Raw genomic sequence first — 72,089 nt, forward strand, 5'->3', positions numbered from 1 at the left:
AAAGAATACAATTAGTGATTTAGGGGTAAAATTTGTAGAAAATGAATATGTGTCTCCCTAAGGTAAGGCAAAACTCGAGAAATACAGAGGCAGGTGCAAACTGAAACCTACCTGTATCTCTAAGTTGTATTAATACTAGTTTAGCATTGCGTAAACAACTTGAGATTTTCACAAAGCTATTAAATAAACAACTTTTGGTGTACTGAATGTATTTTACGGTCCACAAGCAATAAATAAATAATTAGTAAATTTACTGAAGCTGAAATTTTCTGCTGTTGTCAGCAACATATCGGTAACTCGAGATGTTGCTGATTGATCTATGATACCATGTTCGAAACAGAAAACTTTATTTAAGTAGCGTGTCACGTACATTTACACTACTGGCCATTAAAATTGCTACACCACGAAGATGACGTGCTACAGACGCGAAATTTAACCAACAGGAAGAAGAAACTGTGATATGCAAGTGATTAGCTTTTCAGAGCATTCATACAAGGTTGGCGCCGGTGGCGACACCTACAACGTGCTCACATGAAGGAAGTTGCCAACCGATTTCTTATACACAAACAGCAGTTCACCGGCGTTGCCTGGTGGAACGTTGTTGTGATGCCTCGTGTAAGGAGGAGAAATGCGTTGCATCACGTTTCCGACTTTGATAAAGGTCGGATTGTAGCTAATCGCGACAGCGGTTTATCGTATCGCGACATTGATGCTCGCGTTGGTCGAGAACCAATGACTGCTAGCAGAATATGGAATCCGTGGGTTCAGGAGGGTAATACGGAACGCCGTGCTCAATCCAAACGGCCTCGTTTCACTAGCAGTCGAGATGACAGGCATCTTATCCGCATGGCTGTAACTGATCGTGCAGCCACGTTTCGATCCCTGAGTCAACACATGGGGACGTTTGCAAGACAACAACCATCTGCACGAACAGTTCGACGACGTTTGCAGCAGCTTGGACTATCAGCTCGGAGACCATGGCTGCGGTTACCCTTGTCACTGCATCACAGACAGTAGCGCCGGCGATGGTGTACTCAACGACGGACCTTGGTGCACGAATGGCAAAACGTAATTTTTTCGGATTAATACAGGTTCTGTTTACAGCATCACGATGGTCGCATTCGTGTTTGGTGACATCGCGGTGAACGCACATTGGAAGCGTGTATTCGTCATCGCCATACTGGCGTATCACCCGGAGTGATGGTATGGGTTGCCATTGGTTACACGTCTCGGTCACCTCTTGTTCGCACTGACGACACTTTGCACAGTGGTCGTTACATTTCAGATGTGTTACGACCCGTGGCTCTACCCTTCATTCGATCCCTGTGAAACCCTACATTTCAGCAGGATAATGCACGACCGCATGTTGCAGGTCCTGTACGGGCCTTTCTGGATACAGAAAATGTTCGACTGCTGCCCTGGTCAGCATATTCTCCAGATCTCTTACCAATTGTAAACGTCTGGTCAATGGTGGCAGAGCAAGTGATTCGTCACAATACGCCAGTCACTATTCTTGATGAACTGTGATATCGTGTTGAAGCTGCATGGGCAGCTGTACCTGTACACGCCATCCAAGCTCTGTTTGACTCAATTCCCAGGCGTATCAAGGCCGTTATTACGGCCAGAGGTGGTTGTTCTGGGTACTGATTTCTCAGGATCAATGCACCCAGTTGCTTGAAAAGGTAATCACATGTCAGTTCTAGTATAATATATTTGTCCAATGAATACCCGTTTATCATCTGCATTTCTTCTTGATGTAGCAATTTTAATGGCCAGTAGTGTAGAAAACTTTATTCCTAGACGTTGGATGGGCGACCATGCTGTCTGCCGAGCGCTGTAGGCAAGTAGGGTGCACTCAACCCTTGTAAGGAAAATTGAGGAGCCACTTGATTGTAAAGTAGCGGCTCCAGAGACGAAAACTGACAATGGCCGAGAGAGCGGTATACTGACTACACACCCATATCTGCATCGAGTGACACCTACAGGGCGAGGATGACATTGCGGTCGGTCAGACCCGTTGGGTCTTCCGAGACCTGTTCGGAATTAATTTTAGTTTAGTTTATTCCTCGGCGAGAAAGTGCAGTTGCTTGAAGTACAACAGCAACAAGAACTGAAGTCAAGGACTGAAACCAAAAAACTGAGATGGGAGAATCTCTTACGTTTTTGTTATTGTTGTTGTTGTTTTTGTGGTATTCAGTCTGAACACTGATTTGATGCAGTTGACCACGCAAATCCAGTCTGTGCAAGCCTCTTCACCTCCAAATAAGGACTTCAATCTACAACCATTTGAAATTGCTTACTGTATTCGAACCTTGATATCCTTCTATTAACTATTACCCCCACACTTCCTTCAGTCATACTAAAGTATATCTCTTGCCGCCTCGGGTTGTCTCCTATCAACTTGTAGAGGAAAATTATCTGATATCTGAAATGATTTAATAATCATTATTTAATGATGATTATGGGTAAAAATATTGTCATACAATTGCAAAAGTCAGCTGCAGTTAATAACCGCACTTTGATTTCAGTGTCGAATACTAATGGTTTTAAAACTATCATATTTGTAAAGTGTGAGCTTTTCCTAAGCACTTCACATTTTATTGTTACGAAAAGAGGGTTATTTTCCTAAGGAAAGTGGGGAAACCATTAGGCCTGACGACAGCGAAGTATTTTATCTTGTCCTGTTTCGTGAACGTCTTTCCTTCCGAAAGCAAATCCGCTGTATGCTGACCCAGTGGGCAGCGTCGAAATAGGATTGGCCCAGGCGTGACTTTCCGTTTCCATTTTTTGAGCGCCTTTGATACAGGACGAAGTATATCGCAAACAGACTGAATTGTGAAGAGATGCAGTGATTCAGAGAGGTAATGTAATGGCGTGCTGGTCAAGACATTAAATGTTTGGTGCTAATATTTGTACAATTTAAGGACGAAGTCTATAATTAACCCATCTGTAGTAATAAGTAGAATCATGTCAACTGTACCCATGAATGCCTTTTTCAAGCCCATTTATGGTGTTACAACTATGACACCATCTTATTTCGGGAATGATTATGAAAGATACACATTACAGAATTTTTAACTACGTAATTAATAAGAGATGTGAAGAATTGGTGGAAGTATTTTTGCACCACATGCTCAACTGCACTGCTTCTGATAAGGCAAGCTACAGAAAATTTATTTCATTGGTCACGTACAGACAGTCAGACTTCGGTTAACAAAATCTATTATAAGAAGTGCTTTTGGTACATTATATTGACAGTTAAGTATTACAAGTTTACCATCTTATTTCAAGTACATAGCGTTAATTAGCCTAAATGCTATTTAAAATTACCATTTACTGTGTGGAAAATTTACAACAGTGAATGCCAAGGCTTTGTTGTTCATTACAGGAAGAAAGAGGAGACACACAACTTCGATGGGTCACTTCGTGACAGTACCTGATTAAATTTCATTTCTTTAAGTGCTGTTACTAAAGGTCTTAAGATATAAGAGACACAACTTTGAGTGATCACTTTGTTACAGTACTTGATTAAATTTTATTTATTTAAGTTCTGTTACTAAAAGTCTCAAGATTAAAGTAACTTCAGTCTAATGACGGTTACTAATTTCATTTTGCTGTTGTAGTGTTTGTAACGTAATGTTTGAAAAGGGAGTCATTTAAGATTTTGTTAGTTTCATTCTGGTACAAAAAGATGTTATTACATTTATGTAAATATCAATCTGTTCTAAGGTGAATGAACAGACTTATTAGCAACATTCATCTCTTCAGGACATGGCGACCGGTACTAGCAACAAGAACTGTTGATTTTCATGAGGAAATATCACAAGGTGAGTTAGTATCGGTTCCTGATCAAGTGATAAATGCTATTAGTGTCCTTTAGTGGGAAACATTAATTATCAGAAAGATAATTACAGTAATAATGAAGTGTATACTCTGTTTCTCGATACAGTGACCCCTAGTTTGCCCAGTAAACGCTCCAGAATACGAGTAATTATGACAGTTACAAGTCCAAATACATCTAACATTACAAATAAAGTTCAGCTTACTCTAAAATAGTGTTCAAAGTATTAACATTATTGCTTTTAGTGGTATGTCCCAACTTATATGTTACGGTAGACAGCCAAGGTCTTAACAAAGTCATCCAGCATAGCAGTGTGACAACACAGCTGTGATAAAAGACAACAAGAAAACATAATTATGAACTGAAAATGGGGTATAGGATTACACATAGTGACCTTCCGCAGGGCATTGTCAAATCAGATATATCATAAGGCCATCATGGACTATATCAGATTTGGTATGTCCTGTGGCTTGAATGTTCAGTCATTACATTAAGGTGCTACTGGATTCTATTTATGCACTGAAAAGTGGATTAATAGCGAGACGCACAAATTCAATAAACAACATCCTGAAGAAACTGCGATTCCTTGCATAAATAAATGCATCGAATCAAAGGTTACAGAGCCAGGCTATTTAACAGAAGGCCTACTTTTCAACTGCTAGAGTCGTTATTTATTTGCACAGATATCTTTCTGGAGAGGCCTGGTGAGATCCAAGGCTATCAGTACTGCCTTAATGTCATGCAGCAGGAAACATTCCGCCCCAGTTCGTATTCCATGTGACTATCCTTGAGCAGATGTTCAAGTAACGTGATCCATTCACAGGGATGGACTGTAACAGTAAACAGAGGCCTTGGGTGAACTATGAAATTAAATTCTGTTCCACCTGCATTAATACTAAGGAGAAAAGAAAAGAATGTGTCGGTAAAGGTACACCCTCAAATTAACATGGATGCTGGCTTCTGGGAAGAAAACAGCCATCAAGCATTGAAAACCTTGACAGACAGAGTCAGTCAGAGAAAAAGTAATTTGACAGGAAGTTCACACGAGTAATAACGTCTGCTCTTGGTGACAAAGTTTTAATTACGAGTCATTCTGAATCATCCCTATTACATAAAAAGTATAGGAAATGGTAACTTCTATTATAAGTACATTTGTGATCACATGGATCCCAAATTTAGGTACTTACTTTCTTATCGTGGGGTAATAAGACTAAATGATTTTGTCCCGAAGGGGTCATGGTAAAGCGGTGAGCTTTTTTCGTAAAGAGAAACCTGCACTGTAGTGAAAGTTCTTCAGGAAGAGAGATACATTTCAAAGTAGAAAAAGGATGTACAGCGCCATTAATAAAATACCTATGCGGACTATGGTGATGATGTATTAAACAGGTGTTTCAATTAATCGCTAAAAATGTAATAATAATGTATATTTGTTAATAGAATCATTCTTCCCAGCAGGAAATCAAAAACATTTCTACCAAGACGTATAGTATTATTTATGTTCTCATGTACATCTGCAAGTTTGTTTTTCTATGTGTATTTAGAAGGAGTAGAAGGTAAATTTTAATGTGCAATATGATATGAGTAAACAGGTGTAAATATATAGCACAGAAACTTAATACTACAAAGGTGAGAATCATGTTGGCAGTAAAAAGGAAGTTAAGTTTTGCATTTATATGTGTAATAGAGAGGAACCTTGCATCAAATAAAAGCCAATAAACTCCACTTGCAGATGAGTTACCCATGCTTATTGTGCTTAGGCAAATCAGAGGTAGTAGCATTGTGTTTATTGCAGTACTAGCTGCGGAAATTTTGTGAAACAGTTCTCACCGGTGTGGTGTAACACTGAGAAAGAAATTATCTGAACTTTGGACGACTGAGGTACCCAGATTATGTCAGACTGGTTGAATCTATCTACTCAAGTATCTCATGAAAAATATTTAATGATGAGAAAATGAAGAAGGTATCTAATAAAATGAAAATTAATTTGGAAATTTCTGATGAAAGGAACTTTGAACATTGAGAGTATTAAATGAAATTAATCTTGACATGGAAATGCTTACTCACAGTAGCTACAAATTATGTGTAGAGAATGTGTTCACACCTAATTTATTTCACTGCACTGCAGGAAATCTTCCAAATGAGTTCTGTAATTAGTCCCTTACCAGCAATGGACATTTGCTTCTGTTCTGTACCGGCATAGCTGCCAATGACCATGCTGTTGCGCCATAGTAAGCTAAAAGAGAACAGCGCTGCGTTGTATGCTATTATTTACCGCTTGTCAAGAAAAACAACAACATATCTACTCATCGTTTTATTCACTTACTAACAATGCTCTTAGTACTCATTGCATTCAAAAAGCATGTCATTTAAGAAAAGCGAGAGGATGTGATTCTTGAGTTTCTCCCGGCGTATTTGATAATCAACCACTGCAGCACAACCTGTTGAGATGGATGAAGTCACGAGGGAGGAGGTAGGCACTGCATTTATTCCATACACAGGCGCCGTCTCGGGGAAAATCGCCCGCATTCTGAAGAAATACCGGGTCGGAACTGTGTTTTGTCCTCCAAATAAAACTCGTGCACTGGTGGGGAGCGCCAAGGATGACCTCGGTTTGAGGAAGGCCGGCGTGTACCAGATTCCGTGTCAATGTGGCAAGTCGTATATTGGTCAGACGATGCGTACCGTCGAGGATCGATGCCATGAACACCAGAGGCACACTCGACTGATGTATCCGAGCAAGTCGGCGGTCGCTGAACATTGTTTGTCGGAAAATCACGCCATGGAGTATGACCGCACGAGGATTCTGGTACAGACGTCGAGATACTGGGACAGCGTTGTTAGAGAGGCCATCGAAATTCGCACCAATGACGACCTCATAAACCGTGACTGTGGCTATAATCTTAGCAAGGCTTGGGAACCAGCGATCGGGTTAATCAAGAGTAAATCGAGCAAACGTATAGTTGTGACGACCACGGCGGACAGAGCCATCACACCGACGTCATCTCAGACGCCGTCGCAATCTGTTCCACCGCGCGACCGTGGCGCGGGGCGCGGACGGCGGAGGGAGCGAGCCGCGGGCGGAGGGTATTTAAATCGGCCGCCGCCGCGACCGAACCCAGTTCCCTCTGAGCAGCCTTAGCGTACGGATCTCCGTGCCGGCACGTTCACAGGAGCTCAGTCCGTCAGTTCACCTGATGATGGCGACATGTATGATCGCCGAAATATTGTGCCCGTTGGACACTATAGACCGGCAGCACACCCGTGGATATTTTGATTAAAGGGAGAGGATGATTATAAGTGAAAAATAAAATGAAATCAGAATTTATTTCATTTTCTCAAAATTGCAAATCTAACATTTAAATAAAATTTAATTTTAATAAAGTTACTCGTGTTTAATCCTATCACAGACACCAAGCATTACTGAAGTATAAAATTGCAATCAGTTTTACTTTTAAATTATTAAATCGAAATCTTCTTTTAACTAACAAAAGTAGATGGAACTTGCTAACATCTTCGATATATGGTTGATAAATCGTCTCCTTTTCTAACACTCGAAATCGCTGAATAATGAAAATTAATACACTGCAATAATCGCTAAATGCGCGCAAAGCACTGTGGAAAATACCTTTTCATTGCAGAGTCTTTTCTGCGTCAAAATCAAAGTCAAAAAAATCTCTCCTCCGTTAATATTCATTTCTCAGCTATTTCTCATCTTCAAAAGGAAACCGCTTGCTCTGACCCAGAGCTCCGCATCTAAGCCAACCGATCACTGTCACATCTCGCCAAAGACCTGACTACAACTGTAGATAAGGTGTCGGTAAAGGTACACACTGCTGCTGCTATTCTGCCTAATGCGGGCTATTTCTGGCAACAACGTTTTTCTTAACACTCAGAGACAATGTATGCTTTCATGCACCCAAGCTTTACAAATATATCTATGGAAGTTAAAGTCTTTTCAGTCGATCTGTTGTACAAATGACTGATAAACTCTTGCTATGGTAAATTATGCTTCAGTAAATCGATATAGTACAAATACAGTCAACAAGCTATTTTCATAAAGAAAATATCTTGATGATTTAAGTGACAGACAAGAAGTTTCCCTAAGATTCTTCTACACCATATGTCTAAGTGCTCTATAAAATGTTCCTATATCAAACAAAATTGGTGACTTTCTGCTTACATGACTTTGTTCCGTATCTGTTAGTTGGATGTGCCGTTACTGCCAGGTTAAATGAATATGGTACAAGTAATGACGTTGACTACGTAATTAATAATACTAGGCACTCTTTCAGTGCATAAGCCAGTTGCAAGAGTAATTTGTAGGTACACGGGAAGCAAACATGGGAGCATGGGGGCCAACAGAATTTTTTCCAAGAGGGGACAGGATTCAAAATTTGTCATTTTTGATATGCCTAGTGCGGTGAGCCTGTAAACATGTCATTTCCAAAAAGCTATAAACAACAAGGAAAACACAAAACGAGCTGTATCTCAAAACAATGATAGCTGTCTACTTAATATGTTTGAAGTAGATTAGTTTGATACCTAAATCGTATCGCGATAAGTGGGAAATCCGGGTTCGAGTCGCGATCCGACACAAACTTTCATTGTCGTCATTCCGTTCTACATGTAATGGTAGTCATTATTCGCAATTTCAAATTCATCTAATGTGTCTTCGTAGCGGCTGTGGCTGCCACAGTGCTTTGTCATCAGAATAAAACAGGCACTGCAATGTTGTACACAAACATGTGGTGAGCACACATTCCAGTAAATACTTCCACTCACTGTCTTGGTTAGAGGCAAACAGTTTACTTATAAATACACAGAAAAGTCTCACTATGAGCTTCAACACAAGATAAACTGTCAGTCTAGTCCAGGTGGAAATACACCGAGCGAGGTGGCGCAGTGGTTAGCACACTGGACTCGCATTCGGGAGGACGACGGTTCAATCCCGTCTCCGGCCATCCTGATTTAGGTTTTCCGTGATTTCCCTAAATCGCTTCAGGCAAATGCCGGGATGGTTCCTTTGAAAGGGCACGGCCGATTTCCTTCCCCATCCTTCCCTCACCCGAGCTTGCGCTCCGTCTCTAATGACCTCGTTGTCGACGGGACGTTAAACACTAATCTCCTCCTCCTCCAGGTGGAAATAAAATTAGAAAACTGCACGAAAGAAGTTTCTTGGACTACACATCAGTGACACATTAAGCACAAAATTGCATACAGAATTATCAAGAAGCTAAGTAAACTTTGTTTCTTACTGGGTTCAATAACAGATACGACCAATTTCGTCACTTCTTAGTTGGTGTAACATGCCTTATTTGAGTCTGCGCTATAGCCTGATTTTCTGGAAAAATAGCTCTGAATCTCATACCATTTTTAAAGACAAGCAGTGAGAATCAGTACATTTAAAAAGAAATATCTGCACTGTAGGTCGCTTTTCAATGTTTAAAACAATTCCCCTAGTATGTCTACACATATTTAAGTTGACTTTTTTTCACAAAGCAGCTTTTGCAGTCTCTGCATCATAAAAACCCCTCTATCGCTAATCCTATGTTAAAAGAAACAGAAGTCAGTTACAAAACAACACAAAATTACATGGGAACAATACAAAATGTATGGAAATCAAAATATATAATCACCTTCCAGTGGACGTGAAATAATGAAGTTGGAAGTCAAATTGAAACAAATTTTTGATATAATTGTTTCTACTCTGTCAAGGAATTTCTAAAAACGTAGTTTTAATGTTTCAAGCAATATATTCTACTTGTCCATATGTAACCTATATATAATCATTAAGGATTTGTACGTCGTAATTTCAAATGATTCTATATGCAATCACTTTCAGTTATTGTACGAGTAATTTGCTATCCAGTAATGTTTACCGGCCGAAGTGGCCGAGCGGTACTAGGCGCTTCAGTCTGGAACCGCGTGACCGCTACGGTCGCAGGTTCGAATCCTGCCTTGGGCATGGATGTGTGTGATGTCCTTAGGTTTGTTAGGCTTAAGTAGTTCTAAGTTCTAGGGGACTGATGACCTCAGATATTAAGTCCCATAGTGCTCAGAGCCATTTGAACCATTTTGAACCAGTAATATTTGTTTATTCTGCCACACTAAAAATTACTTATCCCATATCAACTTACTGTGCAACTGCATTCTTAACTGATCGGTGGGAAAATAAAGAACCAGACTACCTATTTCAAACCATCCGGCCTCCGCAGGTCTCTTCGACATATACAACGATGTTTCATAGTTCAGAAAAAAAGTGTTTTGCTCTGTGAAAAATTCTGTCAGACTGCTCCCTTTCATTCCTTCTCCACCCAGTATAAGTTCTACTATAGTTTCTCCTTCTTTTTCCTTTCCTTTTCCCCGGCTCAATTAGATTTTCTTCTCCCTTAATTATATCAATAACATCTTTTATCTCATTATACATTCTTTCAATCACTTCATTTTTTGCGGAATATAGAGCATATAAACTTGCACTAATGGAGGTTGGCTTTGTAACTATCTTGGTTATGATAATGTGTTCCCTATGATGTTCATAGTACCTTACCCGAATTCCTGTTTTCTTATTTATTATTAGGCCTACTTCAGCATTACTCCTGTTTTATCATATATTCATAACCCTATAAGCACCTGACCAGAAGTCCTAATCTTCCTACCACTGAACTTCACTAATTCTCAACATAACGAACTTGAATCTATCCATTTTTCTTTTAACTTCTCTAATCTCCTTACCTGGTTGACAGATTAACCATTCCAAGTTCCTGCTCACTTACCGAATAATGCAGACGAGGGATAAGGAGCCAGGTTTATTCAAAGAGTTTAGTTTCCGGTTGTATCGCGATGATTTTCAGTGGCTCAGTGAAGAAATCGGGCGAGAAGAAGGTATGTGCAGAAAACGTCAGAAAGATAACAATATGAAGTGGTAGACTTCAAAAGTAGACTAACACTCGCCGGTAAGACATTCTGAGGTGTAGGAAACGATTCAAGTTAGAACCTAGCTACGTTTAAAAGCAAGCTGACTGGCTGATATTCAGATATTCAGAATGGAAAAAATGAATACACAGTGCCAGATACTACGATATGACAAATTTACTCACTTTTTCGTATTATTTTGTAAGACCGTTTACAGAATTCGGGCCGAGATATCGTTGTCGTTAAATTAAAAAAAAAGGAACGTCTTGTCTGCAAAAACTAGTTCACGGCATCTTTCATTTGTCACAGTCGTTGTGAGGTCACAGCAAGGGGGTAATGAAAGATATAGCGCAAAAATCACCCGAACATTGTCGAAGACAAGGGCGAGCACATACAAAGTGACAGTAGTATCACATTTCGGGTAGAAGCCCGCTTCTGCAGCTAAATGTTTCGTTAGTAAACAGTACTTTGAAACTGATATCATCCGATTTCCAACCTCCACCCAACCAAGACTCAGTTATCATAGGAACATCATATCTGGCGACTAAACAGTGTTGAATATCTGAAGCATTAAGCTACATTTATTCGTATCTTATTATTTTATAAATAAATTCACACTTGTCTTTTTTCGGCAATTTTATTTGTATCCTTAATTATGGTGTGTGTGGATTCATGACCTTAAAGTTACTCGTACTTTTATATCGATCAGAAAAATGGGAAGTGGAGAACTTTTTTTTCCTTCCCTTAGTTGCCTTGGTATTTTCTAGTGCGGTAGTTTTTAATTTTTATGGTTTCGTTTCTCACGCTGACTGGTGAAACAACACCGTTTACCTATGTAGTTCTTTTCGTATAATGAATGTTGATATCTACGTATTTTATCAAAGCTATAAAATAAGGTTATGCTGATCGGTGGTTTCTCACTGCCTGTCTGTTCTAGATGTATATACCAACGCCACTTTACCTCATTTCCTCAAACATTTCTCACTAGCAGTGACTGATGACGTATATTTTGTAGATTCTCCCTTTTACTTCACTTTATAGGAAGCTACGGCTGCTTGTACTTGTGATTAATTTTTAGTTTTTTATACATGTAAAAACTTATGTATGTAAAGTCAAAGTGACTACATAAATATCTTATAGTTTATCACTACATAATGTTTCGCAATACTGTTTTCTTATACACGCATAATTTTTTTTCCACAACACGTTAAGCAGTGTATAACGCAGGTTCCTCTGTGCTACGAAGTCTCTAATGCTGCGACACTGATATCATACTTTTAAGAGTTTAGTTATTTGTAGATATGAAGATGGCCGTAGATCACAACTGTAACTTGTAATTGTAATAATAAAACCTGCAATTGTCAACATGTGAAATAAAACAAGAGAAAAATCATTTTTCAGCCAGATGCTTCCAGAAATCTACCGTTGCATCGTATTTCACAAAACTTATTGTAACACTCGTGAGAGAGGATGCATACGTGGAAAAGACCTGGAGAGACTGGAATATTTTAGATAAATTGTAGGATGGTAAGACAGAGATAAGAAAGCATATTACAAACAGCGAACCTTCTCCAGGATAGATATCACTCTGAACACAATTTTCCTACTACGAACATAATTTAATTTATTATTTATAACATGCAGGTTAATGCAGAAAAAAATGTAAAAAAACGTAAAAAATTAAGGAAACGGTATCTAGGTAAAATGAAACACCCAGAGGTTGCTCAGAGATTCAAAGGCTGCTACTGACTGAATTTGGTTTATGAAAAGTAATAGAAGACGTAGCTTTGATATGAGAAGCTGACGGCAATAAAGGCAGCAGGGGATCGAACAGGCAAAGGACAAGACCCTACAGAAAGCCTTGGGTAAGACGAACTGTTAAATTTGCTTGATGAAAGAAGACAATATAAAAATGCTGGAAACAAATCAGGTATACGGGAAAATAGCCGTCTAAAAATGACATTGAATGTAAATTCAAAACGACAAACCAGGAATGGCTAGCGGACAAGTGAAAAGCTGTAGAAGCGTGCACGATTACGGGAAAAAAAGATACCGTGCGTAGTAAAACTAAAGAATCCTTTGGAGGACAGAGAAGCAGCTGTGAATCATCAAGAGCTCAAATGACAAGCCAGTACTAAGCAAATGAGGGAAAGCTAACAGGTGAAGGGAGGTACTGAGGGTTTACTCAGAGAGTAAACGATAGGTATTTACAACGCACCACAGTGGCGTTGGATGAAGTCGAGACGAACAAAGCGATACAGGACACCTGAAGTCTGTGAAGCAGGGAAACAGACTCAACTTGGCTTACAGATTCCACCTGAGCTACAGAGCATTCGCGCGGAGGGTGCTTTTGGTTAAAATCGTCTTTGAAAGTTAATAATTCCTTGGTCTCGCACACACAAAATTTAAAATTGACATTTGTGTAAAGTTTACCTCAGAATAAAGTGAATTTTAATAGCATGAAATTACGGATATTGCGTGCTTATAAGGGTTAAGTTTAGATCGAACTGTAAACGTAATCAGTTACTGCACAACATTTACAAAAGTCTTTTTTATTTTATGTGCAGGGACTGAAGCGGTGAGTGAAAATTTGTACCAAGGCCTGGAATCGAAACCCAGTCTCCCTAGGCAGCTGCGTCAACCACTAAGCCACCTTGGCAACACGCTTCACAATACTACAAGGATTACCCTGGCAGACCTCCCTCTTTGATCCAAATTCTCACTGCCGTCCCAGTCTACTTTAAATTCCTCTTACCAAAGAACAGAATTTTCATCTTTTTTTTTCATTACGCTCAAGGAAAAGTCTGAATTAACAATGTTTATGAAATAGCCGTCTAAGCCGGATGCACACACTTATTTGGTGGGGAAGGGTATCATAAAGCCGTTGTATCCTGTCCTAAGGCAAACTGGGGCACAAATTCTGTAACTGGTCCTCGATATCCTGCATACTGGCATTAGGGCGGAGTTGTCGCCCAAGCTGATCGTACATATGTTGTAACGAGACCTGGGGATCTAGCTGGCCACGGGAGTACTTTAGTATCATATAGACAGTTCATAGAGACACATGTCGAGTGTGGATGAACATTGTCCTGTTGAGAAAGAGAACTACTATACTATCGCATGAGAGCTAACACGTGGGGCCGCAGGATGTCCGCAACGCACACCGTCAGCTCTCCCTCGGTCACTACCTCGATGGCTCCTCGCACCGTGACACCACCAGCAACACTGCTGTGGCTCTCCAAAACATTCGAAGAATGGGATCTCTCACCAGATCGCCGCCACACTTGCCGACGGTGGTCATGAGGGATACTGCAGAGCGACGGTTCTGTGATAGACACAATGTGGACCCATTCATGAGAAGTCCATGCTCCCTAGTCACAATACCACTACAAACGCAGTAGTTTCGGCTCGTGTATAGTTCCAGATATCAAAATTATTTTTTCCGCAGTTGATACTATGCTGAGGAGCACGTAATGTTTTGTATGGATAGTCCTGTGTAACCTGGTATCAAACTAGATATTGAAACAAGTATTTTTTTATGGAACCACATACTATTCATAACGGCATTCAGTAGCGCTTGGAAAGAAAATTACAATGGTACAACGGTTGCTGATACTGGTGTTGAAACCTTTCGCAAAAGAATCCTTGAAACGCAGTGAAATTGGAAAGCAGTGCGGCCAGAGTCGGCTATTGCAGTGAAAACACCTCCAAGCAGACCTCTCTCATGCCAGGCTCCGTCGTTATATGCATTAAGACAGGCCTTCGCTACTAACAAGGAACCGTTTGAGTGCGACGTCGCAAAAGACCGATGATGTTCACGGCATTCGACGTCCCATATATTGTCTACCATACAGCCACAATATTGGCTGCTAATGGCAACAGGGGCTGGAACTGGAGGCATCCAATGGTGAGCACACCATGAGCGTAGTTGGAACTGCTTAGTCGACGAGTTACAAAAGTGCTACAGTGCTAGTCGTGTTGATGCAAAACAGAGCAATGGCAATGATAAACAGAGCAGACAGTGCATTATATCTGTAACAACAGTTGCCGAAATTGACATTTCGTCAGGAAGGAACCCAAGGAATTTCGCAGAGTGAGAAAGAAGTGGCAGATGAAATATTAACTTATTTGAACAGTTCTCGGGTATCCGACCGGTTAGCGTCTTAATTTCTCCACAGTATTTCGGCAGACGCACACGCTGGCATCTTCAGGTGGTTCCTAACGAAACCAGAACGTCAGGAACCACCTGAAGATGGCAGCATGTACGTCTGCCGAAATATTGCGGAGAAATTACGACGCTACCCGGTCGGATACCCGAGAACTGTTCAAATTGGAAATACGCCGGGAAAACTTCAGATCAAATATTAACTTATCTGAAAGATGAGACAGGGGAATGTGTGGCATCGTAGACGCTCGTCTGTGTGGACAATGTACTTGAGACGTACAACGATGACGATACGTGCTTAACAGGTTTGGGGATTTTCTCCTCCCGAGGCCTAGGTGTTTGTGTAGCGAGATTGGACTGAGTAAATGGTTCAAATGGCTCTGAGCACTATGGGACTCAACTGCTGAGGTCATAAGTCCCCTAGAACTTAGAACTACTTAAACCTAACTAACCTAAGGACAACACACACATCCATGCCCGAGGCAGGATTCGAACCTGCGACCTAGCGGTCGCGCGGTTCCAGACTGTAGCGCCAGAACCGCTCGGCCACCAGCGGCCGGCGGACTGAGTAAAGCTTGGGAATTTGTACGGGCGCTGAGAACCGCGCAGTTGAGCTCCCCACAGACCAAACATCATCATCATCATCATCATCATCATCACCTAAATAAGTGAAAGTGATACTGAATCGGGTGTCGAGACATGTGGTTAATCATCGTTGTCGAACAGGGAACCACAGATCCCGTCCAGTCCAGTGAAACGTAGTAAAGTACAATCGTTGTCCCAGGAACGTGTACTAAACATAACTACATAAATGGAAGATCATCCGCAGCATAGTAGAAAAACAGTTATGAACAGAGGTCGAATACGTCCCCAGCAATAAGACTGTGTAGTGCATAAAAAATGACGGAAATTTAAGGGAGGACAAGGTGCGCCTGTGACATAAACTGCTGTTTGCGCGTTTCAAGGATGCACGATACAATTTGCAGGATGTGTATGATAGTGACCTGCTACGTTACGCACTCCAAATTGCGCACAACATACATTACAATGATTTCAAGAGAAGCGTGTATGGTTCCGTAACTCCGAATACTGCTACTGAATTGGAGGACGTTAGACAACGAAATTTCAAACAAGGAGTAAACTTGACGATGCACAAAAAACTGCAGAATTGGCTCGAAAATTTGTAATGAGATAAACAACTTTATTCCATCGTTTAGTAAAGAATTTGTTTTCAACTCCGACCAATCGGGATTCGAAGAGGAGTTAACGCAATCGCATACAATTGTGGCGACTGTTAATCTGGCTGGTAAATTGGCTGGAAAGTTATTTATTGTGCCTCGAGAAGTTGGAGGTTCTCTGCCCCCTACTGTTCTTTCTCATATGCCTGATTTTACAAGGGCAGTAGGGAATATTTACGTCATAGTAAGCAACAGTGGGAAAATAGGCGTAAGAGAACCACAACAATGGTATAAGCACTGCTTTTGGCAAATAACTAGTCAAAATACTTGATTTTGCGTTATTCCTGGTTCGCGTATAAAAATCATACTCCTTTAGAACAAACTATACTTCCTGAAAAATATGTCATTGCAATTCATACCACCTGGAACCACTGGACAAAGTCAGCCCCAGGATGCTTTTTTTTTTCTTTCCGTGCCTGTAAAACATATTATCACACTATCTACAGCTACGTCTTAAAGGATACCTAGTTTCACGATAAGCTCCGCAACAGACTGTTTTGATTTCGGTTGCATGCCAGCGCATTCCATCAGTCCTCATCACCCCTTTACACCGATGTGATTCTATATGCGTTCTCTAAAATTGGATACCTAACTGAACGTCCAGCACGGTTTGTAACTCCCAAGGAAGATCTTGATGACGAAAATCTTTGTGATCACTGTGGCGCACAATATTTCATTCGGTGTTCATGGTGCAAGTTAATGGATTGTTTTTAACGATTCTTGAATGTCGACGATGTCCATTTTGTGATGCGTAATACACACATCCGATAGAAGGTTGAGACACGCAGAGTGGCCACGCGGTTTGAGGCGCCATGTCACGGACTGCGCAGCCCCTCCCTCCGGAGGTTTGGGTCTTCCCTCGGGCATGGACGTGTGTGTTGATCTTACCATAAGTAAGTTTAAGTAGTGTGTAAGTCTAGGGACCGATGACCTCAGCAGTTTGGTCCCTTAGAAATTCACACACATTTTTATTGAAGGTTGATGTCTGCACCTTCCGAACACTCATGTCCTGTCGCCCTCCTGATGCACATGGTGAGTCATGATCAGCTAATATTTTTCCTGCCATAATTGTTAACAGAACACTTTCAAATGAGCCGTACCAGAGGTTGAACGTGCGACCTCGCACTTTAGGAATTCCTTGTAAGATAAAACTTTAAATCCAATACGACATAGATTTATTTTATTATTTTATTTACACGTCAAGTTCCGTAGGACCAAACTAATAGCAGATCTCCAAGGTCATGGAACATATCAGTACATGAAATTACAACATAAAAGTAATAACAGATAAAAATAAATGTTTATGAACCCGAAAAAAGTCAGTCCTTAAGATTAAGTAAACGCAATCTACAATATAATAAGAATCAGCTCCAGTTTTCAAGGAAATACTCGACAGAATAGAAGGAGTGACCCATGAGGAAACTCTTCAGTTTCGATTTGAAAACGCGTGGATTACTCCTAAGATTTTTGAATTCGTGTGGTAGCTTATTGAACATGGTTGCAGCAGTATACTGCATACCTTTCTGCACAAGAGTTACGGAAGTCAGATCCAAATGCAGGTTTGATTTCTGCTGAGTATTAACTGAGTGAAAGCTGCTTATTCTTGGGAATAAGCTAATACTGTTAACAATAAAGACAGTAAAGAATATATATATTGAGAGGCCAATGTCAAAACACCCAGTCTCGTGAACAGGGGTCGACAAGAGGTTCGTGAACTTCCACCGCCCGTTTCTGACCCAAAAATATCGTTTTATAATGGGAAGAGTTCAAAAAATGGTTCAAATGGCTCTGAGCACTATGGGACTCAACTGCTGTGGTCATCAGTCCCCTAGAACTTAGAATTACTTAAACCTAACTAACCTAAGGACATCACACACATCCATGCCGGAGGCAGGATTCGAACCTGCGACCGTAGCGGTCTCGCGGTTCCAGACTGTAGCGCCTAGAACCGCACGGCCACTCCGGCCGGCTGGAAAAGTTACCCAAAGATATAATACCATACGACATAAGCGAATGAAAATAAGCAAAGTAGACTAATTTCCGTGTCGAATCATCACTCACTTCAGATACCGTTCGAATAGTAATAATGACAGTATTAAGTCTTTGAAAAAGATCCAGCTTCCTATCTATCTGAACACACAGAAATTTGTACTGTTCAGTTTCACTAATGATATGCCTGTTCTGTGAAATTAAAACGTCAGGTTTTGTTGAATTGTGTGTTAGCAACTGTAAAAGCTGAGTCTTCCTGTGATTTAGTGTTAGCTTATTTTCTACAAGCCATGAACTTGGATCATGTACTGCAGTATTTGAAACCGAGCCAATGTTGCACACAACATCCTTTACTACCAAACTAGTGTGATCAGCAAACAGAAATATTTTACTCTTAATACTAGACGGCATATCATTTATATAAATAAAGAACGGGAGTGGCCCCAACACTTATCCCTGGGGCACCCCCCCCCCCCCCCCCACACACACACACTTGGGAGTACCCCACTCAGACCCCACATCACAGCCGTTATCGACATAGTGAATAATGACCTTTTGCTGTCTGTTGCTAAAGTAAGATGTGAACCAATTGTGAGCTACTCTCCGCATTTCGTAATGGTCCAACTTCTGGAGCAATACTTTGTGGTCAACACAATCAAATGCCTTAGTTAAATCAAAACATTTGCCAAGCGGTCGAAATCTTGTTTAATCCATCCAGTACCTCACGGAGAAAAGAGAGTATAGCATTTTCAGTTGTTAAACGACTTTTAAATCCGAACTGTACATTTGATAGCAAATCGTGTGATATAAAATGATCAATTATCCTTACATACACAGCATTTTCAATAACTTTTGCAAACACTAATGGCATAGAAATAGGTCTAAAATTATCTACATTATCCCTTTCTCCCTTTTTATAAAGCGGCTTTTACTGAGTACTTTAATCGCTCAGGAAACTGACCACTCCTAAAGGAAAAATTACAAATATGGCTAAATACACTGCTAACATATGCAGCACAGTACTTTAATATTCTGCTAGACACTGCATCATAACCATGAGGGTCCTTAGTCTTCAGTGATTTAATTATTGACTCCCTCTTGTCTGTACCATAGAGAGTATTTCAGAAAGATATTTGCCAAGAAAGTTATACGATTCGCTGTAGAAACTAAATTTTTATCTAATTCACCAGTGATCTCAGAAAATGATTGTTAAATACTGTACATGTATCTAATTTGTCAATAGCAGAAATATTTTTACTGCGAACTGACTTTATATCGTCGACCTTGTGCTGCTGAGCAGACACTTCCTTCACAAATGACCTTACAATACTGTTTGTAATGGGCTACTGTAGCTTTATTGTGAGTACTTCTAACATTTTGATATAATTCCCACTTTGTTCTACAAGATATCCACTAGTCAGCCATCCAGGCTGCCTATTACTGCTAGTAGCCCTAGTAGAACGTTCTAATGGAAAGTAAATCTCAAAAAGCATAAGAAATGTGTTAAGGAAAGCATTGTATTTATCATCTATTTTATCAGCTCTATAAACATCCTGCCACTCTTGTTCCTTGACAAGGTTTAAAAAATTCTCTATTGCTGTTGGATTAACTCTCCTATATAGTTTGTAATTAAATATGACATTTGTTTGAGTAAAAAAGCCTTTTAGTGTTAAAATTTGTGCATCATGGTCTGAAAGGCCATTCACGCTTTTACTAACAGAATGCCCATCTAGTAATGAAGAATGAATAAAAATTTTGTCTATGGCTGTGCTACTGTTCCCCTGCACCCTAGATGGAAAAAATACAGTCTGCATCAGATCATATGAATTTATGAGATCTAGCAACATCCTATTTCTTGCACCATCATATACAAAATTTATGTTGAAGTCACCACATATAACTAATTTCTGGTACTTCCTACAAAGTGAATCAAGAACCCTCTCTAGCTTGAGCAGAAATGCTCTGAAGTCGGTGTTAGAGGACCTATAAATAACAACAATTAGAAGTTTAGTTTCATTAAATTCAACTGCCCCTGCACAACTTTCAAATATCTGTTCAGTGCAGTGTCGTGATACGTCTAAGGACTCAAATTAAATACTGTTATTTACTTACATAGCCACTCCCCCACCTGCAAGGAACTCCTTGAAAAACAGCCAGCTAATCTGTATACTGATATCCTCATAAAGGAAGCCTCTGAATTGTCAGATTATTTAAGTGGTGCTCTGTTATACCAATAATTTCAGAGTCAACACCTACAAGCAGTTCACTAACTTTATTTCTAATACCTCTTATATTTTGATGAAATATGCTAATTTCTTTGGAAATCTTACATCCTCAGAAGGTGAGCCCTTAGTTAGAGGGACTTCCTTTTCGCAGGATACCTATCAGCTGACTTCAATCTAAAAAAGGTGCAGATCTAACACCAACTACTACAGGAATTTTTCCATGAGTGACCCCACCACCACCCACTACAATGTCATCTATAAGCTTAGCCAGCCTTCCCTTCCCATAACTATTGAGGTGCAGGCCATGCCTAGTGAAACCCGATCTACTGATAGACCCAACTGGCACCACTGAGGTGTGACCCATGCCCTCTGCCATCAGCGTCCTCCCTATCGCCCTCCCCCGCGCCTAACAGCCTCGTTAAGGTGAGGCTGATCATGACGCTGAACCAGTTGCACGAAATGCAAGGGCCACATATGATTTTTGCACATATCGAGCTTTGGCATCTACTAGCTTCCGCCGCATCAGATATGGTTTAGGAAAACTGTTTGAAATGTGTGTAGGTTTCCAGGTTTTGTGGAGACAACTACAGTATCATCTGAAAGTTAAACAGAAACGTTGATCGTTTATACTTCATGGTGATAAACAGCCCTAGTCACGTGAAAGAAGAACTACAAAATTAACTTTCTTAGCTTTGAAAAAAATAGTAATAACACCTGATTTGTCTTTGCCTGGAGATCCCTCAAGCTTCTTAAAGATAAATCACATTCTGTCGCAAATATGTGTCTATAGACTCTACACGAAACTTTAATTAGACGGAATACGTTTTAAATAAATTAAACATATTATTCAGAATGACTCACGACATGTCACCTACAAAATAAATACTTTCCTTAAATAAATGTAGTTTGAAACTTTATCGATGCACGTGCTCAAATTGTTTACCATCAACTGCAAGGGACATCTGCAGTCGCCGTTCGAGAGATACATGAATAGATTAAGTACAGTGGATCATATTCCGTTGCGTGCTGTGGTGATTCGATGGCGCATATCATCTGCCGTAGTTGGGGCTTCATAATAGGCTGCATCTTTCAGCGTTCCCCACAGAAAAAAATCAACGTAAATTTACATTATCGTGGTTCGTAAGCGTTGCTTCGTCGGCGAAGAGCACATGTTGGAAAACTGTAGTGTCGTCGCCCTGGCGCTACAGAGCAAACCGACAGAATTCTATACGACGTTCGAAATCACGTCCTCCAGGTGCCTGATTCAGTGACAAATGACAAGTGTGGAATTCATATCGATGCAAAATGCGAATTACATTCGTCTGATTGATCCCACATCCCTAGGCAATACGTCTCGTACCACTATGTGAACTGATAAGCATAGTATCCAGAACAGTTTCTCCATGTGCTCTGTCAGTAGCAGTCTTCGCCCTCACCCTCTGTTTGACGTCGAGGCTGCCTGTTTGCACTAATGACCTAACATTTTGCAACGGACTGCGATTATAGGAGACATATCCGTATATCGCCGAACCATTTCGACAACCTATCTTTGACATTCGCCTTATAAACTAGCTTACCTAACTTCTCCTCATTGGTGTACATGTCTGCATGCAAGAAACGTTGAAGCAATTAAAACCTGCCGATAGAAGAGACAGTTTATGTTTCTCTACTGGACATCCAAAATGCAACACCAAGAAGGACTGAAGATACTACAAAAATGGTTCAAATGGCTCTAAGCACTATGGGACTTAACGTCTGAAGTCATCAGTCCCATACACCTAGAACTACTTAAACGTAACTAACCTAAGGACATCACACACATCCATACCTGAGGCAGGATGCGAACCTACGACTGTAGCAGCAGCGCGGTTCCGGACTGAAGCGCCTAGAACTGCTCGGCCACAGAGGCCGGCAAGATATTACAGATAAATTCATTTGGGAGATAACACGTTGTACAAAAATCACATGATTGAAAATACAGAACCGGCCGCTGTTGCCGAGCGGTTCTAGGCGTTTCAGTCCGGAAACTCGCTGCTGCTACGGTCGCAGGTTCGAATCCTGCCTCGGGCATGGATTTGTGTGATGTCCTTAGGTTAGTTAGGTTTAAGTAGTTCTAAGTTCTAGGGGACTGATGACCTCAGATGTTAAGTCCCATAGTGCTCAGAGCCATTTGAACCATTTTGAAAATACAGTGTCATGTGATGTGAGGAAATTATGAAATCAGCATGTGTTGCCGCTATTTTTTGGCTATAACCGCTGCTACTCTCCTTGACAATGAACCAAAGAGGCTCTGGATGCGTTTTGGGGTATAGCAGTCCATGCTGCCTCCACATATTGCCATCCTGGGCCAGTCGTTCCGCGATCATCTACCAGACGTTTTTGATAGCCGAGAGATCGGGAGAACGGGGAGTCCAAGGCAGCAAAGCAATCTGATTGGCAACGTAGAGTTCTTGAACATTGCTTTCGACATGTGGTCACGTATTATGCTGTAGCAATGTGGTCGTCGGCAAACTCCGAAGGTATGGGACGCCACCATGCACCAACACTTCTGATATATAACTTTGGCTGGTTATTGTACCGGCAATGCGTACTAGGTGGTCGCGGGAGTGGAATCTAATACCACACCAGACCATAATACCGGCTGCTCGACCGTATGACGATGCATAGGAAAACAGTTCAATAGTTTCTCACCGCGACGTCTCCAGACTCTATTTCGACCATCGTGGCGGTGCAAGCAAAATCGGGTTTCGTCGGTAAAAATACACTCCTGGAAATGGAAAAAAGAACACATTGACACCGGTGTGTCAGACCCACCATACTTGCTCCGGACACTGCGAGAGGGCTGTACAAGCAATGATCACACGCACGGCACAGCGGACACACCAGGAACCGCGGTGTTGGCCGTCGAATGGCGCTAGCTGCGCAGCATTTGTGCACCGCCGCCGTCAGTGTGAGCCAGTTTGCCGTGGCATACGAAGCTCCATCGCAGTCTTTAACACTGGTAGCATGCCGCGACAGCGTGGACGTGAACCGTATGTGCAGTTGACGGACTTTGAGCGAGGGCGTATAGTGGGCATGCGGGAGGCCGGATGGACGTACCGCCGAATTGCTCAACACGTGGGGCGTGAGGTCTCCACAGTACATCGATGTTGTCGCCAGTGGTCGGCGGAAGGTGCACGTGCCCGTCGACTTGGGACCGGACCGCAGCGACGCACGGATGCACGCCAAGACCGTAGGATCCTACGCAGTGCCGTAGGGGACCGCACCGCCACTTCCCAGCAAATTAGGGACACTGTTGCTCCTGGGGTATCGGCGAGGACCATTCGCAACCGTCTCCATGAAGCTGGGCTACGGTCCCGCACACCGTTAGGCCGTCTTCCGCTCACGCCCCAACATCGTGCAGCCCGCCTCCAGTGGTGTCGCGACAGGGACGAATGGAGACGTGTCGTCTTCAGCGATGAGAGTCGCTTCTGCCTTGGTGCCAATGATGGTCGTATGCGTGTTTGGCGCCGTGCAGGTGAGCGCCACAATCAGGACTGCATACGACCGAGGCACACAGGGCCAACACCCGGCATCATGGTGTGGGGAGCGATCTCCTACACTGGCCGTACACCACTGGTGATCGTCGAGGGGACACTGAATAGTGCACGGTACATCCAAACCGTCATCGAACCCATCGTTCTACCATTCCTAGACCGACAAGGGAACTTGCTGTTCCAACAGGACAATGCACGTCCGCATGTATCCCATGCCACCCAACGTGCTCTAGAAGGTGTAAGTCAACTACCCTGGCCAGCAAGATCTCCGGATCTGTCCCCCATTGAGCATGTTTGGGACTGGATGAAGCGTCGTCTCACGCGGTCTGCACGTCCAGCACGAACGCTGGTCCAACTGAGGCGCCAGGTGGAAATGGCATGGCAAGCCGTTCCATAGGACTACATCCAGCATCTCTACGATCGTCTCCATGGGAGAATAGCAGCCTGCATTGCTGCGAAAGGTGGATATACACTGTAATAGTGCCGACATTGTGCATGCTCTGTTGCCTGTGTCTATGTGCCTGTGGTTCTGTCAGTGTGATCATGTGATGTATCTGACCCCAGGAATGTGTCAATAAAGTTTCCCCTTCCTGGGACAATGAATTCACGGTGTTCTTATTTCAATTTCCAGGAGTGTAGTATCGTTCCACTCGGCTGACCATGTCTATCATTCATCGCACCACTGCCGGCGCAATGTAACCGCAGCAATGTACGCCTTCCGGACAGTCCACTCTGCTCCAAACGATGTCGAATGGTACGCGCGAACACAGCATGTTGCACATGGAGCCGAATATGTTGTGGTATATTTCGATAGTTCGTGATGTGACAGAGCTGTCCATCACTAGCATGCGCACAGTATGCCTGTGCAACGAGGTGGGTGCAATGGGTCCCGCCGGCCCGTCGTTCCCTCCTGCATCCAGCGATTACAGATTCGCATCACAGCTGCTTGGGTCCGATCGACATGATCACCGATTTCTTTGAAGGATAATCCGCAATCCCTCTAGGCAACTATACTTCCTCGGTCGAATTCCGAAATGTGCTCGAAAGACGCTCGATGCCTTCTGCTTGCACGAAGCAACCGTACTAAACAATTCCAGTACGTCCACAAGGTCGCCTGTTCCCCCTTTACATAGCGCTTGCAGGTGCCACTACTGGCGCCCGTGAAGTGCGCCTGAGCTGAAATGCTGATCGTATGCATCTCATGTCGCCGCATACGCATGCTGTAAATTTCACCTGATGTGGTTGCTTCATTCAGAGTGTTGCATTTTCGGTGACCAACAGTGTAATTCTGCAGTTCAAACAATTAAACAATCTAAGGTCTTGATATAACGGTGTAGCCTGGCATGAGTGTGATGTGAGCGACGTGTGGGTGCTATTCTGTCATTCTGCGCAACGGATTAATCTGAGATGTACCCTTTACCCTGTCGCTCCTGCAAGATGCAATTTCCACCCCCACACTACTACATAAGTCAGACAGACGCTCCTAACGTTCTAAAGAGAAATGCCTGAAAAAACTTTCAGCAATAAATATCTTCTGTAGTCGTCTGCTGTAAGGAAATGACACAAAAATTCACAAAATTTCTTACATAACTATTGGGATACTTGGGTACTGGAGTAGTGCTAGTTAGTGTACGAAAAACATGAAACTAACGAAAATTATAATCTTTTTTTTTTTTTTGCAGAAATTCTGAGAAATCACAATGGCACTTTTAGTTATTAACTGAACAAGTTATTTCCAGGTTCCTTTTGGAACGTGAAGTTACCTCTTAGGGGTAGGATTTGCTAATGAAATTTCTATACAAAGTTTAAGATTGTTATTGACTTGGCAGAATGGCTGAGAGCTGCGCCTACTCAACTTGAATAATTATCCGTTAGAATGTTGCTAGATACGGTCGAGGCTGTCGTGTGTGAAATGCAGTGAAGTGTACTGTTGTGGAGGAAATATGGGACTCACAAGAGCTGTAGCGCACAATACCGTATGCTGTGATGACTGCTGTCTGCGCCGCTCGCTGCTGACAAATAAGATAACTCTCGTTCTATCTGGATTGACCTTCGGCAATCAAACTCTCCCTACGCCTTGATGAAGTCAAGGACTCCTATTCGCCCCTAGTCTAGCTATTGGTGTGGTACACCGGTCAGATAACCATTCCACCGCGATGCCACTCAAAAATTCACTCGCAAGCATTTAACTATAACTCTGTCCGTTGACACTGCACAATAAGTGTGGTGGCCAACACAGTGAACAGTTTTTAATCGCCAGGACTCAATAAAGAGTCGCACTCCAGTTCGCTCTCGACAGAGGTGCTCTCCCAGTGAAGTACTAAGGAGAGGTTTCTCGCTCTTTGAATACACATACGAGCGCACAAGCTCTCGTTACGTGTTCTCGCTTCAAGAGCGACAACGGAATGGCCCCTCTCCATGCCAGACACGAAGAGGTATATCTTTCGGTCTCTTCCATTACTCCTTCAGCTCAAGGCGGCAGGAATATCGTCTGCCAATCAGCATTGCTCTTCTAAAACAGCAGAATGACGTTTCGTTTAAGGCGACCAATCTGGAAATCTGTAGCATCGGCGTTTGGCGTTTGCCATCTCCCTGTGAAATCCGCTGAAACTGCGTGCTATGTTTGTAAAGAATGCGTAGGCTGGGCGCTCCCACACAATGTAGCGGAATTTGCTTTTAAGCCGAACACATGGTTGTTCTCCCTTTCACCCGAGCAAACGCTGTCTGCTCTACGGGCAGTCGCCGGCCGACGTAGATAGGTTGACTCGTCCTCTGAAGGGACTGGTCTCCTGGTGTGTGGTTTGCCTCTCCCGAACTAAAAGCTTTTGTGACCGTCGTTTCTTGAATGTGTGTGTGTACATCAGCCTCGAGTATTTCAACCTCGGTGCGCACTTGCGATTTATTTGTTATTTGCATATAGTTTACACGAATTCATACAACATTGACTTTATCTTATCGAGTTTGGGTTCGAATGAAGCGTCTTGACGTGCAGAATATGATTGTGAGGGCGGAATACGAAAGCAATGAAGGTTAGGATACCACGACGTCTTACAGTGATTACAAGGCTCAACCGATTCCTACCGATTTACCATTCGATTTTAGAATAAGTCTCTGAGTCTTTTGCGAAGAGTTTCGACCTCAAAATTAACACGCACGTCTTTTCAAGCACTTGCATATCCTGTTAAAAAAAGAGTATCACTCTACTTAAAAAAATTATACTTGCTTTAATATCTTGATCGATACAGGAGTTCTTTGGCTCTTCATTGTTTGTATCCTACATGACAACAGCTACTATCCCTCTCACCGACGACGAGTGCAAAGGTTATCAGCGACGGATTTCCGTCTGCTTGAAATGATGGGATTTGTGTCATCAGACCTCATTAACGACGAAGCAACCTTTAACAGAACTGACAACAACAATCTGCACAATCATCATCTGTGGGTTACAGATACGGCACATGGTCAGAGGAACTGTCATTCATCAGGGCCATTTACATCTACATATTACATATGTATTCCTCTAGCCACCAAGCGGTGTGTGGCTGAGGGCACAATTCGCGCCAAAGTCATATTTCCCCGCCCCCCTCTATTCCACTCGCGGATCGCGCGAGGGAAAAACGACCGACTGAACACCTCAGTACGAGCTCTAATTTCCCTCATCTTCGACAGGTGATCATTGCTAGATTTGAAAGTTGGTGGTAATAATATATGCTCTACATCCTCGGCGAAGGTCGGATTTCGGAATTTAGTGAGCAGCCCCTTCCGTTTAGCGCGTCGTCTATCTGCAAGTATGTCCCACTTCAAACTTTCTACGAGATTTGTAACTCTCTCGCGATGGCTAAATGTACCATTTACGAATCTTGCCGCTCTTATTTGGACCTTCTCAATCTCTTGAATCAGACACAAGTAGTAAGGGTCCCAGACAGACGAACAATACTCTAAGACTGGACGAACTAACGTATTGTAAGCAATTTCCTTTGTTCAAGAATTGCATCGCTTCAGGTTTCTACCAACAAACCGCAATCTAGGGTTCGCCTTACCCGTTACTTGTGTAATCTGATCATTCCATTTGAGATCATTTCGAATAGTCACACCGAAATACTTGACGGCTGTTACCGCTTCCAAAGACTGGGCATTTATTTTGTACTCGTACATTAATGGGGATTTTCACCTTGTTATACGCAGTAAGTTACACTTACTAATATTGAGAGATAACTGCCAGTCATTACACCACGCATTTCTTTTCTGCAAATCCTCATTGATTTGTTCACAACTTTCGTGTGATACTACTGTAGACTACAGCATCATCGGCAAACAGTCTAAAGCAGCTGTCAATACCATCAACCAGATCGTTTATGTAAAGCGTAAAAAGCAGCGGACCTATTACGCTGCCCTGGAGCACACCTGAAGTTACGCTTGTTCTGTTGAAGTCGCCCCATTCAGGACGACATACTGTTCTCTGTCTGTTAGAAAACTTTCTATCCAACCGCATATGTCATCGGATAGACCGTAAGCGCGCACTTTTTGCAGTAAGCGACAGTGCGGAACTGAGTCGAACGCCTTTCGAAAGTCGAGGGAATATGGCATCAACCTGTGAGCCGGTATCCAGAGCCTGTTATATATCACGCACAAAGAGGGCCAGCTGTGTCCCGCATGACCGCTGTTTCCTAAAACCTTGCTGGTTTCTGCAGATGAGCTTCTCAGAGTCTAGAAAGGTCATTATGTCTGAACACAAAAATGTTCCATGATTCTACAACAAATCTATCGTGGCAACGATGCATCGCCAGACACATGTTCATAGAACCATTTTTCCTCCGTTTCGTCAGGAATCCGCCCCCATAGTTTGTCGGTTTTATTATTGGTCAGCCAGTAAGTATACAGACTGTGTAACATGTTTGAATGGTCACTTTTTTGAAACCTCCTAACTGTTTCGCATAAGTTTGAAATTTCGCTCAAAGCTTCCTGCAACCTGCCTCTGTAATGCTGCAAAAGTGTGTCGCTCTCGAGCTCAGCGGCACTCCAAGCAGCAAAAATCCATGGTTAATAATGTCACACTGGCACTAAATTTCTCCACAATTTTGCCTAACCGCACCGCGGACGTGTCACACGATCGAAAGGTGGTCACACCCCTTTTACCCAAGTTTCAGCCCTTCTCCTGACGTCCCTGCGATGGAAATCAGAACCGCGACGCCAAGCATTGAAATAACCCGGTTTTCTTATGAGTGGCCGAGGAAAACATTTTAGATACACTTCCTCTCAGAATCGACACGAAAAGGCGTCAGAGAATGGCCTCAGGGTATGGCTTCAAGTTCAGTGACCACCCCTTTCCTTGGTGCGATGATTCCCACACATTTCACAGTCGAACGCGACAGTTCGCAGTGCGACGAGCAACAGAACAACATCTTTGATACACACTGCGGCTGCTGACACTACCCAAACGATTCACTAGTTCTCTAACGACACTGTGAGCCTGCAACCACATTCAACGTGATCGCACCCCTTTGGAGTGTAGTGTGACCTCAATTTTTACTCTGGTGTACAGGGTTGAACCAAAAAGGCCAGTACAAAACCACAATGGAATCTACCTCCTTAAATGTTTGGTGAAATTTGTAGTTATTTTATGAATTACTTCTAATATACTGCATAAAATTCCTGAGGGTATTTTTGTTCCGTCTTACAACTACCCTGACGGACAATATGGCTACACAGATGTAGAACATACTGCATAAAAAATTTAATATACTTGTTTGTTTGTGCTTCCGTCACTGATTCCTTAGTATACAATATATGAGCCGAATCTGGAATGCCAGCAGTTAATATAGCCTAGCTCTTCCACGTTGCTATAGAAGCTTCTGTGTGGGTATCTTTGACAATATCATAAAGCTGTCTGTAGTTGTCAGCCCGCATTACTAGTAGTTACATTAATACTGTGTGACATGTGTACCATTATGATCTGGATTGTTGTAGGTTATCAGTGTCAGTAAGAGCCCAGAAAACGGTTTATCTCAAGGTCACTGATAACGACTTCCGGTTAAAGTTACACACTTGTGCCGGCTATGTTCGAGAAACCTCCACTCCTCTCCCACTAGGGAATCACCGACAATTTATCAAGTTCATCCAGGGGAATCCCAGTCGTAACCATGCACCTTGGGCTGGTGGACTAGTAACATTCAAGGTCATGAGGTAACCCGATACTGGTCATATGGCCTACCCACACACCTTAGGCACTTAACTCAATACCAGTCACATGATATAAAACTAGCCAACTTAGATTATCATGAAAATCTAGGTCGAACCTCACTGCCCCCACCCTGCAGAATAATTAGCAATCGATCAAGATCATCCAGAACCCCTCCCCTCCCCTCTCCTCTCCTCTTTTCCTCCACCTTCCCTCCCCTGGACTATTAAGTATCAAGTACCCCTTTCCATTCTCATCCCTATATATAGAGTGCTTGAGTGGGTGGGTTCATTCTGAAGTAGTGCACCACCATAGGGAGATTATCAGACTGTGGATATTTGTTAATAAAAATTACTGGTACTGTAACTACGTTAAGCGCTTCACTTTAGGTCTAGGGTTTAGGTATTTAGTGATAAGAAATTGAGTTTAATGTCACGCGATTTTCGCCATTTAAGGCACCAGCAGAGACCACTCTCAGGCAGGTATGTAAATACCCTCATTTTTTCGTATTGTCCATATTGTCCACAGTTTTACAGATATTTCCACACCTGTTAACAATTTTATGTGGCTTTTTTAAATTTTTCACAATTTTCCGGTTATATGAGTTTCGTCCCACTGCTCTTGACGTCAGGTTATACCGCATCGCATCACGTCACCGTCATCCCACTCTGAGCCAATCACAGGGCACCAGGTACCCAAAAGTATCTGAATTATTTATCATCACGAAGCTGCCCCTACATAACTAGCGTGTTTGTGTATGTGTGTGTGTGTGTGTGTGTGTGTGTGTGTGTGTGTGTGTGTATGAGGCATGATAATGTATATGTTAAAAAAAGGAACATGTTGCCCTTTTAGTAGAAATAATGACGTAATAACATATTCCGCAAAATTAATGACGTCATAGCAATTTACAGTTTTACCGATTTTCAAGCAAAATTACTGTATGTGTAAGAAATGCAACAGCCCGATAGATAAGCTCCTGCTAAGTCATCCCTGTATGACTTGTGTTTGACGTCACGTGATGTTGGAAAAAATGACGCCACAGTGATTACGCAAAATGGCGATGAATATTAACGTAATTTATGACATCATAGTATACGAGCTTGTTGCCCTATTGCTAGAAATAAGGACGTCACTATAGGTTATGCAAAAGACTGTTAATATTTATATAATTTATGACATTACTGTGTGTGGTTAAATTGTTGTTTGTTGTTGTGGTCTTCAGTCCTGAGACTGGTTTGATGCAGCTCTCCATGCTACTCTATCCTGTGCAAGCTTCTTCATCTCCCAGTACCTACTGCAGCCTACATCCTTCTGAATCTGCTTAGTGTATTCATCTTTTGGTCTCTCCCTACGATTTTTAACCTCCCCGCTGCCCTCCAATACTAAATTGGTGATCTCTCGATGCCTCAGGACATGTCCTACCAACCGATCCCTTCTTCTAGTCAAGTTGTGCCACAAGCTCCTCTTCTCCCCAATTCTATTCAATACCTCCTCATTAGTTATGTGATCTACCCATTTAATCTTCAGCATTCTTCTGTAGCACCACATTTCGAAAGCTTCTATTTTCCTCTTGTCTAAACTATTTATCGTCCAAGTTTCACTTCCATACATGGCTACACTCCATACAAATACTTTGAGAAACTACTTCCTGACATTTAAATCTATACTCGATGTTAACAAATTTCTCTTCTTCAGAAACGATTTCCTTGCCATTGCCAGTCTACATTTTATATCCTCTCTACTTCGACCATCATCAGTTATTTTTCTCCCCAAATAGCAAAACTCCTTTACTACTTTAAGTGTCTCATTTCCTAATCTAATTCCCTCAGCATCACCCGACTTAATTCGACTACATTCCATTATCCTCATTTTGCTTTTGTTGAAGTTCATCTTATACCCTCTATTCAAGACACTGTCCATTCCGTTCAACTACTCTTCCAAGTCTTTTGCTGTCTCTGACAGAGTTACAATGTCATCGGCGAACCTCAAAGTTTTTAATTCTTCTCCATGGATTTTAATACCTACTCCGAACTTTTCTTTTGTTTCCTTTATTAAATTAATGGCATCATATCATATTATGCAAGATGGGGGAATTATTTAGGCTATTCTTCCTAGAAAGTAAAAGATAAGAATACCTTAATTCACGGTCCAAAATGGATACATTCGTATCCTAACACAATTAGCAGCAAACTACCAAGGATCTTCTGTAAACACTCAGACCACCCATTGACACGCATAAACTTTACCCATTCCTACCGCTTTTGAAGACAACCGAAGTTACTCTGCGTGTACAATGCTACAACATACGCAGCTAGAGAGGTGACCAAACCCTCCAACAAGAAGTGGATACACCACGCTATTTGCCGTTGCCTCTGCCGCCACCGTTGCCTACCCCCGGTGGGATACAAGAGGGCTCCACATGTCTGCCCAAGACTACACTAGCCACCCACCTATCTTCCCCACGAATGGTGGCGAAATTTTCACAATGTGTTTAATCGTCTATGATGCGGCTGATTTTGTTGCTGTTGGGAAAAAAAGAAAGAAAGAAAAGAAAAGAAAAGAAAAGAAAAGAAAAGAAAAGAAAAGAAAAGAAAGAAAAGCGCTGTTACGAAAGCAGACAGGAACTCAGGGACGACTACCCCGTCCACGTGAATAACGGCAAGCAAGTCCCAACACATTGCTAGAAATATGTGGGCTGCATTGCAGATAAGTGCCAAGTACTTCCAGCCTCTTCTCCCTTTCTCTCTGGACTAATCTGAAGCAAGAACCCACAACCATACCGCTTTTTCTTCTTTTTTTCTTTTTTTTTTTTTATACGAGAGAAACTGCGTGCCCCACATCACCCTTCGTCAAAAAAATGGTTCAAATGGCTCTGAGCACTATGGGACCCAACATCCTAGGTCATCAGTCCCCTAGAACTTAGAACTACTCAAACCTAACTAACCTAAGGACATCACACACATCCATGCCCGAGGCAGGATTCGAACCTGCGACCGTAGCAGTCCCGCGGTTCCGGACTGCAGCGCCTAGAACCGCACGACCACCGCGGCCGGCACCCTTCGTCAGCCAGAGATCCCAGTTGAAACAAAAAGAGTAAGAAGAAGACAATTAACCTATCACAAAACAATATTGAAACAAATAAACCTTGTAATTTTATCATTTTGTGACTATACAATAAATAAATAACTATGGAAAAAGCAGAGTTTGCGTATCGCATTTAACGTTGATTGGCCATCCACAGAATTTCAAATATGCGTGCAGGAGTGCTAGCACACTGTATTATTTAAAAACTATTGGTACGAATTTTTGTCTCTGCGTTAATAATTGCTAGCAACACATATAATGTATACTTTAATAGTGGAAAGATGATGCACTACCATTAACCTGCCACAAGATTATATTCTAAACAAATAAACCCTGCAGTATCATTAGTTTGTGACGACACTGTGAAAGCCGCAATGACTAGGGAAAAATTCACGTATTTCCTTACACAACACATCGCAATAAATATTTACAGCGACTCAATAGTATATCAAAATTGTATGATTTCCTGCAATGCATTAATTAACAAGAAAATAAATTACTTAAGGTACCTGCTGTGAACACACTGTCGAAGAGATCTCATATCTCCATTACTAGCAACACTTCAGGTGATTCTCCAAAGATTACAGTTAATCCACCACCAATGTGATTCCACTTGCGAACAACACAAGCACATTGACTACTGGAAGTAACGTCCTACACAGACGTGATAAATGTAGAATGCTAACCACTGGATAGGACAAACCAAAAAAATTGCGAGGGACCACACTTGTGCGTCCTACATTCGTAACTGGCTGGCTAACGATAGAATGATGCTCTGTGAAGCTATGCGCTAGGTCCTCCCAGCCGCTGCTCGCAACAGGTAAGTTCTAGGACGCAGAAAGGCCGTTAAAAGGATATGGTGACATGGGTACGTACCTCCAATTTCAACACACCTCCTCTCGATTCCCGCGACAGTCTCTCTAGTGTACACGATCTCTGACGGCCCTGACTGCAAACAACGCCCTCTCATGCAACAGTGACTATTCTTCATCTTCTTTCGCTACTGCCTTTATCCCGTATTGTGCACAGGGTTGTCAGGGTTAAGTACGGAATTGGCATGATTAATTTTAAGGGGTGGCCATATGCCCTTCCTGCCGCCACCCCACACCCTCTGGGACGGAAGCAGTGTACCCCAGCTGTATGCATCTAGTGTAAATCGTGAAACAGTGCGAATGTGTTTCAAATGTCTGCGAGTCGTGTAACTGAAGCAGGACGTGGGGACCAGCCCATCATTCACCTCGGAGTATGTGGAAAACCGCCTAAAATCCACATCCAGGCTGTCCGGCACACAGGCCGTCGTCGTTAATCCCCCGGGCAGATTCGATCCGGGGCCGGCGCGCCTACCCGAGTCCAGGAAGCAGTGACTTTTATACCTTCGAATATGTCAACTGTCTAGTTGCGGGAGAGGAGAAAGGGGGAGGAGGGGGGATAACCTCAACGACGTCAACACACGCACGCATTGGATCCAAGTAAATGGTGGAAATCTCCATATGCATCAGAGGTTCCCCAAACTGTGTGTCGCTCGCGGTAACGGTCACGAACTGCTGTCGCCGACACGAAACACTAACCTGCCGCATGCATATAACGCTTAAGAAACGGCTGTCTGATACTATCGCCCATGTGGGGTATAGAGACGCTTGGTTTCACTACGAAGCAGTCACCGATGCGGTATGAAGGCGACCTTAACACGTTCTAACATTAGTTTTATTAAACAGCTCAAGTATGCAGGTTATCTCGTCTGCCAGCTGCTGGACATACGCAAACAGTCTTATTAACAAAAATACACCGATATCCTGCGTTAAACAAAATGCATTATATAATAACAAATACGTTTCTGCATGTACAAGTGACAAAAAATCACCAGGTTTAAAGTGTTGAAGGCTAAGATTTACCATGAATTCTCTCCTGGTTCTCAGGCAGAACTACGACAACGTCCCGCCTACGACAGCATCATTGAAGGCGAAGCACAAATCAGCTGAGATAAGAGTCAAGTTTAGTGCCGATGCTGTCGAGAGGCGGAGTCTGTAAACAAGATATGACTAAATAAGTTTTTGTTCACTTGTAAGGTGGTAAATGTGAAACTTCGTGTGGAAGGTATATGTAATTCATACATGTGATGATTTTCTCTTAGAGCCAGTAGTCTGCTGAGTAGGTTTTTATTTTTTTTATGGAACAAGAGTTCTTAACGCTTATCTCTAATAATTCAAACTGCTATGAGTCTCAGCCTGACGAGAAATTCACGAAGCCTACCACATTTTTACATAACTCTCTTCAAAAAACGCACTGGAATATTTTAATCAGTTCCCAAAACTTGGTATGCAAGTGATAAATAATTATAGATTAGACTGATCGTAATTGGTAAACATGGGTACATTTTACGATACTATATAGACATTAGCATAATGTGGTGGGAATCTGTCGCATTTCCAAATACATCTGTAACAATATTTGTTGTAGCGTTAGATCAACGCCTAACACACACACACACACACACAACTCGAAAATGTTGTGTCGTCTCGTTGTCGCTGGAGGCTTACACCATGGGAAGCAAGGAGAGGATGTTGTTTGGTGGCCAGTACCTTCTTTCTATAACACAACTGCACGAATGTATTACCGGGTTTCTTTATCCATAAGAATAAGAAACCTACTTAACTGAAACTAGTTGCTGAGGTACAAGCTCTCCGTGACAGTCCACGTTAGCCTCACTGCTGGTGAAGTAAAAGTCCTGCTATGTACACTACTCTGGTCGCTAGGTACTGAATGACTGAGCTAGAGCTAAGCTAACTGCGACTTCGAGTGCGACTCCCATTGGGCTGCGACTGACGACTCGAACGTTCAATCTCTGAATGACTGACTGGGCCCTCTGGTCCGCAGCGGCGATCTAAATACTGGCGGTCGAGAAGGCGTTGGCGGCCCGTTTCTTGCGAGTTTGTCTTTGGCCTCTCTCCTAATAGGCTCACTTGCTCTGGTGCCCATTATTGATCTTCTTGCACCTACTTTGCCAATCGGAGTGCTGGCGACAGCTTACACTGGCACATTCCAACCCCCCAAAGTGCCACAATATTGTCGTGTAGTGATGCTGTGAACGATAACGGGAAGGGAGGCAGGACACTGAATGTAGAGATGATCCAACAGCTGTAGCTGTTGAGGACAGCATACTCCCAACCTTACTCCGCCATCTGGCTTGTGAGCCAACAGGAACATCGTCCAGAAAACTACTGCCAGGACTCACGCCCTGAGGGCGTGTCCTTGGGCGATGACAGCGATGGCGATGGCGGGTCCAGGTCCACCGGGTCGGCAAGCAGGGACGGCGGGGGCGAGGGTACACCGTCCATATGCTCCTCCTGGGGTGCCCTGGTCCCACCAGCAAACGGCTGAGAAGGCTGCGCAGTCCCTTGAGGCCGTGAATCTGGGGGAAGAAAAGCAGCAGAATCATGGGGAAAATAACATGCGCGAGTTTGATTCTGGTCGCGGTGCTGCAAACCATCTGGATCTGCAATCAAATACATGAAAGAGCCAATGCGTTCCTGGATCACGCCTCTTTCCCAGCGCCCACATTTGCCATACAGCCTGAAAAGAACAAGATTGCGCGGCGCTAAGCGATATTTGAGGGCCATTGACAGCGCCGGATGCTGCGGTGGGTGTAGCCAACTCAGCAGCGTCCAATGGCGAGGCCGTGCAGAAGTTCTGCTTGGTGATGGTCCGACTTGTGGGTGGGAGCGATAGGAGGCGAGAAAGAGTTGCAGCGCCTGTTCCAGTGTGTGGGTGGTGTAAACCTTGGCCATCAGTTGTTTCAAAGTGTGTACGAAGCATTCTGCTTCTCCGTTGGACTGTGGGTGAAATGGAGCACTTGTTAGGTGGCGAATGCCAGTTAGTTCACAAAACTGTTCAAAATCACATGAAGTTAAGTGTGGTCCATTGTCTGACACATGTGCTTCTGGCAACTCTTCTATGCAAAATGTGGAGTACAGTGCTTGAACCATGTTACGTGATGTGGTAGAGTTACAAAAACATGGTTCAAATCGCTCTGAGCACTATGGGACTTAACATCTGAGGTCATCAGTCCCCTAGATCTTAGAATTACTTAAACCTAACTAACCTAAGAACATCACACACATCCATGCCCGAGGCAGGATTCGAACCTGCGACCATAGCAGTCACGCTGTTCCGGACTGAAGCGCCTGGAACCGCTCAGCCACTGCTCCAGCCGTTAGAGTTCATAGGCACTGCAAACAGGAACTTGCTAAAAGAGTCTACCACTATGAGCCAACGACTATTCCAGAATAGTTCTGCATAGTTAATGTACACACTTTGCCATGGCGATTGAGTCTTAGGCCAAGCTGAGAATGTCTGTGGCGGAGCGGATTGATTCTCTGCGCATGCGCGACACTGTGACGTCATCTGTTCAATGTCGGCGACCATGCCCTGCCAAGTACAATGAACTCGCGCAAACTGTTTAGTGCAAACGATTTCCCAATGTTCTTGATGGAGCAATCGCAACACACAGTTTTGCAATACTTTGGGAATAAGTACACACGACTGTCCATTGCCATTTTGAACTAGAATCACACCTTGTTGAATTGAAAGGTTATGCTGACATGCAAAACATAGGCAGACAACTGAGTTCTGGATACTGTTCAATGAACGAGGAGAAGACGTGCGACTGTAGTGCAACAAAATCTTCAGATCTTGGCTTCCTTCCGTGGTCTGTGCAGTTTTTCTGTAATTCGATGGAAAAGATTCCAGCAATTCAGAGTCCTGCGCATCGATTTGGCAACAAGATGCGGCAGATGCATCAAAATTAGAGTCAGGGCCAATTGGAAGGCGAGATAAGGCGTTTACATTGTCATGCATTTCCGTAAGTCTGTACACAATTTCATACCGATACTGTGAAGCAACGAAGTCCAACATTGCAATTTTTGAGCTGGGCTAGTAGGAGCCTGCTTTGACGGACGAAACAAGGACTGCAAAGGCTTGTGATCTGTCACTAAATAGAACTTGAGACCATATAAATAGTGATGGAATTTAGTCCTGGTCGCCTACGGCGGACTGGAGGCCGAGCAGTGACCTCTCCAGTTGTCAGGATGCTAGGAAATGACTGTGGACGCGTCAGAAACGCCATAGAAACATTATTAATTCATAACACCTTTATTCCTGCCGAGTACAATGTGGCCCGCGTAACACAGGCTGGCTGAGCTTGGTGATATCAACGAACTTCCCCGAGTCCTTGCTGACTCGTAGCAATGACACCAGCTCCGAGCCGCACCAGTCTTGCTAGCGCTGCGCCGCGTGCTGTGACATAGCGAAGGAATGTCCTTACTTTGTACTTCGGCCGCGCGTGACTGGTGGCGTCCGGCTGGCTGGCCGGCTCGGCGGCGGACAGCTGGCCGCTGCGCGTAGGAGGCTCCGGGTTGGAGTCCCAGTGCTGTCGGCATGAGAAGCGTTCTCATAGTGTGGAGTGTACTCTGTCGCACCCTGTCTTCTTTTCTGCTCCTCCTGGTGGCTCGTCCACGGTGGACAGGCGGAACGGGCTGCAATCCCCCAGTGTCATCGGCTCACCTGGTTGTGACGGCGGATGCACAGGGCCTAGGACCCGCACGATCTCGACGACGGCTCACTGATGTGGTCAGCATTGGCGGCGAGCGAGTCTGCCGCGATGTCTGCTAATCCTGGGTTGATGACTGACAGCAGCAGCTGAGAGGACAAGAGCTGGTACTGTCCCCTCACGTCTGCTGCTGGATGGGCCGCCCTTACTGCAACATCTCCTTAATAAAGTTTAACATGTCGATCACCGAGCTGAGCGCTACGCAGGGACCCAGTACACATCTAACTGCAAGTCTAACTGCGAGTGCCTTGTTGCTATCAAAGCTGCCGTATTTAAAGGAAGCACGAGCGACGTCCTGACGTCATGCTCGTTTGTAATGAACACATTCGTTCCACTTATACCGCTGATTCATCTGTCGTACTTGCCCCTTAGGTGTTCTTGCGACAGAGTTACGTGTTGTTATGGCAGACTTACGCGAAGTTGTGAAATGCAGTACAGCTGACTCTATGCCTCTGTCTTGCACTCTACGGAAGTGTCCGTCTAACACAAACCCACGTGCTAAGCAGTTCTCTCTCGCCTGTTGTGTGTAACCAGGCCATTGCCCCTGCGTGACGACACACTCTGATACATGTGCGCTCCTCTTAACTCTTGGCTAACCTACCGCCTCTGGCTCTTGGCATAGGCAACGAAACTTTGACAATATTCCACGTTTCCAACTCTTTACTATTCGGCGACACTACAATACTATTGGGTATGTGAGAGCCTCTTTTTGTATTTCAGAATAATTGCACTGAGTTTGGGTTAACGACTTTGAGGCAAAAGCAATAGCTCTATCTTGTGCACCAATCCTGTGCGAAAGCACAGCGCCAGTTCCGTAGGAAGAAGTGTTGGCTTGCAAAACTACCAGCTTGGAAAGGTCAAAATGCACTAAACATCTGCCATTAGGCAAAGCAATTTTTGAGTTTTTGAAAGGCGTTTTGACATAGCACAATAAGCAAAGTTACTGATGCACCTGTGTCTAACTGAAGGTTCACATGACGGCCAGTAATTCGTAATAAGACAAATAGTTTGTTAGAACGTCGTTGCACAGCACTAGGGCGAAAAGGAGGCACAAGCTTACTCCTACTTTTGTCAAAACATGTTGTAGGTTTTGAAAACACAGCGTTCACTGCAAGTGTACGAGCCCCTTTTTCCTGGGAACGGGCAAAATTGGCGTGTTTGTGCCACTGCATACAAACTGCTTGGACATGGCCTTTTTTCTCGACACTTGTAACACGTCGCGTTAGGTGATGAGTAATCCTGTATTTTATGGCGAGCATAACATCTAGGCCAAGACTTCACGAAGTTCATGGATCTGTTTACCTGTCTACGTGGCTGTCTGCGTGGCTGTGTACGCTCACGTTGTTGTAGCTGCTTGGGCAGACACTAGCAAGGGCGACTCAATCCCAACACATTGGGGCCTGGTCCCACTTATCAGCCGCTATGGCACCTGTATCATATTGCTCCAATATTTGTAATACTTGAGAAAGTGATGGATCAGAGCACTTTAGGATCTGTTTCTGTATTCTGCTATCTGGGACATTGAATGTTATTGCATCCCTAATCATTAAATCACTCTAAAAGCTGGCCGTGGTGGCCGAGAGGTTCTAGGCGCTTCAGTCTGGAACCGCGTGACCGCTGTGGTTGCAGGTTCGAATCCTGCCCCGAGCATGGATGTGTGAGATGTCCTTAGGTTAGTTAGGTTTAAGTAGTTCTAAGTTCTAGGGGACTGATGACCTCAGATGTTAAGTCGCATAGTGCTCAGAGCCATTTTTGAACTGTAAAAGTTTCCACAACTACACTTCAGTTTACACTTCCAAGTTATGCCTGTTAATTCTGTGTACCACTGACGGTACATCACTTCCGGCTTTTTCTGCAAGCGAAAAAACTGATATCTGGTTGCAGATACGTGGGCTTGCTGGTCATAGTACTGCGTTAATGCAGCGATTACTTGGTCATAGCTGAGTCCGTAAGGAGACGCCGCTGGAAATGGTTTTTGATTTAACACGAACACTGGGGACCCGCAATCGAAAGAAAGTATTGTAGCTTTACAGTACCTTGAACTCAGTGAACTTCACAGTATGCTCGGAATTGTGTCAGGTATTGTGTCGTTAAGTTACTCGGACGTTGGTATGCTGGTCGGCGGCACATGTTTGGCTTGTCGGTTCATCTGTTGTGTGGCCGACGTGGCTTGTGTAGCCAGTAGTTGTTCTACCGTCGTCAGCAGGGCAGCAATTTGTTGGTTCTGAAACTGAAAAGCTTGTAAATGATGATTAATTGAAACCCTTAGCTGCCGACAGGTGTTGTTGATATACCTCGATGGAGAGAGCTGAAAATGTGAGCCCCGACCGGGACTCAAACCCGGGATCTCCTGCTTACATGGCAGACGCTCTATCCATCTGAACCACCGAGGACACAGATGCTCAGTGCGACTGCAGGGACTTAACCCTTGGCACGCTTCCCATTAGACCCGCATTCCCGACTGTCCACAATCTACATACGTAATGTTCTTAGTAGGTATTTGCCAATCTAGGGTGACGTGGATGGGCAAATATCTATTAAGAACAATATGTATGTAGATTGTGGACAGTTGGGAATGTGGGTCTTGCGGGATGCGTGCGAGGGATAAGTCCCTGCAGTCGCGCTATTCATCTGTGCCCTCGGTGGCTCACATGGATAGAGAGTCTGCCATGTAAACAGGAGATCCCAGGTTCGAGTCGTGGTCAGGGCACACATTTTCAGCTGTCCCCATCTAGGTATATTAACAACACCTGTCAGCAGCTGAGAGTTTCAATTAATTATCATTTATTCTAGAGAAGCTGCACGGTCATCAATGGTATCTGTTCTTTCAGGAACAGTTACTATCTTCATATATTCTGAAAAGCTTGTATTGGCTGTCTGTGGCAGAAGCGCGGTGGCAGAGGGTGGAGGGAGGAGGGTATCCATTGTTTACACAAATATGTTATAGCAAAAGCAAGCAAAGCCTCTGAAAAGAGAAAATTGATTAGCTCTGTGGCTCCCCTCCTGCAATACATGCAAGACGCAACAACAAATTAGCAACACGTGAATATGAGCACTCCGGCAAGCTAAAACACAAGAGAAGCAAGCAAAATCTGCACTGAATTATACTCTTCGCCAGTTTTTTGTGTCGACTCATTGTCACTGGAGGGTTATACCATGGCAAGCAAGGAGAGGATGTTTGGTGGCCAGTATCATCTTTCTATAACACAACTGCACACTATATTAACACGGTTCTTTGTTCATAAGAATAAGAAAGTTACTTAACTGAAGCTAGTTGCTGAGGTACAAGCTCTCCGTGTCAGTCCACATTAGCCTCACTGCTGGTGAAGTAAAAGTCCCTCTATGTACATTACTCTGATCGCTGGGTACTGACTGACTCTGAGCTAAGCGTCGCAGCTCGTGGTCTCACAGTTGCGTTTTCGCTTCCCGAGCACGGGTTCCCGGGTTCGATTCCCAGCGGGGTCAGAGATTTTCGCCTGCTTCGAGATGACTGGGTGTTTATGTTGTCCTCTTCATTTCATCATCATTCATGAAAGTGGCAAGTTTGGACTGAGCAAAGGTTGGGGATTTCTACAGGAGCTGATAACCGCGCAGTTGAGCGCAGCACAAACTAAACATCATCATCATTGTCTGAGCTAAAGCCTAAGCTAACTGCGACTGCGACTCCCACTGGGCTGCAACTGACGACTCGACTCGCCTCACTGGATGACTGACTGGGCCCTCCGGACCGGGACGGAGATCTAATTACTGGCGGTTGAGAGGGCGTTGGCGGCGCGTATCTTGCGAGTTTGTCTTTGGCCTTCCTCCTGATAGTCTCGCTTGCTCCGGTGCCTACTATCGATCTTCTCGCAGCCTCTTTACCGATCGGTGTGCTGGCGACAGTTTATGCCAGCAGAAAATGTAACAACCCAAACAACGTGTTATTGGACCTTTTCCCATAGTGTCAACACACATTCTATTTTTTTTTTTTTTTTTGTTAGTAGCCATGACAAGAAGTAGCGTCACATTCACTTTATTAACATATAACCACGTATTATCCACCAGCAGAAATTTCTCAGAATGACATTAGGGCTACATATACGAAATATTTACTATATAATGGTGTAAGTCTGCTTAACACATTGCCTGCTTTACATATCAGGAACATGTGATTTATTCTGTATCTTTGCCAGCAAGACAGTCTAGCCTCTAGAGAAATATAACTGTACCATACATCCTCAAATTTACTGTCATTAGAATTTCCCATATTCTTAACACTAGCAAAAAACTTCTGGGGAGATATCATATGCGATACTGATTTTTAAATGTGATTTGTGTATGACAAATGAACAGTTAGATGTACAATACCAGCAAGATACAGTCTACAGTAGAACTGTCATCGCTGTTCAGTAGCTTGTGTAATGGATTTACAGGTCGAAGGGTTAAAACTATAGATATACAGAGCATAGTCTCATAACCAATTATCAGTCCTCTGTAACTGAAAAGTGTGTGGAAGAGGCTGGTTTAAATTCAATGTCAGTCTGTCTTAGTATTCATAAATGTGTGGAACAAACACTGGAATACATTTTACCATAGAAATATGTTAAAAATCTCCACCAAAAGAAAATGCTTTTTACTGATTATTTATACTAATAGCAAAAATATTTGGGTAAAGTCTACCTTCTGAATGTGATTGTTATCTAATGTTGTGCCTGTTATCTAATTACTCTATTCTGTATGTGCTGCAGCGGAGATACCCCAGGTCCATGGGATGGGGAGTTGTTCCAGCAATAACAAGCATCATCCATGCGTTTTGTTTCTATGCATTGTGTTACTCCACACACAAAAAAACGCAATGTGTGTGGTGCGCCCTTGATCAATTGCCAAAGATGCCACATAAGGGAGGGAAGTTGGAGTGATGCTGATGATCACGAAACTTAGGTCAGCCAGTTTAATATCATGTGACCAGTACTGGGTTACATCATGACTTAGTCCACTTGCCTTAGGTGCATGGGTAGGACTATGTGACCAGAATCGAGTTACATCGTGACCTTGAAGCCAACGATTCACCTAAGGTGCATGGGTAGGACTGGAGTTCCCTTGGATGACCTGATCAGTTGCTGCGTAATCCCCTGGGGCAGGGGTGGGATGTGACCTCGAATACCACTAACCATAAGTATATAACCTGACACCAGATGTCCTTATCAGTGACCTCGACATAACATTGTTGTCTGGGGTCGTACCAGCGCTCATATCCTACTGATATTGTCCAAATGTATTTATAGATTATGTCTTCTGTCCACATATATGTAAGATGAATCCGATATCTACACAGTGTAAAACATGATGAAGGTAAGATGATGTCACACATGTAACTACAGCTACCACGCTATAATGTTGTTATGTTAATGTGATGTGTGTAATGTTCTATATCTATATAGGGTGAACACTAATAAAACCGACAAAAGGCAGGACGGATTCCAGACTGGAAATGGAGGAAAAAAGGTCCCTATGAACAGGTGTCCAGAAATGAACAGTGTGTGTGCAACTACAACACATCTTCCCAGAACAGAGCTGCATCGCATCCACGTTACAAATGATGTTCCAAGTGGCCCCCATGGGAATGCAGGTGACAGGGATAGTAGCAGTTGACATGTAGGATACACATTATCGTACTTTGGCCTACACTGTGTTCGCAGGCCACTTGCCTGGAGCTTCTATTAGGGTTCGACTCAATATACTGTAGAATCCCATCCTTCATATCTGGTGCACGCACAGTCCACCGCCCCCCTGCACATTCATCTGTCTAAAAGCACTCACGATTACAAAAAAGCCCAAAAAGGGCTTGAAATGTTTTGTGATGTGGTTGGTGTCTGTGAAGTACTTGTTTTGGTACAGCCGTGCTGCCTCTCGGCCGTTTACATCTGCTTGGCCGTACGTAGACACCATGTTGGTTTTTTCCCAACATACATGCCGGACCATTCTGCTGCTTACAGCACGTTGCGTCAATTACACAGTCTGCAACACACAAAGAACTCACGGTGTGTAGCCAGAAGAACAGACACTCGTCAGCGCCGTCTACAGTGGCAACGATTCATTTACGGACACATGTTCATAGGACCTTTTGTCCTCCATTACTGTCAGGAAACCGTCCTTGTAGTTTGTCATTTTTATTAATGTTCACCCTTTATAGCGAAGTCTGTAGGCAATGTTATTCTCTTTTATATTGGTGTATCTTAATTTCAAATGCTTAAAAATGAAGCAAAGTAGAAATCAGCAGAACGCACAAATTAAAAAAAAGGGAACATTAATATACAGCCAACAACGGACCATGGTTTCATTTCTGTTTTTAACTATACCTTTTCTGAGAAACCAATTTTATCCCAGGAAAAGGTGAAATATAACCTGCTTTGGACTTGGACTTTATGTGCTGCTGTGAAAAGGAACCTGTGCCTCTACACTAACACCAGGAATGTAACAACGCAATTCTCCACCTGAAGATGATTACGTGAAACATTGAAACGCATAGAGGGCAAGTAAATAGTGATTGAGATAATAAACTGTTTTATTTATATTATCATTGTGGAACCACCTAAAGCTGCTTTAATGAATGTTTATTTCCAAACAACTAGTTTCCGTCAAAGGACGGTCTTCAAGTCTTGGGGCAGTACATGTATGTTGTTTTAATCCATGAGCTGAATATGGCCTCCTAACCGAAACTAGTTCTGTAAAATGAATATTCATTACAGCAGCTATTGGTGGTTTCCACAATGTCGTCTTCAGAACATACTGTAGAATAGCTTAGATGATATCTTATGTAAAGCATACTCAGATTGGTAAATCTTATTTCTATCTAATTTTATGGAAGTATTTTCCTTAATAACAAAATTCGGAGAATCCCTGAGCACAAAAACTTTGTAGCATACACAGGTAGTAGGCACATGAAAGTACTGATTTTGTATTCACTCGTTTGTCATTTAGATTTTTATCAAATTCGCCCAGTTCTCAAAGCTTTGTGACTGGGACCGTTGTGATGGAGGAGGATATCCTCTGATCGACACAATACAGGCTGTCGTTTCCCCAGTGCCACATGTAATAATTTTAATGCTTGAAGATAGTACAACCGAGCAATCGTTGCAATTTGAGAACAGATTATAGTAGAAATATCCCCTTAAGGAAAACACCAGTTCGTCACTCTGGAATGAGTGCAGGGAAGCAGAAACGAAATGGTTGTTAGAAAAACGAGGGAAAACAAGGAACGGTAGCTAAAAAGTCGTCATAAAGAAAACTAATAATGAGTGTCAATGAAATTGAATGGAAAGGGATTAAGATATGGAGAGCAAAAGGAATTCCACTCTTAAACATAAAAGATTGCGCAGATAGTTGGAGAAAGTACAGTGAGGCTTCTACGATGGTGCGGAATTGTCTGATGTGATAAAAGATATGATTATTGACTTGGAAGACATGGGGGATCCTATATTTGAGGCAGAATTTCACAGAGCTTTAAAAGACTTTCAAACAAACAAGGCAGATGACATAGACAAGATTTTATTAGAATTTCTAAGTTCATTGGCGGAACTACCAACCGAAAGATTATTCAAATAAACGCTTAGAATCTGTGAGACTGGAGACTATCATTGGACTTTCGAACAACTGTCATCCAGTCATTCGTAAAGACGACACGTTAAGATAAATGTGAGAACTGTCTAAAAACATAAGTTCGTTACAAGAAAAATATACAGAAGAATGAGAAACAAAACTGATAAACTCTTATACGAAGACCAGTTTGACTTTAGGAAGGCTAAGACACCAGATAACTAATTCTGATTTTCAGCTTGTTAGTATACGAAAAACTTACGGCAAATGAAGACGCCTTCATACGATTTGTCAACCCAGAAGAAGGGTTGGATAACGTAAAACTGAAGAAATGTATGACGAGATAAAATTATTATTATTCAGATAATTAAGGGAGACGAGAATTTAATAGTCAAGGGTATTGGAATTCGATAGTAGGAAAAGGAAGGAAAGGAAAATGAGGAGGTGTATATCGACTGGGGGAAAGGAATGAAAGACGAAGGCGCCTGGTGTAGTTTTGCACAGAGCATAATTTAATCATCTCTAACACTTGGTTTCAGAATCATAAAAGCAGGCTGTATACGTAGAAGAGACCTGAAGGCACCAGAAGGGTTCAGATTGATTATATAACGAACGAGGTCTTAAACGGTAAAGCAGATATAGACTCTGACCACAATTTATTGGTTGTCAAGTGTAGATTAAAACTGAATAAATAGGTAAAAGGAGATTAAGAATATGGGATCTGGATAAGTTGAAAGAACCAGAGATTGTTGAGAGGTTCAGAGGCAGCATAAGGCAACGGTTGACTAGAACAGGGGAAAGGAATACAGCAGAACACGAATGGGTAGCTTTAAGAGACGAAATAATGGAGGCAGCAGAGGATCAAAAAGGTAAACAGACAAGGCCTAGTAGAAATCATTGGACAACAAAAGAGATATTGAATTTAATAATTGATGAGAGGAGAAAATATAAAAATGCAAAAAATGAAGCAGGCTAATGGGAATATAAATATTTAAAAAATGAAATTGGCAGGAAGTGCAAAACGGCTAAGCAGGAATGGCTAGAGGACAATTGTAAGTATTTAGAAGCGTATTTCATCAGGTAAAAGACAGATACTGCCTAAAGGAAAAATAAAGAGGCACTGGGGTACAAGACCCACATGTATGAACGTCGAAACCTCAGATGGGAAACCAGTCCTAAGCTAAGAAAGGAAAACTGAAAGGTGGAAGGAGTACATAGAGGGTCTGTAAAAGGGAGATAAATTTGATGGCAATGTTATAGAAACGGAAATGGACGTAGATGAAAATGAGATGGGAAATATGATATTGCGAGGAGAGTCTGACAGAGCTCTGAAAAAACCTAAGTCGAAACAAGGCCCCCGCGCATACGGTATTCCTGCAGAACTGCTGATATCCTTGGGAGAGTCAGCCATGACAAAACTCTTCCATCTGAAGCGCAAGATGTATGAGACGGGCGAAATACCCTCAGGCTTCAAGTAAAATGTAATAATTCCAGTTCCAAAGAAAGCAGTTGCTGACAGGTGTGAAAATTACTGAACTATCAGTTTAACAAATCATGGTCGTAAAATGCTAAAACGAATGCTATACAGAAGAACTGAAAACCTGGTAGAAGCCGACCTGCGGGAAGATCAATTTGGATTTCGGAGAAATGTAGGAATACGCGACGCTGTACAGATCCTACGACTTACCTTAGAAGATGTATTAAGGAAAGAGGAACCTAAGTTTATAGCAGTTGTAGACTTAGATAAAGCTTTTCACAATGTTGGCTGCAATGATCTTTGAAATTCTGAAGGTAGCAGGGGTAAAATACAAGGAGCAAAAGGCAATTTACAACTTGTACAGAAACCAGACCGAAGTAAAAAAAGTCGAGGTGCGTCAAAAGGATGCAGAGGTCCACAAGCCTATCCCAACTGTTATTCGGTCTGTACACTGAGCAAGCAGTAACGGAAACAAAAGAAAAATTTGGAGTGGGAATTAAGGTTCAGGGGGAAAAAATAAAAATTTTAAGGTTTGCCTATGACGTCGTAATTCTGTAAGAGGCAGCAAAGGACTTGGATGAGTAGTTGAACAGAATGGAAAGGGTCTTGAAAGAAGGATATAAAATGAACATCAACAAAAGCAAAAGGAGTATATCTGTATGTAGTCGAATTAAATCAGACGATGCTACAGAAATTAGACTAGGAAACAAGACAATAAAAGTAGTAGACGGATTTTGCTGTTTGGGCAGCAAAAATATGATGGCCGAAGTAAAGAGGATATAAAACGTAGACTGCCAATGACAAGAAAAGCATTTCTGAAGAAGAAAAATTTGATAACATCGGATTTAGATTTAAGTGTTAGGAAGTATTATCTGAAAGTATTTGTCTGCGGTGTAGCCATCTATGGAAGTGGAACATGGACGATAAACAGTTTAGACCAAAAGAGAATAGAAACTTTCGAAGTCTGGTGTTGCAGAAGAATGTCGAAGATTAGATGGGTAGATCACGTAACTAATGTGGAGGTACTTAATAGAATTGGGGAGATAAGAAATATGTGCCTCATCTTGACCAAAAGAAAGGATCACCAGTTTAGTATTGGAGTGAAACATGGTGAGTAAAAATCATAGAGGAAGACCAAGAGATGAATACATTAAGCAGATTCAGAAGGATGTAGTTTGCAACAGTTATTCGGAGATGAAGGGGCTCACACAGGATAGAGAGCATGGAGTGCTGCATCAAACCAGCCTTCTGACTGAAGACCACAGCAGCAGCAGCAACAACAACAACAACAACAACAACAACAATGCAAAATTGTGAAAGAAGTTTAAGAGTCTCAAACAAATAGATATAAGCTGTAGTGTAGTATGCAGTAGGTACAAGAAAAGAGAGGGAAGAATAAAAATGACAAAACCATCGAGGAAGTGCCCGTAATAAAAGGGCATAAGGCAGGGATGCATTCTTCAACCTGTATATCGATGAAATAATGACGTATATAAAAGAAAGATTCAGGAGTGGGATTAAATTTGAGTGTGACAGGATAAGTATTATGAGATTTGCTGTTGACATTGCTATCCTCATTGAAGGTGAGGAACAGTAGCAGAAAGAAATAAACTGTCTAGCGAGTACAGAATGTGGATTGAGAATAAACCGATGAATGACGAAATTAATAAAAAGAGGCAAATATGAGATTAGCGATAATCTTAAAATCAGAACTGGGAGCCATGTAGTAAACGTAGTGAAAGAATTCTGCAACACAGGAAACAAAATAACGCCGGCAGACGAAGAGGTGGGAGGGGGGGGGGGGGGAGAGACTAGCACAGGCAAAAAGGGCATTTCTCGAAAATAAGTCTACTAGCATTCAACATAGGTTGTAATGTGACGAAGGAATTTCTATAATTGGAACCCAGTGTTGTACAGAAATGAAATGTGTGGGGAAACCGGAAAGAAGAGAACCGAACATTAGGGAATGCGGTATTGCAGACGGTTGCTGAAAATTTGGTGGGCTGATAAGGTAGTATATCGCGACACTTCGCCTGAAGATGATGGAGACGCATTCCATCGAAATGTTGCTACGAGACGACGATGCTACTCGGCTGACAACCCGTGAAGACTTCATATAGGTAATATGGGGTGTATGTGGCAAACAGAAGAAGAAACGAGATGACAGGACACGCATTAATACCTCTAGGATTGACTTTCATGGACTGTAGGGCGCCGTAGAGATCAAAACCTGTAGAGGAAGACAGTTCTAAACGTAAATATAACCATCAAATAATCGAAGGCGCTGGGTGTAAGTGCTCCGTGAGATGAAGACTTTGGCATATGACAAGAAGTGGTAGTGGACAATGCCAATCCAATCAGAAGTCAGTCACTATTCTAAAAAAAAAAAAGAGCTATAATTATACCTTTCATATCAAGTCAGCATAGTTTGCACTTTTTCACTTATCTGTTTTCCTTCTTACCTGATTTATCTCTCACGATATTCTTTTACTCAGATTAAGAATGACTTTACATGTTGAAGTTAACTTTTTAAATTTAATTTATATTTTGTTCACAAATCTAAACGCAAGGCCCAGGAGAGGCGGCAGCTCTTGTGGACAAAGGTTAGTCAACGATCGGAGATACTCCGCAATGTGCAGTGCGGGTCCGAATAATGAAGCTGGAGGATCTCGCAGCGGAGGCATGACGTTGTGTTGACTCTGCTGCAGGATCGTCCGCAGCATCCAACAGTCCAATTAAGCCCGTACCGTCGTAACGGAAACCTAGATGACAGGTCAATAAAATAAGTAGTCGATATAATGTGATTTGAGTCTTACCAGCGATCTTATATTTGACTCATTATTCTTGACCATCTCTCTTCCATTAAATTAACATGTATGTCAACTGACTTTTTATATCTCGTTAACACCGTTCTCCATGCCTTTTTCTTACTGGATAGATAGAAAGTCAAAAACTCACGATTTCATCCAAGGGTATCTCACTATACTCTCCATCAAAGAATAATCACTGCACAGAGCGCATGTTACACTTACGATATATAGGCATATAATCGTTGGTCAACCTATGGTCTGCCAATATATTTAACTACCACTGTTAATGGTTTGACCCATAAACACTGAACTGTCAGATTAGACAAGAAAAGGTGATACTATATACTGTATATGAGTTTAAACATGATTCCATTGGCTTGTATGTTGCCCAGTTTCTGTGTCATGTTCTTAGCACTGTGTCCAGTCTCCTGTAAGGATATTTAGAACCACGTTGTTGAGGTATGTCAGCAGAAAGAAGCATAGTCAACACAAGGAAAGGCTTTCAATCTTCTCTCCCAGAGCCCCCCCCCCCCCTCCCCCCTGACCATCCACCCCTCAAAAAATCGTATAAACATAAAAAATTTTAGTTTCACAAAATACAAAAACCGTATCTGAATTATGCCACAAGAAGATGAAAATAAAACGGGTCAGCAACACAAATTTTTATCAGTTGATCGCCAAGTTTTATCAATCGTCTGTTAGATGTACCTACATAGTTATGGTTTCCTAATTGGTAATTGAGGCATTTTTTAATGGTAATTCTCTGCTTTTACTACCCCTGTCAGCTAACAACACACTCTCAACTACTCAACGATCTGGATATGGCTGCTGTCGATGCAAATTGCTGCAAAGCACTGGGGTGTAAAACCACATTTAATTCCCAACCTTTGACGACTTGTTAACGAGTTCTTACTGCAGCTAAAGACACATTGTTCTTTCCCCACCTACCGACATGAGCAGCACGTGTAAAATATTCTATGTTCTTCGGAAAGTACGAGTTTGCAGTAGCGTTAATTCTTAAGGAAGAGTTTCCTTTCCTGTAACCCAATCGAAATCCCATCACTTACTTCGTTCAAGAAGTTTCTAATTACTCGTGTTGCCGTTAAACAATTTAGCGATGCTTTCCAACGCTTCTTTGATCGGTAATTTTCCGACGAAGTAAGAAGTAATGAGAGAAGAAAGAGAAAAGAATGTCTTCACTTCTGCACAGAGACTTATGGATGGATTTTACGCTCACTGTGGTTAATATTTCGTTATCACCGCTCCAAGGAGGGCGGATGATTGTAAACATTTATGGAAGATAAACACAGCTCGAGAAAGATTAACGAGCCAGAGGCAATGAAATATTCTCGAAGATGCGCTGATTGCTCTCTCTCTCTCTATCTATCTCTTTCTCTGTTAGCGGTCCTGCGCGACGAAGCTGTTACATTTGGAGATGATTACGCTTACCGGTGAAGGTATGTTTGCAGAAAAACAGCTGCAGAAGAGCCTTCGATACTAATATGTTTAACTTGCTTGTGTGATAGCCTATAAATGATAAGAAATTATCCGCCCCCACTCCCTAATTTCGTAGCTGCTGGTGAGTGGACCATTTTCAACAGGCAGGAATCGGTGAAGACATAATAACAAGAAGTAACTTAAAACTTTCTGACAGAGAAAACCTGTGTACTGGATTGGTAGTCGAACCTGTGACATTTGACTTTCGCAGCACACACATTCCATTTGTCAAGCAGTTTCAAATCAGCCGACACGCTGCTGCAAAGTGAAAATTCATTCTAGATGCAACACAGTCTGTAAAACACTCTTTGTATTAAGTTTATTTGTGTTTCACCCATTTTCTTATTCATTTACAGTTGCTGCATTTGGCCAAAAATATTTCATCGCCAGTCGCCATGAGGCTGTAATCATTCCCGTTGTGTACGACTGCATTTTCAGCCTTACATTTCTCAATATTTTAAGCGATATAACACAACCAGTTATTATTCGTCGTAATGAAATTGTCTTTCAGTTTCGAGGAAAAGAATGAAGTAACTTGTTGTCACGTGAGACCAGCAACATTGGAACATATGATTCGACGCTGTGATGAACAAAAACGCAAATTACGTGCCTACTGTATGATCAAAGATTCATAAAAATGTAACTCAGTCCCGGAAATTCACGTTCACAGCTTGATAAACACCTATATTTGGCTTCTGGCTTGTTTGGAAACATTTCCCCTTCTGCTGATTTTGCTTCTGGCTTGTTTGGAAAGATTTCCCCTTCTGCTGACTACCGCCCGACAGTAGTGTATGGAGCGTCGATTCCCAATAAATGTACCAAACTGTTTAGTTCCTTTCATTTACAAAAGCTAAAATAATGAAATGAATTTAAGCACAGAGCACGAGTGCATTGTACTGACTCAGTCAACATCGTCAACAACTTGATAATTGTTGTCAGAGAAATTTGCTTACACAATTGTGGACACAGCAGATAATGATATTTCAATACAAATAACATTCCGCTAACGCTACTTCCAAGAGTTTCAGATAAACTGTGAAGGGACGGAAATGACAAAGACATGATTGACACGTAATTGTTACAATTTCTGAGGAATGTGTGTTACTGGTGGTTTAATAGCATCTCAATTTTTTTTTATTTTTGACTTTTTTATTTTTTAGAAAGATTAGTTTAATTACGCATAGATAACGAGGTCATTAGGAACAGAAGCTCGGGTTAGACAAGGCTCGGGTTAGACAAGGACGGGGTATGAAACTGGCCGCGTCCCTTTCAAAGTTACCGTCAAGAGGGTAGCCAAGATCTGAGCTAAGAGGAACAAATCCTATTACATTCACCGTGATTGGCAAAATATTTTCCACATTTCACGACTCATGGTTCTGGGTACTAGTCAATATACATTACATGTTCTGCTTACTTGCAACTGATACTCACCTGATACAGCAACCGGCATTTGGCAGGACACATCTGAAGTAGATAAAGTTGGTTGGTTGGCTTATTTGGGGGAGGGGACCAAACAGCGAGGTCATTGGTCTCATCGGATTTGGGAAGGATGGGGAAGGAAATCGGCCGGGCCCTTTCAAAGGAATCATCCCGGCATTTGCCTGAAGAGATTTAGGGAAGTCACGGAAAACTTAAATCGAGGTGGCCAGAAGCCGGTTTGAATCGTCGTCCTCCCGGATGCGAGTCCAGTGTGCTAGCCTCTGCGCCACCTAGCTCAATTTAGATAAGGTAGATAGACAGATAACGTGGCGAAATGACGTGTAAAGTAGTGATATTAACGCACTTGTATACTCAAAAAAGAACGAAGGAATATTAAGCTTTAAGGGCCTGTCAACGAACAGATCCTTGGAAGTGAAGACAAGCTCGACTTAGGGATGAGAAAGAAACCAGCTGATTCGACCTACTGAACACAGTAAATGGTCCCTCTCCTAACATGAGTGTACCAGAAACTGTTATATCAACGAATCGTACCATTTAACTGCAATATACAGAGCTATCGTCTATCTCAAGTACATTTAATGTAGAATGCTGGAACGTAAGAGTATATTCTCCTCATGTACTCTATGATCTCAATGGTATACGGAGACCGTTATGTAATGCGAAATTGACCACTAAATGTCACGAGAGTTAGTTTCACCAGTATAAAAGGAGGCGGGTATTGTTAGTGGAGAAGCAGTAACAACTGAAAGGGTTTTGTCAGGACAGCTCGGTGACTTCGAACTTGGACTGGTCACTGGATGTCATGTGAATAATAAATCCATCAGGGACAGTCCAACCCTTCTAAGGCTGCCCAAGTCGACTTTTGGTGATGAGACTGTGAATCAGAAACGCGAAGGAACAACCACAATAAACCAGCACCAGGCACACCTCATGTATTGACGGACAGAGACCATCGAGCATTGCGAGGGGTAGTTTCAAAAATTGCATGAATTCAGTGGTAGGAATCGTTCGCCAGTTCTAAAGTGCTACCAGCAGTTCAACTAGCACAATGGCCAGCTTACGGAGACAAAAGAAGGGGATGCAATGGTCGAGCAGCACCTCATAAAACATACTTTTCTGTACTCAGTGCTAAGCCACGCTTGAGGTGGTCTAAAGAGCAACACCACTGGATAGTGGATGACTGGAAATGAGTGATTTAGAGTGATGAGTCAAGCTGTATCCTGTGACAATCCGACGGCAAGGTCGCAATCGATGTGTAGTACATGCAGTGTCTGTATGTGACAGTGTCAGTAAAGCACAACGCAACGTTTCTTCGGACATGCACTGTTAGCGATATACAGTCGTATAAAATCATGAAATTTATTCGAAAATTGCGAATACAATGTCACCACAGGTATAAATTTCCTTGAAACAAATGAAAATTTGGGCCAGACCGGGAGTCGAACTCGGATTCCCGCTTTACGCGAGCAGTCGTCTGAACTGCGTCGGCTATCCGAGCACACTTTACGGACAGACCCAAACTTCCATACTTCCTAGTGTCTGCTAAAAATAGTGCTGGCACATTTATGTGCTTCCTGCACAGGAAGAGACTTTCTTAGTTTTCTTGTCAGATTGCCTTGGCTCTGGCATGAAATTCATTAGTGCAGTATCTGCAAAGTTCATTGAGACATGCTTAATCACCACTGCGAATGTATTATATGTAGTTAATAAAATGTCAAAAGCGTATCGTTTGCCAAATATCGGCAACAGGAAATACATATCTAGAAAAACAAAGCTAAAACACCTCCGATGAAATCAGAATGTTTATTTGCATGTGAATTCTTAGCTAAGTAGAAGCTCGACACAACGGAGGTTCTTGAAAGCTGATTATTAGAAAAGTGATGAATGCAATACAAAATACACATGGTTGGAAAATGTAAAGTAACGATGAGGTCTACGAAAATTTTGAGAAAATACCAGAATTAGTAGCAGAGGCAAGATTTATCTTCTCTGGATACTTCTACGTACTGAATGAGAACATGCTAACTAAATAAATATTCCTGTATTTCTGGAGAAAGAAACCGACAAAAGAATTAATTGCAGAACTACGAAAAGAAGCACAAAGAAATGACATCAGAAAATCGGATATAAGAGAAAGAAACCTTTTTAAGACTAACATTCTATATTTAGAAGACTCTCAAGGTAGAAGAAATAAGAAATCGGGGGTAACATGAACAGCAGAAAGGAAAAGACAACATGGAGAGAAGCTCAACGAATACTGAAAAATACAAAACAGCAAAGAAAGAAGAACTGAAGTTTTATGAATGAAAACATGGCCCAGATAGGCTTATTATTTTTAATTACCTATGCGATTGCTTCCAGCTTAAGATATGTGCTTGAAAATGACCAAAGATGAAAATTGGCCAATCGCATACATAATTTAAAAAATAATACAGCCTACCTGGACCATGATTTCATTTACAAAACACTTTGGGGCCGTGGATCCCCATAAAAAAAAATTTGAGAACTGAGCTTCTTACGCTATCCTAGATAGTTAAGAAAATAATTGGAAAAATTTGAATATTAATTTTATGTCTTTCCAAGGCCAATTAGAAATGGTAGTAATATAATGATTTTCCATAGTTATAGCAGGTTCTTCCTTGATTTTACCAATTCGAAAATCACTGACATCATAAATCTCAAACCAGCATCAAGAGGGCGACTATCGCTAAAAACGAATCTGTGTGAGAAAAGCTTGCCTTCCTTCGCGTGCAGGGATATACGCGAGGTGAAAGGGACGGTGAAAAGTCGGCAGAGACCAGTGATCTAACATCCCAGAGTGTTCTATCCGGAACTTGCTACTAAGACACTGTTCAGCTGGTTAGGAAACATAGTGGCTTTTTATCATTCGACCGTCTTTTTCGAATCTAGTGATTTTAAATAGGAATTGAGAAGAGCAGTCCCTCTCACTTTTTAGCTGGTCTTCGAGAGAAAAGTACACTGTTTGTAATTGGTATAGTGACCTTTGGATAATCTGGACGTGCGGTTTAGGCATCGTGTCTCTACAAGTTTACCTGAGTGCTGAAGCTTCAGAATATTAAGGAAGTCTGCCAGTTTTCAGCTAGTAATCATTTTAATCGTACTGTTGCTCGCTAGTCATGATGTCTCATTTAGTCAAATTTATAATGTTAATGTGAAAGTACGATCGCTATGGAGCCGCAAGGTCATCCATATCACAAGTCAGGTGAACTAAATGCTCTTCAGCTATTGTATCAATGTTTCACCGTATTCATCTCGCTGAAGTCGTCATCTAGTATCTTTCTTCATCTCCGTGACATGTATTCTCCCATTAATCTAGCAATAACTGCCCTATTTACTCTACGTTCATGTTAAACAAATTAAGCATTGTTTGGTGACTACTTCAGTGCGATTGCATCTGTCGAGCAGTCATTTTCTTTGTGTTTGTAACTGATTATTTATATATGTACTGTACGTCTATTTGTATCTGAATACGAGTTTTCTTTGAGCAGTGAAGTATGCTCTCCAAATGTCCTTCTTCTGTAATAGGAGCTTTAATAATGTTAACTGTAACTAAGCAAAAGTCTGGGGCTAAATACGCCTGTCAGCAGGAAATGAAAACTGATACCTGAATCACGTTCAACACGGAGAGCTATCAGGCCGGTTCATAGTTCAACACAGTGGAGAGAACACTGGCATTTACATATTATAGCACCGGTTATTTATAAGTGACATAAACTGAGACTACCACATAAATCTAGCCATGTAGAAGGAAAATGCCACACTAAGATTTGTTAGAAAAGTACTACGGAGGAGTAATTCATGTACAAAAAAGATCGCTCGCAAAACCCTCGTTCTACAACTTCTGCAGTACTGATCGTCGACCTGAGACTCTTACGAAGTCGGATTAACGGGAGAGATTAGAAAGGTTCGAAGAACGGCTGCACGACTCGTCGTGACGTAGGTTTGGCCTCTTGGGACTGTCACAGAAATGCTCAACAAACTGCATTAGGATGCGTTACAAGAGAGACAGTTTACAGTGTGGAAAAGAAACTGAGAAAACTATGAGAGTCAGCAAATATGCTACTTCTTCCACCATACATCTCGTGTTATAACTACAACTCTAAAATTAGCGAAATCTGCGGAGCTGGGAGGGGGAGTGATAGAATGATGGGAGGCATGCGAATGGGGGAGTGGCGGAGGGGGAGGGGGGAGGGTTGGTATCACCGACAGTCTTTCTTCCCGTGTATTTTTTATCATTCGCAATTGTGACGTTAAGAGTGGGGCGGGGTGGGGGTGGGTGGTTTGCGGTTTAGTGATACCGAAAAGCAGCAGCATCTGGTGACGAAAAGCAAGTTCGAAAACTAACTTTTCAGCTATGTTTGAACCGTTATGGAAATTCATTTGATTTCGCGTGCCAGTGGTCGTACATAAGTCTACTGCCAAACCAGAAACAGAGCAGCAACGAAAGCAATGGGTGGAATTAGGTGACCTAAACCGGAAGAAGTCTGCTTCATCAGGCCTTTTTTCCTGGCAGATCTGGAGATGGCAGTTACGGGCCAAAATAGATAGTTTGACAAAAATTGTTGTTATCATAGACTGAAATTAAAGACTCAATTTTTTTCCTTTCTGGATCACTGTTTTTATTCGCAGCTTCTAAGTAGTTGTAAAATAAACAGTAGTATTCCACATCACGACAATTTATTTGCCCGAGGCACATCGCCAATGGGAAAACAGGGTGATATAGAGCACAAAGAGAAGGCGCGTCTACCGTGTTCGAGATATTTGGTACCCATTCCTTCCTGTATTTCACCACATTTAAAGAACTTAGCAGCTGAAACATGTTTCGAGGTGCGTGAAGGCGTTTTTGCAGCTGTAGGTTGGTGTTTTGCTGTCTTTCCAGATATTTGAAAAATGAAGTGTCTTAAAATGTAGTAGCGTCGTCACACTAACAGAAACATGTACACGTTCGAGTCATATTAATGCGTCCACAGCCTATGTTCGACACCAACGCACGATAACTGCTCTCAGATGGCAGGTGGCAGCAATATCAGTGGAGGGTACATAAGGCGTGTCGGGAGGATACGGAAAATAGTGCAGCCGTTGTCGCAATGCGGAAACAGAGCTACATATCTGACTTCTCGGACAAAACGGCATGATCATTGACTTTCGGGCCAAGGGGGAAGTCATTTCCGACACGGCTAACTGTTCGCGTGCCGCCGATGTTAAAGTACAATCACCATTCACATCCGGCGCTGAGGCAACTGTATTACACTAATGGACAATACATGACAGCAGAGATTGTAAGGGCGAATAGACGAGGAACTATTGAGCAACTGACTGCCCAGATGAATCAAGGAGCCACTAACAGTGTCTCCTAAACGACCGTTCAGCGAATGTTGCTGTGTATGGATCTCTGCAGCAGGCGCCTGTTTCATGCTCCCATGCAGACTGCGGTTCATCGATGACGAAGGCCGGAATTTGTGCAACTGGATGTCCACTGAGTGGCAACAAGTGCCCTTTCCATAAGAATCACGTTTTATGCTCCGTCAGAGAGATGGCCGTTGACGTTTATGGCGTGGAAAGTCTCAAAGCAGACACCCTGCAACAATCATCGCAAGGGTCCAGACCGGAGGAGGGATCATGATGACCTGGGGAATGTCTTCGTGGAACTCCCTGGCTGATCTCGTCATTCTGGAAGGCACAATGGATCAACATACGCATGTATCTTCTCTTAGGGACCACGACCATCCTAAAAGCAATTTATTTTTCCTAGGTCCGATGGCATCTACCAGCAGGACAATGCAACGTGTCACATAGCTCCAAGAGCACGCGGTTCCAAGAGCACCATGATAAGTTTAACGTACTCTCTTGGCCACCAGAATTGAGAATCTGCGGGAAAACCTCGATCGAGTCGTTCGTGCCCTCGATCCTCAACCGAGAAACCTAGAGCAGCTGGCCACGGCACTGGACTCGGCGTGGCTCCACTTCCCTGTCGGTACCTTCCAGAGCCTCACTGACTCTCGTCCCGTTTCTCTCGCAGCAGTCCACACTACAAAAGGTGGTTATTCAGGCTTTTGACAGGTCGTCACATTAATGTGACTGGACAGTGTAAATCACTGTATGGCTGAAAATTTTTCTTCTTGCTCTCACATGGGTAGGAAGTAACGTTATTAAATACTTTTACCATATAACTACACTACTGGCCATTAAAACTGCTACACCACGAAGATGACGTGATACAGACGCGATTTTTTTCCGACAGGAAGAAGATGCTGTGATATGCAAATGATCAGCTTTTCAGAGCATTCACACGAGGTTGGCGCCGGTGGCAACACCTACCATGTGCTGACATCAGGAAAGTTTCCAACCGATTTCTCATACACGAACAGTAGTTGACCGGCGTTGCCTGGTGAAACGTTGTTGTGATGCCTCGTCTAAGGAGGAGAAATGCGTACCATCACGTTTCCGACTTTGATAAGGGTCGGATTGTAGCCTATCGCGATTGCGGTTTATCGTATCGCGACATTGCTTTCCGCGTTGGTCGAGATCCAGTGACTGTTAGGAGAATATGGAATCGGTGGGTTCAGGAGGGTAATACGGAACGCCGTGCTGGATCCCAATGGCCTCGTATCACCAGCAGTCGAGATGACAGGCATCTTACCCGCGTGGCTGTAATGGATCGTGCAGCCACGTCTCGATCCCTGAGTCAACAGATGGGGACGTCTGCAAGACAACAACCATCTCCGCGAACATTTCGACGACGTTTGCAGCAGCATGGACTATCAGCTCGGAGACCGTGGCTGCGGTTACCCTTGACGCTGCACCACAGACAGGAGCGCCTGCAATGGTGTACTCAACGACGAACCTGGGTACACGAATGGGAAAACGTCATTTTTTCGGATGAATCCAGGTTCTGTTTACAGCGTCATGATGGTCGAATCCGTGCTTGGCGACATCGCGGTGAACGCACATTGGAAGCGCGTATTCGTCATCGCCATACTGCGTATCACCCGGCGTCATGGTATGGGGTGCCATTGGTTACACGTCTCGGTCACCTCTTGTTCGCATTGACGGCACTTTGAACAGTGGACGTTACATTTCAGATGTGTTACGACCCGTGGCTCTACCCTTCATTCGATCCCTATGAAACCCTACATTTCAGACGTATAATGCACGACCGCATGTTGCAGGTCCTGTACGGGCCTTTATGGGTACAGAAATTGTTCGACTACTGCACTGTCCAGCACATTCTCACAGATCTCTCACCAGTTGAATACGTCTGGTCAATGGTGGCCGAGCAACTGGCTCGTCACAATACGCCAGCCACTATTCTGGATGAACTGTGGTATCGTGTTGAAGCTGCATGGGCAGCTGTACCTGTACACGCCATCTAGGCTCTGTTTGACTCAATGTCCAGGCGTATCGAGGCCGTTATTACGGCCAGAGGTGGTTCTTCTGGGTACTGATTCTCAGGAACTATGCACCCAAATTGCGTGAAAAAGTAATCACATGTCAGTTCTAGTATAATATATTTGTCCAATAAATACCCGTTCATCATCTGCATTTCTTCTTGGTGTAGCAATTTTAATGGCGAGTAGTGTATTATGAAAATGATACTGAGACCAGTCAAAGGCCCAGAGTCAGCTGATTCCCGTTCCAGAGAGCACGGGCAGCCAGGCGCAGCTGCAGATGTGTCTGGGGCCTCAGCTGGCGGTGCTGCGGCTGGCGGGCGGCTGGGCGCCGGCGTCGACGTCCGCGTCGTCTCGGCTGTATGGCGCCTACTCGGCCGCCGTGGTGCTCACGCTGCTCGCGTTCGTCGCCAGCCAAGTATCCGCAGCGCGCCACTTCTGGGGCGACCTGCTCAACGTCACCATGAGCACGTGCCTCATGTTCACCTACTCCATGGCCATCGTCAAGGTGATCGTCTTCCTCAGGATGAGGAGCTCTGCAGAAGAGCTCATTCGGGAGCTCAACAGCAGCATGGAGGTACACTGACAAATTTTACTTAGCGATTCCTGGAGCACTGGAGGCATCTGCCAATTGTTATCTATCTATTTCTCTAGCATTCAAAGTAAACTGCCAGTTGTCACATAGCTGTTTCTGCAGCGTTGGAGGTGAACTGCCAATTGTTACTTCGGTATTCCTGCACTGTTGCATGGCTATGACAAATGTAGGGCTAATATAAATGATTCATTCGTTTTCAAAGTTCTGTATTTTCAAAAGTATTACTTGTGCAAATATGGCTGATGCACGAATAGAATTGTAAACTCGCTGATTTTACACTGTGCCCACCAGATCGCCTTAAGAGGCAACAAAGTAAGAAAAGCTTTTTTGTGTGCTGGAATAAGCGAGACGTTTATCAATGTTAACAGTTCAGAGTGCATTCGGAAGGAATTGTGGAAAAGAATCGCCATGTGAACACGAAATTGTGCGTTGGTATGAACGAGTCTGAGACACTGGTTGTTCCTTTACATAGAAAAGCACCAGTCACCCAAGTGTGCCTCAAGCAACTGTGGAGAGGCTGAAGGAAAGTTTCGCATGCAGTCCAAAAAAAAATCGACAGTCCGCGCAGTCCACAGACTTGGAATACCACAGCAAAATGTGTGGAAGATTCTGCAACGGTGATTAAATTTCAAACCGTACCGTCTGCAGCTCCTGCGACAGCTAAAACCGGAAGATTATAACCGGCGCCTCCAGTTATCCAACGCAGGAAGTACTTAGCTTCCAAGCTAATATTCAGCGACGATGCAACATTTCATTTGTCTGGAAAGGTTAATCGCCCCAATCTGAGAGTGTGAGGCACTCAGAAGCCTCCTGAAATTGTGGCGCATAAAGTGATTCGCCGAAGATGAATGTTTTCTGTGCAATGTCGCGGACGAAGAAGTATGGGGCGTTTTTATTCTGTGAGAAGGCGGTGATGAATACCTCTTACCTCTATATGTTGCAGTTGTGGTTGTTTCCACAAATAACGGCTGATTCCGAGAATTTCACCTTCCAAGAAAAGACAGGGCACGCCCTCAGTGTAGAATCGATGTTAGTCGTTTCCTAAACGACGAACTTTTGCATCGCTGGATTGGGCGTAGTGGTGAAGATGAAGTGACTAAGTTCCCTTGGCCACCCAGTGTCGCCTGACCAAACGCCTTGTGACTTTTTCCCATGAGGATTCATGAAGAATAATGTTCACGTAACCCCGTTGCGGAGAATACTGTAACAACTCAGAGAACGCATCAGTACTGCAGCGATGACAGTTGACAGGATGTTGCTTCGTAATGTATGTAATGAATCTGGAATTGTGTCATGTGTTGCGTGGCGTAGAATATTTGTAAGTGAAAAATGCAAACCTGCTGAGTTTACGGTCCTATTCATACATCACTCATATTTGTACATGTTGTACTTTGCAAAATATAGAGCTTCGAAAACGAATGTCTAATTTGTAGTAGCCCAGTATGGTTACGAACAGTGACCCGATTAGCTTGCAACATGTGGGAGGTACTTTATTTCATCAGAGTAACTACAGGGGTTTATGGAAAGTCTGAAACACTGACTTTAAAACAAGATTAATTGAGTATTTGTCCTTGTTAAATAAATTCACACATACGACATGAACGCGAAGTAGTATCTTTCATATCCCTATGAACAGCATGACGAGATCTTGATGGAACCTGTCAATTCAAAGATGGATCTGTTGGTTCTTTTGTCTATGGTATACCTTTTAAGTGCAGCTGTGTTGGGAAATGTAATGTCATAAATCATAGAAAATATAAAAATTAAAAAGACAGTTTCTTAGGAAATTCCTACAGGTCGTTGTATGAGAAGTTGTTAAGTTTTCATATTTAACGTAATAATGTCTTTATTTGTAGTAAATGATCAGGATAACTAATACTGCATGAGGTACAGTACATCTGTAAGAGTCTGAGGTAATAGGGTTGAAAGGCAACAATGCTCGTTAATGAGATTTTGAAAGGAGTGTCTGTATATTCAAACTGATCTACTTCCTGAGGTATGAAACTGTGCTCTAAAAAATGATTCTTCATGATCCCATATTCGAGTGGAAGCATAAACTGACCAAAGTAATTCAAGAAATTTGTAACAGGAATACGCACACTTAATTTAATTTGTGCAACGGTGATTGAGTTTTGCTTGAACATGAATCAGTAGGTAATCTCTAAATACAAAAAAATAGACAATGTAGATACATTCATCTTACACCCAAAAGTAGCGCAATGAGGATGTTTCCTCGTGACTTTATTTACTGCATTTAGACTTGAAAAGGTATAGCACTGAAATAGTTCGTCAAATCAACAGTATCATATAGTAGTAAAAAGACAAAATCTGCACATACTACCGAAAACGGGATATGCCTTCCAATCTCGCGATGTACCAGACCTCTCACTGTTACATGAATATACACGTTGCATAGTCTACCACAATGCAAGCTTCAAAACTTACCTCTCTGCATCTGTACGGAGCGGAATATTTACTATAAATGAAGTGAAAGATCTGTCTACTACTGGCGTCACACCTTGCATGCCTCTATTTTATGTTCAGTATCGAAGGAATGGCTTCGGAAGAGAAAAAATAATTACAAGGAACGCTGAATTTAATTACTATAATGTTCTTATTAGACAAATAATATTAGTTACATCGATTCCCGGTTCACATAACATGAATCTAAGGTATAGTAAAAGCCATGAAATTATATATTCTCTATACTCATCTTCTATTAAAGCAATAAACTAATCTTAATTCGGGAGATGATGATAAGATTGAGTGTACAGTGCAGTGGATGGAATAAATATGACTCAATCCCATAAACAGCTTCCAACTTACGAAAAACGAGCGATCTCTGAGCCTTTGTGATGACACACGGCTGAATACCTAATTACGTTACAGTTGATTAAACGTTCTGCGTGCGAAATGATCGCAAAAGAACTGAGAAAATGTTTGTGGTACACAACTGAAATGATCTAACCATCGTCTATAATTAATCACGGCAAAATAACTCAATTGAAGCTCACGAAATCCTCAAGCAGGTGTCCCATCCGACCCTCCTCGCTTCAAATAAGCGAACACAGTGTGCTATCCAAATACACATGGCCTCAAGGCACAGACAGCCGCCAGCGTTCTTCATGGGTTGAAGACCCGAGCAGCGTATCAAAGAAGAAAACTAGCTTCCGGTGCGCACAAAGAAACAACTCAAAGAGTTTACTCGATTAATCGAAACTTGTCAGTGGATATCTTTGCTGAATATTGCAAATATTATTTCCTTACTTACAGAAAGTCAAAAAATGTGAATAAAAATGAAAGTGCATTTTAACACGGGCCACTTTAATTGAGTACCAGATTCAAGGGCTCAAAAAAACTGTAATTTACTTTTCTCTATGCAATAAATACTTGTGATTCTAATTAAAATTAAGTAAGATGAATTTTTTCACCTTATTGATTTTCTAACAGGCCTAACTAATTAGTTTTTTTGTTGTTTACAATTCAAACAAAAGCTCGCAAAATGAGTTGTGTCGTAACTGAAGTCGGACACTTAATTATATTATTGAACAAATACGATCTTCTATGTTTAGCTAATTTTAAAAATCGTTACACTGACTCACACTATAGTAATGAATAAATACTTTTTGCAGCAAGGTTGTCAACGAATTTGTCGATTGCCTGCTTGGATATGATTACTGACAATGTAAGCTTCCTAATAATAGGTTCGCCTCAAACAACGGTTGAATAACAAACAATTTTAAGAAGTTTAATGATGTTGGTTGAAAGATGCTATTTATCATCTGTTGGTTGCAGTTGCAATTTCGACTACCATTAGCAAGCAGATGTAAATGGTACTTATTGTAGCACATACTGATAATGTTATAAGAGAATTAAATCGGTCTAATACTAAGGAGTGGCGGAGAATACATGAATGACCGACGCAAATAACGTGAAGGTCAGAATTTCGTCACACGTTCTATTTCCGTGGCTGACACATATACTCGTATTTCAGTCAACAGTCACTTAAATTCTTTAATGACATCTACTGGTCAATTTTTTACAGTATATCAGACTGCACTAGAATGCGGTGTTTGCCTATTAAAAAAAAAGGAATCGCAATATCTCAAATCGCACTTGAGTGTGGCATCTGTAAACTGTAAAAAACAGTGTATCTCTAAGGATATCTCTTAGGATTTTCCAGACCCATCATCCTAGGCATTGTTATTTGGCTAGGTTATGTCTCCCTTCTGGTAAATCAAAATATTGTTCACCGTACTTGTGAAATATTTTTCACTGACCACGGTTTTCATGGTCAGAAAGGAAGACTATACGATCCACAACCTGCATGTCGCCCGTTAAGAATGGGTGTCCTTTCTCCTGTCAACGCATCTGTCACCTCCTTCTCCTAACTTCTCATTGGATCCTTTCATGTTAACTCAACTAGACCTCCTTGCTTGATCATCTCTGATTTTGTTGAAATTTTATGTGAACATTGGCGCATGTCCCCAGTGAAGAATGTTAAAGTTTAACGTTCGTCAACAAACAGTCACCTGATTAGATCCATGAGCGTCTTCGCGAGAATTTCTGGTCACTTTGAGCTGTTATACCTCGGGCAATATGTTATTGAAAAGAATTAAATTAAGCAGTCTTGTGGAAAATTATGCGTTCTCCTAAGAACAATAGTGAGAATAATTTTACGAGCGCTATTCAGCCAGAAAATTTAGGCAAAATGGTCCGAAATAAATGGGCGCCCGGAAAAACTTCAAAGATTGGCTTCTTATATCTCAGGAACTAAAGGTATGACGAACATTAAATTTGGCATATAGTAACCTAACAACACAAGATACCCAAATTTTAAGTTTCATTTATGTATAGCTTTAAAAGTTGAATAAATTAAGTGCAAAGTTGAAGACTTTTTAAAAAGATAAAAAATGCGGGATTTTCAACGTGAGTTTGCATAAAACTTCCCAAACTGGGTCCATTAAAAATACCATTATTTTAACCGTAAAACAGTGTATTTGGTTACCGAAGCGGGCTAACAAGGCTAGATCATTTGAATTAAAACTGCGTGCCAAAATCGCAGCACGAAAAAATGTTAACTTCGGATTCTTATATCTTGTACAATAAGCGCATGCTGAAAATGAAACTTAATATGCAATGTCTCGGTAAGACAAGGATGTGGAATACAAAATTTCATGCACCTACTAATTTCCATAATCTACAAATTCGTCGAAAAGACGATCATTTTTTGTGGAAGGTGAAATTAGGGCATATTAGTCGCTTCTTTTACAAATATCGTTTTCTAGTAAAGCCTCAAAACCAGTCTCATTCGAAACGACGTATTTTAAAACTGCGCAGAACAGTGTGTTTAATTTCCAACATGGGTTAACAATGCTATATAAGTTAAGGAAAAGTATCCAGAAAAACTGTGTTGCGAATAAAGTTTTAAATTGGGCTTCTTATTTCTCGTTGACTAAAGGCATCATAAACATGAAACTCTGTTCACAACAACTTAGCAACGTAAAGTTTTCGTTATAAAATGTCATTCACGTATTGCTTTGCAAATTTCAACAAAATCACTTAAAACTTGATGTTCGTAGAAATTACAAAAACAGATCATATTGAGTTTGCTTTTAGAAAATCGGTTTTTGTTAATTAGTTTCAAACTAAACGCATTTGGAAATGGCATGTTTACAAGCTTCGATAAAATCACATTCAATTTTCCAATGTTCTCTAACAATACATGAAAATGACAGACAGGCTACATTGCAGAAACCTGCTCTTCGTTTTTCTTCGCACGTGGTTTTTACTTTTATACTGGAAAGTAACATGTCCTATTATTGGGTTGGTCCATGGTGACATTTTTGCTACCAATTCAAGATGATAAAATGCCAGCCCACACCGAAGGGGTCACACAATACCAGCCACAGTTGTGTTTCTTCATTCAGGTTTCCAAGGCAGTAATTTGGTTTCTTAATTAAGGTTCCAATGTTTTGCTGAAAATTATTACATTGTTATTCAAGCTGCTTGTCTGTGGTTTCATTGGGAAAATTCGCAAGCTACATTGCATCCTTTTGTAGCTTATTATGTCAACGAGGACATTGCAATCTGTTAGTTGTTGAATCTGTGTAGCCAGAATAACAATTTCGGCATTGATTGATTGATTTTTTTTTTTGGCACCAGCCACGAAAAATCTTTAACTGATGGGATTAGTAGCTTAACCAAGCGATTAGCTATCGCGTAAGCCTACAAAGGTCATCAACAAATCAAATATTGACTTCAATATATATATATATATATATATATATATATATATATATATATATATATATATATATATATATATATAGGGTGTTTCAAAAATGACCGGTATATTTGAAACGGCAATAAAAACTAAACGAGCAGCGATAGAAATACACCGTTTGTTGCAATATGCTTGGGACAACAGTACATTTTCAGGCAGACAAACTTTCGAAATTACAGTAGTTACAATTTTCAACAACAGAGCGCTGCGGTCTAGGAAACTCTATAGTACGATATTTTCCACATATCCACCATGCGTAGCAATAATATGGCGTAGTCCCTGAATGAAATTACCCGAAACCTTTGACAACGTGTCTGGCGGAATGGCTTCACATGCAGATGAGATGTACTGCTTCAGCTGTTCAATTGTTTCTGGATTCTGGTGGTACACCTGGTCTTTCAAGTGTCCCCACAGAAAGAAGTCACAGGGGTTCATGTCTGGCGAATAGGGAGGCCAATCCACGCCGCCTCCTGTATGTTTCGGATAGCCCAAAGCAATCACACGATCATCGAAATATTCATTCAGGAAATTAAAGACGTCGGCCGTGCGACGTGGCCGGGCACCATCTTGCATAAACCACGAGGTGTTCGCAGTGTCGTCTAAGGCAGTTTGTACCGCCACAAATTCACGAAGAATGTCCAGATAGCGTGATGCAGTAATCGTTTCGGATCTGAAAAATGGGCCAATGATTCCTTTGGAAGAAATGGCGGCCCAGACCAGTACTTTCTGAGGATGCAGGGACGATGGGACTGCAACATGGGGCTTTTCGGTTCCCCATATGCGCCAGTTCTGTTTATTGACGAAGCCGTCCAGGTAAAAATAAGCTTCGTCAGTAAACCAAATGCTGCCCACATGCATATCGCCGTCATCAATCCTGTGCACTATATCGTTAGCGAATGTCTCTCGTGCAGCAATGGTAGCGGCGCTGAGGGGTTGCCGCGTTTGAATTTTGTAAGGATAGAGGTGTAAACTCTGGCGCATAAGACGATACGTGGACGTTGGCGTCATTTGGACCGCAGCTGCAACACGGCGAACGGAAACCCGAGGCCGCTGTTGGATCACCTGCTGCACTAGCTGCGCGTTGCCTTCTGTGGTTGCCGTACGCGGTCGCCCTACCTTTCCAGCACGTTCATCCGTCACGTTCCCAGTCCGTTGAAATTTTTCAAACAGATCCTTTATTGTATCGCTTTTCGGTCCTTTGGTTACATTAAACCTCCGTTGAAAACTTCGTCTTGTTGCAACAACACTGTGTTCTAGGCGGTGGAATTCCAACACCAGAAAAATCCTCTGTTCTAAGGAATAAACCATGTTGTCTACAGCACACGTGCACGTTGTGAACAGCACACGCTTACAGCAGAAAGACGACGTACAGAATGGCGCACCCACAGACTGCGTTGTCTTCTATATCTTTCACATCACTTGCAGCGCCATCTGTTGTTGAAAATTGTAACTACTGTAATTTCGAAAGTTTGTCCGCCTGAAAATGTACTGTTGTCCCAAGCATATTGCAACAAACGGTGTATTTCTATCGCTGCTCGTTTAGGTTTTATTGCCGTTTCAAATATACCGGTCATTTTTGAAACACCCTGTATATATATATAAGAAGCCTAAGAAGTTTCAAGAAATATACTGAGGTGGCAAAAGTCATCGGATAAGCGATATGCAAGTGTACAATGGCGGTAGTGACAAGTAAACGAAGTTTAAAATTGCAGTGTATTGGCGGAACTGTCGTTTTTAGTCAGACAATTCATGCGAAAAAGTTTTAGACGAAGGGAATTAACATACTTTGAACGCGAAATGGACGTATGGGGCATTCCATTTCGAAAATCGATAGGGAATTCGATATGCCGAGGTCCACAGTGTTAAAAGTGTGACGAGCGTACCAAATTCCAGGCATTACTTTTCACCAGGCACAACGCAGTGGCCGATGACCTTCACTTAACGACCGAGGACACAGGCGATTGTGTAGAGTTGTCAGCGCTAACAGACAACCAACATTACGTCAAATACCCGCAGAAATAAATGTAAGACATGCGACGAACGTATCCGTTAGGAGAGAAAGGCGAAATTTGTCGTTAATGGGCTATGGCAGCAAACGGCCGACGCGAGTGCCTTTGTTAACAGCACGACATCGCCTGCAGCCCCTCTCGTGAGCTCGTGACAGTATCGGTTGAACCCTTGACGACTGGAAGATAGTGGCCTGGCCAGATGAATCCCGATTTCAGTCGGTAAGAGCTGATGGTAGGTTTCTAGGGTGGCACAGACCCCACGAAGCCAAATTAGAACGAAGATGTGGCCGCCCAGGTCACGCGAAATGAATCCCGTCGAACATTTACGGGATATATCGAAATGTCAGTTCGTGCACAAAATCCTGCACAGTCATCACTTTCGTGATTATCGACGTCTATAGAGACAACATGGCTCAATATTTCGGCATGGGACTTTCAACTACCTGTTGAGTCCATGACACGTAGAGTTGCTTCACTACGCCGGGAAAGGAGGTCCGACACGACATTAGGAAGTATTCCATGACTTTTTTTACCTCAGAGTAACATGGTGAGAAAGCAGCACGGTTCTCGATATGACATAACACCATCAATTTGTGCAACTATGTTTGTAATGAAACAATAATTTTTTTTGCCAGAGTAGCTAAGTCTGAAATTGACGGAGTTGTTACCTGCTGTTACATTGTCTGTATGTATTATAATGAATGGTAGATTGGCAATTTAACTGACGTATCAACATAACAAAATGCACTGATAAAATTTATGCGTCCTTGAGACACGGATCATTCATTTTATTGGCTCGAAAAACAGGATTTTTGTTGGGTACCTGAACAGCACCTGATTTCACTCTCTCTTTTCCTTCAATATCTGGCTTACAGTATCAATTTCCAGCAAGTGAACTACAGAAAGCGGCTCAAAAATTACGAAAAATGTAAACTGCAGCGTTGAGAAATTTAAAATCAAAACTGATCTTACTTTTTACTTACCACCAATGTGAGATACACTTACAGATTTTAAAATCGGGGATAAAATATTTAGCAAATGGCTTTGTAAGCAGGCAGGTGCGACCACAAAGATTTAAGTTCAAACAAGAGGCTATAAGTCGGTCAGTCGGTCAGTATTACTTCGACCAACGTTAAACTTTAATAACGTTCATTGGGAACATGTGCTAATATTCACATAAAAATTTCATCGAGATCTGTGATAGTCGACCAGGAAAATGTTCCGAAATTAGGCAATTTTACATTTTCACTCCAGTTGGTTCTGCTATCACTCCCACAATTCTCTCAGCAGGAGGCCACACACACATTAAAAAATTCTTTCTAGCAAGCTTCCGCTCACCTGGCAAACCGATGTAATCTGTTTCACATTGGCGTCCGTCACCCTGTGGAGGTGTCCAATGGTAACATGCGCCCTTGCTTCAGATAAAGTCTCTTGTTCTCCAATTTGACCGTGTGAGTCCGTACCCCAGCGACACTTCTGACGTTTTATTCCGGTTACGTAGTGCGTGCATATCTCCTTAGTTGCAGAAAGACACTTGTATTACGAAGCCGGGGGAGATGGGAGAGAGGTGGCGCCGGTGGCATGGGGGTGGCTGCGCCCCTTCCTCTGGTTGTAAGATAACTATAATTTCGCACCTTACAAGCACTCATCTACATACTTTGCCGTGATCTACAACCACAATTAGGTATCACTTGATAGGTTGTACATCGTATATATGAATATTTAAAGAGACTGATGTTGTCACATACGGCTTGTAAATAATTGTTACCACTTTTGCATGAAAGATGACGGAGTGTCTTTATTATCAAAACAGCGTAATGAATGATTGCCTGTACTAGTAGAGGTTGGAACGCCAGTGGAGATGAAACACAGGCGGAAGCCCTGGGTTGGAGGCCCGCACAGGTGTGTTGGTCCTGCTTAAACACAGGAAGTAGCAAGATGGACGTTGGGGCACCTGAACGCTGTCGGCCACTGTTGTAGCGGGACCGGAAGGATAAACGGGAACTCTGCAAATCTTGGACGCAAATCTCGGAAATCACGCAGGTTGGGTTATTTCCAAGGATTTTTACTCAGAAACTACGACTATAGGTATTCCCACTCAAACTTTCCGTGCTGGACGACAAAAGACTAAAATATGGTTTGTCGGCGTTCGGAAGAATCTGTGGGGAGGGAGAATATTCGGGGGTTTCGAGAATATGATTCGCCTTCTGCAGTTATG

Source organism: Schistocerca nitens, chromosome 5, assembly GCF_023898315.1.
Source record: "Schistocerca nitens isolate TAMUIC-IGC-003100 chromosome 5, iqSchNite1.1, whole genome shotgun sequence".
NCBI classification, from domain to species: Eukaryota; Metazoa; Arthropoda; class Insecta; order Orthoptera; family Acrididae; genus Schistocerca; species Schistocerca nitens.